Here is a 65,754-nt window from a genome sequence, read left to right as displayed (position 1 = left end):
TCAATTAAAATGTCACTAGTGTGACAGGAACAGAACACTGTATAACTATTCAAAGCTTATACAACGTTTATCAGTAAGGGGGTATAAGTTTTATACCTATTAAAGGTAATTAATGTGTATATTATAAGCCCTCAGGAAGTCCGTCCATTACTGAGTAGGTAGAATATTTTATATTGTTAATTAGTTTACCTCTTTTGTGGTTTTAATAAAATATTTAACTCCATACTCTTTTTTTATTAAATGTAGTAACTGACAAAAGTATAAAAAAATATAATTTATTTTTCTTGCAAGCAATAGATCATATTATGTCATAGTTGGTTTTGCCATGTACCTTATATATTATAAAATATAACAAATTTTCTTAATCTTTTCTTTTCAGTTTCCTATCTCTGTACTCTTCTCAAGATTTTCATCACTATCCGAAGAAGACAATGATGAAAGCTCCTCTGATTCTTCTAGTGATACTATTTCCAATAAATATTTCCGTATTATCTTATTTCTTGCTAGTTTTTTCAGTTCTCTTCGTGCTACTTTGCCTTTGAACTTCTCGAAGAGATCGGTGTAGACATCGGAGAATGGCATTATGTTTATTCCACCATCTTTACTTACGAGTCCTGGTAATTTAGGAAGCATTTGTGGAATTGGAGGAACAAGAAAATAAATTGGGAATGACTGCAGGGGTGTTTGAGGGATAGCGTTAGAAATTAATGGAAGTATAGGTAAGGCTGCTGGTGCAACAGTGGATGTGTACACGGTGGTTGGAGTACTAAGCGGTTGGGTGGTTAAAGCATTATTGGATTTTGGAGTTGAAGAATTAGTAGAAGTTGAAGGGCATAGGGGCAGTAGACAAAGTGTTGCTGGGATAATTAGACAGGGATTTGGAGGAGGGAAAGGTTGACATAGCAGAGGTGGAGGCTGCGTTGATGATGAATAGGGAAGTGGAGGTACAAGCCGTGGAGGTACAGACCGTGGATGATGGTATTGTATATTTTGCAAATTGGAGGTTGGTCGTGGATACCAGTATAGTGCGTTACTTGAACCACAATGAGGCGTATACGGTCCAGTACAAGGCATCTGCTTGATGGGGTCCATATAAGTCAAGCCAGCTATACTACAATCTGTCGTTTTCGATGTAAGCAGCAATAAAGCACACTGAAACAAAAAGTGAGATTATTGTTTGGTGCAGAAATACTTAAAAAAACAGGAAAGGACAAATATATTTTTGTTTTGAAAAAAAATACGGTTTCCTCGATAAGTGTATTATAAGTGATATATTTCACGACAGTAAACAAAAAGTTTATTTTTTCCGTCAATCGTTTGACCCTGGCGTGTGCAACATGTCGGATTTTGGACGGATTATTTGCTCTGCTTTGACCTTTGCGCCTCCGTGGTCTAGTGGTATAGAGCGCGGCCCTTGACTCGGAGGTCGTGGGTTCGATTCTGCGTTGGAAACATGTTATTTGCAAGTTTGGTTAGGACAATGTAGGCTGATCACCTGATTGTCTGACAAGTAAGATGATCAATGCGTCGGACGGGCATGTAAAAAGTCGGTCCTGCGCCTGATCTCTCGCCAGTCGTGTCGGTCTTCCGTCCCACTGGGTTACGAGAGTAAAGGAATAGAGAGTGCTCTTGTGTACTGCGCACACACTTGCGCACTATAAAATTACTCCTGCGTAGCTGGCCTGGTTTCAACTAAACTGGCCACCGTCACCAAAACCGGTGTGGGAGTTATTATTATTATTTGACCTTTGTGTAGTAATTACCTACTAGCTATTTGACCGAGCTTAGCTCGGTATTCGATAAAACACGAATAAAATGACATTTTCTAAATATTATTCCTAGCTAGATCGATTTATCACCCCCTAAACCCCCTATATACTAAATTTCATGAAAATCGTTGGAGCCGATTCCGAGATTCCAATTATATATATACAAGAATTGCTCGTTTAAAGATATAAGATATATATAATAGTCTATTGTCTTTCTTATACCGGATTTAGTATTAAAAAATAAAATGTCTGACAATGATGATTGTATCCAATCTAGTGAGGTCTTGAGACATTTTATTACAAGTCATTTTAGAGCCAAGAGAGACATACGCCGTGAATGCTTTTACGACGTAAGTTAGTGTATAGAATTATAAAGAACATTTCAACATTCCGCCTGTGCTCGTCCAATAGAAAATAAACCTAAACTGAAAAAAATACTCGGAGTTTTATACTCAAACTCTTAGCACTTTAACACGTAAATAATATTTTTAATTTTTATAGTTCGGAAGTAATCACGTTTTTAAACGAATTAATTTTCCAGTATACTAATTAAATTGGTTGGATTGGTTTCAAATGTGGAAATTACTATTTGCAAAGTACCCAGATTTTCATACTATACTGTTTAATATTCAAATAGTATTAAGTGCTATTTTATGTCAGGTTTGATAGTGTAACATAAGCAGTATAAAGTTAGAACCACTTTGGAACAAAGCTTCGGATATTGTGTTTAGAGCTAGCTTCTTACGTAGTTATTGATTATATTTAATGCAAAATGGACGATAGAGAAGCACGGCCGGTATTTTTATCGGCTGCATAGAAAAATCCTTTAAAAACGTGCTATCTCTCCTTATTCGCTACGGTACAGATATTTAGGTTTAAAATTTTGTCGTTTTTGTGGTGGCAAAAAATTGTATCGTTTTTGTGGTAAACTTAGGTCAAATTAATATATGAAAACAGAGCAATGGAAAATGGTTTTAACAAAATGGTTTGTAATGCGTGTAGTTACACATCTACTACATACATGAGAAATATTATACAGAGTGTGCATGTGTGTGCGTTATATAGTATGACAGCAAGGCGTAGTTGATCACATTTTTGATGTAAGATTTGGAATTCTTCAGTAAACATAAAAATTTGGCCAAAAAAGCAGTGAGCGAAAAAAAAACTGCTCAGAAACCCAGCAAGAATAAGACTACAATGCAGTGTAATACAAAACAAGATTATCATATTTATAATATTATATTTACCTTCAGCATTATAAGCAAGTGCATCGTCTTGATTGTTAAATAGAAAATCAATTACGTGAAAAGCAGGTTCTGGTTATATGAGTGCATTTTTCATTGGGCAATCAAACTAATGTGGCAATAGAACAATGCACTTAAAAAGTGTAGTTTTTGCAATTATGAAACTAGCATTTTAAGATCATTAAGATTATTTTCTCTAAAAACAGCTATGGAATGAGCAATATTTTTACTACGAAAATTTAGATCAAAATAAATTTACAGTACAAGGTGTTTAAGAACATTTAAATATACCGTATATCTTATTTTTATAGTACACTTTCTGACCCGGCAAACGTTGTTTTGCTATATTTATTATTTCTAGTATCAATATAAAAGGTAGATAAAAACCTATTCTCAGGCCTAACGAATGAACATACAAAATTTCACTAAAATCAGTTGAGCTGTTTTGGAGGAGTTCACGCACAAACACTGTGACACGATAATTTTATATATTAGTAATTCAACCTTTCTAGTCTTGTCTTTAAAATATACAGGGTGTAACAAAAACAAGTGATAATACTTTAGGGTGTGTACGTGTTCCTTGTAGGGAGTTCACTGTGAAAGTAGCAGCGCTGAAAGACCAAATTTTTTTTTTCATTTTTGTATGGGGAAACTCGTGGGGCCCGACCCATACAAAAGTGAAAAAAAAATGTTCGTCTTTCAGAGCTGCTACTTTCAGAGTGAACTCTCTACAAGGAACATGTACACACCCTAAAGTATTATCACTAGTTTTTGTTACAACATGTCTACATGTATTATAAATTATAAAAATAACCGCATTATATTTTAATGATTTACACATTGAGACGTACTTAAAAAAGCCTGCACTGCACAATATTAGACAAACATTAGACCAACGAATTGAGCGAGCATATTGGCCCAATGAAAACAACGAGCTAGGGACTGCATAAGCACTCTGTCTACTCTGGCATAAGCTTATCAAGTTACTTAAAAAAATACGTAACATTACTCCCTATCTGTTTGATTCGACATTTGAATCTCTCTTATTGTTTTCGGCAAACAATACGTTCAAGCCTTTTACTTATTTCAACTACCCAGCACAATAGAGCCTTGTTTGATTAAATTAGTCACTCCTTTAGATCTATAGTAGGAACTTCATAAAGCTGAGCAAAAAATTGTCCTTGCCGTGATTAAAATAATTAAATATATTATGGGTTTACGCAAATAATTTTATATATTTTATTGCAATGATAAAATATTTTATTGCAATATTGGATGACCCGTTGTATCACTTCTCTCCTAATATAAATCTTCCCTCAACTTCCACGAATTCCAATTTCCAACGTCGGGACTAGCAAAATTAAAATTCATCTTTATTCGAATGGATTTATAATATATTATATATAAGTTTTCGTTCAATTTTTATTACTTAGCTCTAAATTTTGCTAAATATCACACAAATTGAATGCCTTACTTCATCGGTATAGTAGTTAATTACAAACCACTTTTCCTTCGTTTGTGTGCCAATATTGTAGCTCCTACACCAAAGTCCAAACTTCAGCTTTCTATGAAATCAGGACTTCTCCTACTTTTCATTTATCTTACATAATATAAAATTCTAGTGTCACAGTGTTTGTGCGCGAACTCCTTCAAAACGGCTAAACCGATTTTAACGAAATTGTGCACGTACATTCGTTAGGCCTGAGAATATGTTTTTATTTACCTTTTATGTTGATACTAGAAACAATTTAAATGGCAAAACAACGTTTGCCGGGTCAGCTAGTTAAACACAATACAGCAATAGCATTTGTCAGGGATGAAGGAATAAAAAATCTAGTAAGCTGGATTTATTTTAAATCGCAAAAGATGCACTGTAAAATAAGGATATTTTCAATCTACCTGACACACTAAGCTTATGAGTTTATAACCAAGCTTGGAAATAAAATTACAAAGGTATTTTTTCAATTTATATTTATTGAAACCATTTATTTATCTCACTAGCTCTTTACTACAAAAGTATTTGTTAGTTACAGATGTAAAATTTAATAATGAAAAATCTACTGAAAAATACATATTTTTCACTACAAGGCAAAAAATACTATGCCATAGCAGGTAAATATGCGTTGGATAACTTTTGAATCATTTTCATCACCTCGTAGGACACAGGTTGATGGTATACATGAACATTTCCTAATTCCTTGGTCATTCTTAGTGCAGGAGCCACAGGTTTCTGTGATATATCTCTCTTAAATGATTCATACAGTGCTTCGAATGGCGACTGCATGTTTTGAGTGGTAGGGATCTTATGCATTCCTAGAGCTATTTGTGGCATCGTCTGTGGCATAATGTGTGGCATCACGTGTGGCATCATGTGTGGCATCATATGTGTCATCATGTGTGGTATTGTTTGTGGCATTACATGTGGCATAATCTGCGGCTGTGACATTATCTGTGGCATCAATTGCGGCATCATTACCTCTGATTGTGGCATCATCTGTGGCATCATTTGAGGCATCATTTGCGGCATTATTTGTTGCATCATTTTTGCCACTTCTGGCATTATCTGTGGCTGTAGCATAATCGGAGGCTCTGGCATTATCTGTGGCTGTGGCATTATAGGCACATTACCTAGATACCAAAATACTGGTGGGCCCTCTTGGGGCTTAAACTTTCTATATCTTTCTTCAAAATCAAAATCGTCTCTGTAAGAAACACCTGCTATAGACGTGTTAGCGTTCCTAATCAGTTCACTTGAGAACAATACAATGAAACACAGCTGTTGAAATCTGCAACAATAAAAAAGAATTTTCTATAGTTATAAGAATAAAACTAGCGGATTCGACAAACATTGCTTTGCATAATATTTTTTAATCTGGTTTGTGGTCTGTCTGTCGGTATGTTGTTTTTATGGTCTAAGCAGCCAAAGGCTCATCAAAATCGATCCAAAGAACTCATTCTAATCGGTCCGGTCGATTGGAAGGAGTTCATTGACTAAAAAAATCATAAAGATACCATTTTCATCTCAATTGCACAAAGTTTTGTAGAAAAAGACAAAGTAGTAGATGAGGATTCAAAAAATCCTCGTTTACTACTTTGTCTTTTTTTTTCTAATTATTAATGGATTACGAATAAAATTTAGACAATATGAAAGATATATTACATAGATTACACTGACCAACCAATTGATAGTCTACTGGTTCAGCGATTAACCAAAAGATGGAGGCTTTGCAGTGATTGTGGGTTTCGCACCAGTCAATTATTAGTGATCCGTCCAATAGGACCACACCACTACAATGCGACGCGATCATGTGCGAAGATTACCGCGGTTTAACTTTGGCTATTTATTTATCACAATACAAATGACGCCCACAACTCCAGGAATATTTTTCCGGGATTAACAATACTTTATCCTCACAATAATTATGACTAGCTAAAAGCCGAGCTCTGTGAGGGCTCGCGTCGTTTTTCTGCGTGGTAATAATCTTTTAATAGTAACCAAACCTTGACTGACCGATAATAAGTTTGATAACACATCTACACATACTTAAATAAAAATTACTGTGTAAAAGCACAAATAAAATATAGACATGATAGTTTATCCATAAAATGTACCACAAACAAAAGTGCTCAGGTTGTAGGATCGCTTTGCTCGCCCTGATTATGTCGATAGTCCACCCAAGTAATTTTTGATGAATGACAGTCTGTCAGTCTGCCTGTTACCTCCTCACGCCCAAGCTGCTGGACCGATTTTTTCTGATATAATATATTTGGTAACTGGTATGGTGATACTTTGACCCCGGTAAAGGACATAGGGATACTTTTTATCATAGAGAAATGTACGGTTCCTGCAAGATAAACATATTTGTCGTAACGGAGCTGCTGACCTCATCTAGAATGCCTTATTTATTTATTATTATGCAAAAGCGAAAAATCTATATTTAGATTTAATTCTTTTGTAGAATTTCTCGCTAAGTGGACGAAAGTAGCTCAGTTATTTCTTTTAAGCATAAATAAATCACAAGATGCAAATAATCAACTTAAATTAACTATCCAATAATGCAATCCCGCATCTGGGGCATCTATACAAGCATAATATTTACGTTTACAAAATTAGGTATTCCTGTGATGCCTTGCCAATGCGAGCAATGAGCATATAATACAGCTGACACAATTTGCAATTCGCTAGAATATGGCGGCATCATGTGGCGCTAATTTTCATTCAGCAACAAATCCGACGCTAATGATGGTATTTGTTCTCTCTATAAACTAATGTAAAAAATCTAGGAGACTATAGTTAAGTCGATAAACTATGGTATCCTAGATGTTGACCGCGAATCTATCGCGCAAGGAGAGTTTATATTTTATTTCAAAATATCCTTTGTCTTTTTAGGGTTCCGTAGTCAACAAGGAACCCTTATAGTTTCGGTCTGTCCGTCCGTCCGTCTGTCTGTCTGTCTGTCCGTCTGTCCGTCTGTCCGTCTGTCCGTCCGTCCGTCTGCCTGTCCGTGGTTTGGCTCAGAGGTATAGGACCTACAAAGCTGTTTGGCATGAATGCACATATTAATGATGACGACAAAATTGTACATGAAATCTTAAAAAATATATTTTTTATGGTACCTCCCCTACACATCCAGCGAGGATGAATTTTTTTTTTGCGTCCACCCCATCGAGTGGGGTGTCGTTGTATAGGTTTAAAAAAAATGAGTATTCATAGATCATATTCCGATTTAGGGATCCGTTTGTGAAATATTAAGTTTTAAATTGGAAAAAATCGTAAGAGTCCAGTGTCCGGGGCTTCTACCAGCTAAACGGTTGCTTTGAAAAAAATCACGGGAGTAGGAAATATGCTGAATTTAAAAGAAAAACTATCACGGCTAAGAAGAATTCATAAGTTTTTGAGTTATAGTCGATTAACTAAAAAACATGTATTCGGCGAAGTATATAAGAACTTTTCGGTCAAGTTTCTTTGAACGTAACTGAGATAATGTTATAGTAGTGTTCATTGACCATAAAAAATATCAAAAACTATTGGTACTACAGAACCCTATATTGTGGCCCGTCACGCACTTGGCCGGTTTCATTATGGACTCGTTTCATTTAATCATCATAAAAGATAGATAATATACAGATTACAGAGACCCTTTCGCATATTATTAGTATCTATGAATAAAATAATTGTGATACGAGTAGGTACTAATAAATATAAAGTGAAAGCCTATAAATCCTATAAATTCTAAATCCTATAATCCTATAAAGCCATCTTTATAATATTACTAGCTGTTGCCCGCGACTTCGTCCGCGTTAGCAAAATGTGATCACAAAGAAAATAAAAAGAGAAAAAAACTCCTTTTTTAGGTTCCTTTAAAAAAAAAGTGAAATAATATAACCTCCTCCTTTTCGGAAGTTAGTTACAAAGTAGCCTCAGTTATTCCTTACTACATCAGCTATGTGCCTAAAAAAGTCCCGTCAAAATCGCTGCAGCCATTTCGGAGATTAGCCGGAACAAACAGACAGACAGACATACAGACAAAAATTGAAAAAAATGTTGTTTTGGTGTCTGTACCGTATGTACATTCATATGCATGTAGTAAAAAACGGTTCTTTCAATATTACAAACAGACACTCCAATTTTATTTATATGTATAGATGTATAGGTGTATAGATATTGTATAGATATAATATCTTTATCCATAAAAATGTAATCTAACCTAAATTACGTCAAAATTGAGATAGAGTCGCAGCAGAAGCTAGAATATCGGAATGCACAGTGGTGTCTATTTCGGATTAGTCATTATGAGAACAATACCCAATTTACACACCTCATGTCAAACTGTCTCGAACACGGGCGAGGTGTCATCGTCTTTCGGCGGGCATTGTTAGCACCTGTTGCTACGAATAATAAAAACTACTGTTGGCTTCTCGGGTGTGGATTACAATTTACAATGCGTCTGTCCACCTGCTTTTACGTAAGTATAAGGCCTTGTTCAGAAAGCGTATTCACGCGTAAGGGTCAATTTATACCTACCACAAAGCGACGCGTAGATGCAGATTTGAAGACGTCATTGGGGGCTACCGCTTTTTTTTCACTAGACGGCGCAACTGTCGACTAAGGTCCGAAGTATAACTATTAAAGTACACTTTATAATCTATATATATAAAAGAAAGTCGTGTTTGTTACAACACTTATAACTCGAGAACGGCTGGACCGATTGCCATGGTTTTTGATTTGTTGGATTTGTTTCCGTCCCGAATAGCAGAATACATCTTAAAAACAATGAAAACTCGATATGTGTAATGATTAATAAATACTTTATCATTTCAATAGATGCTGATTTGTTTATTACATGTCAAACATTTGTTGTCCAATCCTGTCAAATAGTGTAACAACTATTTTTTTTTGGAGCTTATGTCCGAAATTTCTGATACGAAGCATTTGAACGTCGGCCGGACCGCCACACCGCACACTACGTCGGAAGCTGGCTGAACCGGCAAGACTAGACGATAAAGTACGAGACGTCATCTTGCAGGAGTCAAGGGCGAAGAAGGTCATGACAAATTTACCGGCGAAAATTACCAGCAGAGTCACCGGGAATTTTTATAATTTTATAATTTAGAAGACAAGACTTATTTTAATACTTATTGATTATGTTTATTTTTATGAAGCATTTTTAAAATAGGTTTTGATGATTATTGCGCACATGTTGCCTCCCCCGGGAGTGTATTTATTTTTTCTAAAATGTCTACAAAGCTCAGGTACTGTTAAATTTGTTTGTTTTAGACATTAATTTTCGAAATTTTTTTATTTATCTACCGAAAATAATACCTAAGATTGCCATTATTGGTTCCGCCACCAGAGCCATTGTGCTCCCTGCTTTATGGCGAAACACTAGAATCACGACATTTTTCTTCGGTTTTCCTTCCTGGCGCTATAACTCCAGAACGCACGAACCGATTTCCACGGTTTTGCATTCGTTGGAAAGGTCTCAGGCTCCGTGAGGTCTATAGAAAAAAAATCGAAAAACCTTCAAGAGAAAAGCAGGAAAATAGGGAAAATAATTTTATGGCAAAACAACGTTTGCCGGGACAGCTAGTAATCTATATAGATTAGTCATAATTTATACCTAAAGGGATTACAAAATAGAAGCTAATAAAATAAATCTCTTTTCAAAAACATATTTTAATTATTAAAATATCGTCTGTGATTGAGTTTTGCTGCTCGTAAATTCCTTGGTCTTTTTGCATATCTGAATAGTTTTATGTATACAGGCTGTAGAACTATAGGTCCTTCTTCAATGCATTCTGTAATTAGTAGAAAAGTTAGTATACAGATTTAAAATATTCAAATCATTTCATCACGACTCTCATAATATCTGTATATTGTTTCTAGTGTTGCGCATGATGGAAGAAAAAATTTCAAGTGAAAATAAAGATTTGTTTAAGTATGTTTGTTTATGTTTATTTCAATCACACCGGAACCGCCGAAATGTGATGCGAAATCAATATCAATATTATAATACCATAAATGCGAAAGTGTGTCTGTCTATCCGTCTGTCTGTACCTCTTCATGCTCAAACCGCTGAACGAATGAAATTTGGTATGGAGATACTTTGAGTCCCGGGAAATGACATAAAATAGTTTTTATACCGGAAAGATGTACAGTTTACGCGCGATAAACGAATTTTGGGCAGCAGAATTGTGGGCGTTATCTAGAAGCGATTTAAAATTATTGAAATGTCAACAGACAAATTCTGTACTTATTGCTTTTATGCATGGTCATTGGTCAAAGTTGTTTTTCGTTTCGGTGCGTCCTGACCCTTAAGGGGGCGACTAACCCAAAATGTTCGATTTTATAATTCATTTTTATAGGTAATTGAAAATAAGTACCGAATTGTTTGAATTTCTAAAATTAGATATTACATTATATTTCCAAGAATCCGATCTGAGCAAAAACCCGATATCTTAAAATTTTCTCGATAGAAAAAAATCACAAAGATGCATCTAATTTTCACGAATTTTTCATTTATTGCCTTATGGCAATGAGTTCATGGCCGTGCATTGAACTAAGTTAACATTTTAAAACATTGTATAAAATTCTAACATTGAGGTACCGACCTAGCGGATTTTTAAAATGTTTTATATTTATCGAGTTATTGAGAAAAAACTAATTTGGCGATGAATCCGCGTCGTCCTTTTTAACCGACTTCCAAAAACGAGGAGGTTATATGTTCGGCTGTGGATATTTTTTTTAATTTTTAATTTTATTTTTGTATGTTTTACCTGGTATATAAAAGACGGGTGTGAGTGTGAAGAGAGAAGTACGATTATTGATTTTTTGGGTTAGTCGCCCTCTTAAGTAAAAAGGCGCCAAATATTCTAATATTGAAGCAGCGAAATATATCACTTTAAATTATGTCACTTAAAAATTAATTTAAAAACAAAAACTCCGCATCGACTAAGCTTCATCCATCACTGACATGCCATACATCGGATTTCCATTCCTCTGTATATTTCTCCGGCTTTTTAGTAATGGACTGTTTGAAATACACGATATTTGTTGCGTAAAAATATTTACGATTAGATATTGAAATCTGTATTTTTTATGATTTCAACTAACTAACCTTTACTTCGCCTCTCTTACCTCTAAACTATTCAGAGTGATTTTTAAAAATGAGCATAGTGGCGAAGTCCTTAAGTAAATAATTAATCAGTCAAGTGCGAGTCGGACTCGCGCCCAAAGGGTTCCGTACTGTCATAGACCAAAAATTGGCCAATGTGACCATTATTGATATCGAGCAAAATAGGTCAAAAATCGCGTTTGTTGTATGGGCGCCCGACCCCCCTTAGATACTTATTAATTTTTATTCTTAGTGAGTTTTATAGTTAGTTTCAGACAGACAGACAGACATACAGACAGGCGGACGGACGGACGGACGGACAGACAGACAAACAGACAAACAGACAGACAGACAGACATACAGACAGACAGACATACAGAAATACAGACAGACAGACGGACAGAAGGACGGACGGACGGACAGACATCGAAGTCTCAGTAATAGGGACGGACGGACAGACAGACAAACAGACAGACAGACAGACATACAGACATACAGACAGACAGACATACAGACATACAGACATACAGACATACAGACATACAGACATACAGACATACAGACATACAGACATACAGACATACAGACATACATACATACAGACATACATACATACAGACATACAGACATACAGACATACAGACATACAGACATACAGACATACAGACATACAGACATACAGACATACAGACATACAGACATACAGACATACAGACAGACAGACGGAGAGACGGACGAACGGACGGACAGACATCGAAGTCTCAGTAATAGGGTTCCGTTTTTACTTTTTGGGTACCCCTTAAGAGCGTTAGTTATCAAACATTTTGGAAACTAAAAATTCATCGTTTGGTTTAAAAAAAAATTATTTACCTAGCCAGAAATCAACTCAATTGTGTACAGTGAATCTTGGAAAGTATTAATGTAGACAAGGCGAGTTTCAAAATTAATTATTTCCAAAATTAAAAATTAATTATTATTAACTAACTTATAAAATTTACTGTTACTAGCTAGTAGCTTCGTAATTTGGTCTATAACAGTACCATAAACTGTAGTATTAAGTATTAACTTTACCTGTAGTTGTTTCCACTGGTTTACTGGATAACTCAAAGTGATATGAACTATTATCATCATTGCGTAGAAAACTCAATTTTCTATTCAATTTACAAGCCATAACATTATTGCTTATCATATACACCAACACTAAAACGACAAAAACGTTATTTGTTATTTTTGAATCTAAATAAAAGTGTGGAACAACCATTATATTTTAACCATAAAAAAAACAATAGAACATACACTTACGATAACATTAAATAAATATATATAAAACGTTGTTAAATCGAAAAGAAATATTATGAAAATACTATAAATATCAAATGTAATATTGCTTTCTTCAGTTATTAAAATCTCATATCAACGGAATTCCTAGGTTCCACGAGACCTCATTTTAGGAAACTTAGTTCAGTTTATCAGGGTGAGCGAAGCGAGCCCTAGTATATCCCACACTGAACATTTTGTGGTACAATTTACGGAAAAACTATCACGCCTATTGATTTGTGCTTTAAATAGTAATTTTTATATACAGTGTGTAACAAAAATAAGTGATAATACTTTAGAGTGTGTACGTTCCTTGTACAGAGTTCACTATGAAAGTAGCAGCGCTGAAAGACGAATTTTTTTTTTCACTTTTGTATGGGCCATGTTTCCCCATACAAAAGTGAAAAAAAATTTTGGTCTTTCAGCGCTGCTACTTTCACAGTGAGCTCTCTACAAGGAACACGTACACACCCTAAAGTATTATCACTTATTTTTGTTACACCCTGTATAATATTATGTAGATGTGTTAGCATCAGTCAGTGAAGGTTTTTTATATCATGGAGATGTGTTATAATAATATCATCATGATCAGTGACGACGCGAGCCCTCACAAAGCTCGGCTTTTAGCTAGTAAATATTTTTTTTATTAAAATATGAGGTACCAGATTATATTATGCCTGCTCTTAGATCAGAAAAATCTAGAAAATCGATCGAACTAGCACTTGGCACCTATACTTACTTTTTAAATAATATATAATATTATATTTAGCTTAAATAATATTTAATAGGTAAACTAATATAATGGTAAAACATGAAAATATCATAATTTAATTAAATATATTACTTTCCTGTATCAAGGTGAAGGAAAAGCTGTGTTCTTTGGTTCTGGACCAGCGATTCTGTGGAGAGCATTCAGAAATCTTTCTTCTGTCATAAAAGTGTGTACTTTCAAATAGTTCAATGGACAGTGGCATCCACTTCTCTTCTTTCGTAAATTTCCGGCTTTCGGTTTTGAAGGTGCATATTCTTCTTTCTGCTCTAAAGTTGCAATTTCGTCTTTCGGCCCTAAAGCTGCATTTTCGTGTATAGGATCAAAGTTTGCATTTTCGTCTTTAGGTTCAAAATTTGCATTTTCGTCTTTAGGTTCAAAATTTGCATTTTCGTCTTTAGGTCCAAAATTTGCATTTTCGTCTTTAGGATCAAAATTTGCATTTTCATCTTTTGGATCAAAGTTTGCATTTTCGACTTTCGGCTCTAAAGTTATAATCTTATCTGTACTATTCTCCTTATGGATAACTGGATCTAAACCTTTGTCTAGTTGCGATGAATCTAGAACAAGTGTTTTACAGTTAATTACGGTTCATGATCATAAAAGTGGCCAGCGTCACGTAATAATTCCGAAAGTGCTTCGACACGAATGGGCCGGCTCGACCGGAGAAATACCACGTTCTCACAGAAAACCGGCGTGAAACAGCGCTTGCGCTGTGTTTCGCGAGTGAGTGAGTTTACCGGAGGCCCAATCCCCTACCCTATTCCCTTCCCTTCCCATCCCTACCCTCCCCTATTACCCTATTCCCTCTTAAAAGGCCGGCAACGCACCTGCAGCTCTTCTGATGCTGCGAGTGTCCATGGGTGACGGAAGTTGCTTTCGATCAAGTGACCTGTTTGCTCGTTGCCCCCTTATTTCATAAAAAAAAAGCTAGCTATTCAAAATATAATCAATTAAACAAAATGATTTATTCTTATACACTAGCTGTTTGACCGAGCTTTCCTCGGTACTTATTTGATAAAACACGAATAAAATGACATTTTTATCGCCCCCGAAACACCGTATATACTAAATTTCATGAAAATCATTGGAGCCGATTCCGAGATTCCAATTATATATATTAAATTGCTCGTTTAAATATATAAGATTAGCCACTTCAAAATTATTAAGTACCTACTATAACGATGAAAATAAGGGGGATTTTATAAAGCATGATGGTATAATTTTGATGTTTTTTAATATTAACCCATCAAGCCCCATAAGCTCACCGGTGAGCGAAACACAATAGTATAACAATAGATTTCCAAGAATCCACGATCGAAGGATTAATACCAAAAAATAATAATTAAATATTTTGTTTTTATGTTTGTATCTAGATCAAAAAGTCTTCGTTCTCGTTTACAACCCAAAACCTGTATTAGAGAGAATTCAAAAGCGGAAGAATAAATGAAGGTGAAACTGGGATGAAAGTTTTAACAAGTGAAGCGACTGAAAGTTTCGGCTACATCTGGAATACTTAATTACAGGAACTTACGTCGCTCATATTTCATTGGACAACTCTTTAACTTGATTTGATTTTGAATTGTTTATAGTGGAGAATCAGTGTCATTTACTGGAGAGAGATTTAAGCCCGTCACAGACTTAGCTATAATATATAATTATTAATATTTTTATAGCTAGGCATATTACTATATATTTTCTATACTAATTATCGCACTATATATTTTCTATACTTACTAATGACCGCACACTCAGCTATAATGTTATATATTAATTCTGGTAGCTACTATAATATATAATAATATTATAGTATGGTATATTACTATATATTATAGCTAAGTCAGTGACGGGCTTTATAAGAAGACTTTTAGCTTCACTTTAAATAATATAAATAAATAATGTCTATGGACGCTTCACACCACGTCAGTCTGGCCCCCTGCTAAGTACCTACCTGAAGGACTTGTGTTACGGGTACCAGACAACGGAAACATATTTCACACTTTTATACATATATTTGATCAAACAAAAAGTTTTCAAAGTTCCTGGGTCATGGATGTGTACCCAGGAACTATGAAAACTTTTTGTTCCGTCAGCGGGATTTGAACCCGCGACCCCCGACTTGAGCTACTAACAGCCACCAACAGAGCCACAGAGGTCGTACCTTAGTCTTAGGACGAAGAAAATCATGATATTTTAATTTGATTCTGAATTGCGCTACAAGAAGTATTTATAGTTTCATTTGCCTATTCCAACCATTTCTCTACATATTTATGCGTTTTTTATAATTTTATTTTAATAGTCTGTAGACTCTCAAGTCTCAATGTACCCTTATAATATTCGATTTTTTCATAAACTATTGTAACTATCCTAGAATTTAAGTAAGAAAGTAGACATAGAATTGGTTGGAAAAAATTAATGAAATTAGAAGGTATAGATTGTCAATCCTAATTCCTAAGTTAAAATATCATACTCTTTTTGTAGATCTACAGGAAAGACAGATATTTAGTACAGGCTTAGAAATATCTCTTCTTCTAAGTTTGTACTAAAATATACGCAATTAGAATTCAATAAATATTATGTAAATTTTGTATTTAATATACAAAACTCAATCGTATTTTTGAAATAAATGAAGCTATAATATTATTTATACATTCTTCATAACCGTCCCCTGGATTTAGGACAAGCTCCTTTTGAGCCTACTGGTCTGTTTCTTGTAGTTCTCTTTCTGAATGGAGGATGTCTGAGAGTTCTGTTCAATATGGCATGCTCTTTTGAGAATTTCCTTTTATGGGCATCGTTCGTGACTCCCACATAGAGCGGAAATATCATGTTAGCCTTGATTTCACACCCCTCTTCGCATAACCTATAAGGCGCAGTGAATACTAGCTTTCGGGGTAATGTAAGGCCACCTTTATAAAATGAAGTTGTAAAGATTAAAATTGAATTAGGTATATTAAATGATTTTAAGTTACAATATAGATTTTTTAAAGAAAAAAAGGACACATTAATACGTAATTTGTTTGGCTGGTTCGTTTCGGAGAAAAAGAGCTGAGCCTATAAATAGATTTTAATTTTTGCGAATTTTTATATTCTTTAAATAAAATATTTTTCTTTCTTTCTTTTTTTATATTACAAAAGGAAGATAATTTACGAGACCGATACTTATCTTCCATATTTTTATGAATTTAACATTTTTGAAATAAAACTCTTCCTTGCTTTGTTTTTTTCCGAAAAGTAGACGGAAAATGTAAGCGATACTTACTATCTCTTTTTATAATCTTTTCTATGTACTGATTCCCATCGGTATTTTCAGGCCTACTCGTTATATTTACTACACCGTATGCTAAGTTACATTTTGTTACAAGTAATACACATAAATAAAAAAACAGCATGCTTCCTTGTTGCAAAATAATGTAAGTACATACGGAGTCAAATCGATTTGAATCTTTAGTGCTTTTATATTGAAACTAAAACCGGTATGTAACAGGCAGAATGTAATAGACTAACATCTATACATCTATACATTTGAATAAAATTGGAGTGTCTGTTTGTAATATTGAAATAACCGTTTTTTACTACATGCATATGAATATTTAGACGGTACATACACCAAAATAACAATGTTTAGAATTTTTGTCTATCTGTACTATGTCTGTCTGTTTGTTCCGGCTAATCTCCGAAATGGCTGGACTGATTTTGACGGGACTTTTATTGGCAGATGGCTGATAATAAGGAGTAACCTAAAGATACTTTTTAACCGACTTCCAAAAAGGAGGAGGATATTTTTTTACTTTTTATGTTTTTATTCCGCCGTTTGTGGACCAATTTTCAAAATTCTTTTGTTGTTGCATAAGATATGGTCCAAATCAGATAACATGTTCCCTAATGTTCATTCACATTTTTTGACGCGGACGAAGTCGCGGGTAACAGCTGGTATATTATAAAACAAAGTCGCTTTTTTCCCTCATGTCCATTGTTCCCTTTAATCTTTAAAACTGCGTAACGGATTTTCATAATTATTTCAGTGTTAGATAGCCCATTTATCGAGGAAGGTTATAGGCTATATTTTATCACGCTACAACTAAATATAGAAGCGAAGAAATAGAGGAAAATGTGGAAGAAACGGGGAAAATTATTTGAAAGGGCTTATCTCGAGAACTACTGGAGCAATTTTATGTTATTTGGCACAGATAAGAAGTAGACCACGTGAAGGATCATGATAAGCTATCGATTTTAATCATTTTTTCAGTGGTCATATATTTTATACCCGTGCGACACCGGGGCGGGTCGCTAGTTATAAATTTATACCTAATATAATATAGGTAGTAGATTGTTTTATAGAAGACGACCTACCGTCCGTGGCTTCGTTATAATGATATTCGATTATTTCGCCGGGGCTGTATTTTCGTAAGGGTATATAACTTATGGGGTCTCGGTTCCCAAAGTATAATATCCATACCAAATATCACCAAAATTGGTATAGTGGTTTAAACGTAAGTAGATAACAGACAGACAGACCTATTTGCGCATTTATAACATTTGTATATAGATATAAAATTTATGTTACAAGTGAGACAGTCTTGAATCGAAATAGTTTAGCAACAGGTAATAATTGTTTTAAATACAATCAGGTGTTTGGTTTAATGATTTGGCACCTACTACAAGCGATATCATAAATTCAAAAAACAATACACTCATTGTCGCCAAATATTATAATTTATAGCTCTCTATGGGCGACTAAAAACTATCAAACTACAGTTACACACCTGGGTACCAATCTATTTTCGAAAAAACAAAATGTTTTTATCTGTTTCCATTCAATGATAGAGAGGCAACGAATATTCCGAAGTAAGGTATTATTTTTATCGGAATATAATACAGAGAGCGCGTGTAGAGGACACAAAAAGCGTAAAAGCGTACATTCGTAAAATGTAGAGTCTATGCAATCTTTTTTTTGCATTTTTCGCAGAATCGAGAACTTCTGGAAGAGAACTGGTTCATGAAGACGCCGATGAATTTATTGGGGGAATTTACCAATCACCCTGAAGCGAAGAAACGTCAAGAGGTGCGCAAACATGGTCATTGACCGATTCGCAAAGGTCCCAACTCGGGGTATGCCAAAGAGCAATGGAGCGCAGTATGTTAGGAGTAAAACTTCTCGATAAAATAAGAAACACCATACTGCGCTCCCAAAGTCCCAAACGGGCATCAAGGAGGTAGGTGTCAAGGCGGCCAAGTTGAAGTGGGAGTGGGCGGGTCACGTTAGCCGCATGCATCCCGACCGCTGGGCAAGGCACTCTCAACAGAGTGGGCACCCGAAGATGGACGCCGCCGCCGAGGCCGGCCTATAAAAAGGTGGCGTGACGAGCTGGATACCAGCCGGGCTGGCTGAAAACAGTAGAAGATCCTTTGCCCAACAGTAGGACACTATAGGCTAATAAAAAAAGAGAAATTAAAATTTTAATTTATGTGAATACAATTAATCATTAAAGGTCATAGAAATGTAATATTTAAATAGATTACATAGTACTCGCAAAATCTAGACTAATGATACATCCTAACCTTGGCACGTCAATTCAAAGACAAAAGTTTCTAAGAATTGTAACTATTTAGTCCGCTTTTTGTTATGTCACACGTAATTATTTCTAGGGCAGTGTCTTGGCCAACTATTTTTAAAGTACAGCTGAACAATACTGTTGATTTCCTGCGCCAATTGGAAACTGTTTTCTGACATTAATAAATGATACTTTTGTTTACTAATTAAACGTACGGATTTGTACCGCCTGCAGTGTACTTCAAAAGTTAAGATACACGTGTTCTGGATGATTAAAAGTTGTTTATAAAAGGGAACAATTTTTTTTTGCTGTTACCTACTTAATTATTCGAGATGTTATTATGATCAGTTGAATAAAATATTGAGCAGTTATTTAATTTAATAGCGGTTGATTAATTATTGCGACAGTAAAACATTAAAAAATCAATAAGTATGTTATTTTATTATATTATAATGTAAATTCTAAAAATTATTTAAACAATCCAATAACTAAATGAGCGGTAAAAATGATGGAATGAACCATGGGCGTACCCAGGTTCTGGGCCAGGGGGGGGGGGGCAAATTACCCAGGTTCTGGGCCAGGGGGGGCAAATTACCCAGGTTCTGAGCCAGGGGGGCAAATCAGATTTTTTATAAGCTAGGTGTTTATAAAGAATAAACATATAATAATTTTTTGTTGTAAAAATATTGTACTTATTGCAAACAAATGGCAAAAATTCGTTTTCTAAATTTTTAATTTTTATAGATAAAGTACTAGATAATATACTTAGGTACAACGTCAACATGATCCAGGGGGGGGGCAGACACCCCCCCCCCCCCTCGGTACGCCCATGGAATGAACGGTTGCAGTTGGTACAGTTCGTCAGAATATCATAGCGAGCGGTGACACCCAAACTCAAATAATTCAGGGTTGGACCTTATGCCACGATACATGAATTTGTTTCTTTTTTTCGCTTTACATTGATCCTTTCTTTCTATAACCATTTCGTTATTGAGTCACTAAAGTGTAAACCTATATTGTATGGGATAGATTAGGTTTGCAAAATTATTAATAGTCACCCCCGAATCTCGATAGATCAGCCAACCCCGACTAGTTAGGTTAGGTTTGTTTTTTTTTTAGTTAATAGGTAAATATTTCAATTTTACTCAAGAATGACTTCAGTTTTGTTTTTTATTTTGTTTTACCACCTCATTGCTTAGAATGAGATTTCTTACTGACAAATTCCGATTTATTACTGCCCACACGTAACGGCTCGTTCAATAATTTTTACCGCCCATGTAATTATTATTTTTCTGATCAACTATGTATTCAATGACCCATTTCATAATTTCTTATTACTCATTTTTGTTTACTTTACTGCTTAGTTTTAACCGCTGAACGTGCCATTTATAATTTTTAACTTACCGAAACTGGTACTTATAACTGCCTCTTTATATCAGTGCTTTCATAAAATATGGTTCAGTATACCTAGATATTAAAGAGCCGATCGCAAGGAAAAATTACACATTTACTGAAAATTTTTAACACATTTTTTGGAGTGCCTATCATAAATTAAACTACTAAAACCTACTTGATACTTCAAAAAACTGCATTAGTTTAAGTAAAAAAAAAACTCAGCGAAAAAAAAGAGCCAGAGAGAGAAACTGTGTGTGTGAAAAATTGATATATTTACAAAACGTTACGTTTATATGTGGGAGAGCCATGCTTCGGCACGAATGGGCCGGCTCGACCGGAGAAATACCACGTTCTCACAGAAAACCGGCGTGAAACAGCGCTTGCGTTGTGTTTCGCCGAGTGAGTGAGTTTACCGGAGGCCCAATCCCCTACCCTATTCCCTTTCCTACCCACCCCTATTCCCTTCCCTTCCCATCCCTACCCTTCAGTATTACCCTATTCCCTCTTAAAAGGCCGGCAACGCACCTACAGCTCTTCTGATGCTGCGAGTGTCCATGGGCGACGGAAGTTGCTTTCCATCAGGTGACCAGTTTGCTCGTTTGCCCCCTTATTTCATAAAAAAAAAACGAGCCTTTGCCCGCGGCTTCGCTCGCGTTAAAATGTATTATTATATACAAACTTTCATCCCCTATTTTAACCCCTTGGAGGTGGAATTCATCAAAATCCTTTCTTAGCGGATGCCTACGTCATAACATCACCTGCATGCCAAATTTCAGCCCGATCCGTCCGGTGGTTTGGGCTGTGCGTTGATAGATCACCATGTCAGTCAGTCACCTTTGAGTTTTATATATAAAGATAATATTTAAATACATTGTAGGTATAAGTCTTGGAAGATAATTTTTTTGATAATTTTTTAACGGGAAGAGTTTGTGACGGTGAGTGACACAAGAGTGGCAGTGCTGATGTACAGTGTACACTGTACAGCTGGTCATGCTTTTAAATAACGTTTACGTGAGAATAATTAATTTAAAAAGATAAATCTCTTTCCTACTAAGGGTGCGGTTCCACTAGAAATGTGTTGCTAGGAATGTGTTTTTGAGAACCAATGGAATCGCTTCATTGATTTGACGTTGCAGTGACCTCGCTCAGCACAGCGAATAAAGCGATCCTATTGGATTTTAAAAACACATCCCTCGCAACACATCTGTGGTGGAAACGCAGCCTAATAGTGAGGGAGCACTAGAACATTTTTTTATTACTAACAAGCTAATTTTTTGTGAGTAACTTCATTTTGATAAGACAAACAACTTTTTTATTTGCGAAAAATCTTGAATCTAGCTAACAGAGATAGAAAGGATTTTATACTTTGATTTGATGGTCCTAAAATATGGATTGTTCTATTTGTAGGACAATGTTACTCTTAAGTTATATAACTATTAACCTACAAATATACAAAAAATCAGCTGGTTAGGGTTCTGTAATCAACGTAAATAAAACGGAAACCTAACCAGCTGATTTTTTGTATATTTGTAGGTTAATAGTTATTTTTAAGAGTAACATTGTCCTTCAAATAGAACAATCCATATTTTAATACCATCAAATCAAAGTATGAAATCCTTTATATCTCTGTTAGCTACCACTTTCAAGATTTTTCTCAGATAAAAAAGTTGTTTGTCTTATCAAAATGAAGCTACTCACAAAAAATTTGCTTGTTAGTAATCAAAAAAAAAATGTTCTAGGGCTATCTAATCCGTACTAATATTATAAATCATTATCAGTTATCACCATCATCATGATCATCATCATAATCAGCTTAGATGACGCCCGCAACTTCATTGTGCAAAATTCGTTTATAGCGCGGAACCATTTTTTTTTTTCGGGATAAACAGTAACCTCTGGCTTTTTTCGGGACTCAAAGTATTTAAATGCAAAATTTCAGAAAAATCGGTTCAGCAGTTCGGGCGTGTAGAAGTAACAGATAGACAGACACATTTTTATATTTATAATATTAGTATGGATTTTACCATAGGCGCAGGCCGCGCGCGTGTTTTCCTATACGCTATAGTAGAACACGCGCAGAACACGCGCAGAGCACACGCACGTCTGAACGCGGCCTTATGGTACCATCGTCATTTGGTCGGATCATGTCAATTCACTGTTAATTATTGTGATCTGTCGGCTGGGTTTGACGTAACGCGACCAAACTACGTAGGTCCCCCATCTGCCTAGGAATCAACTTCTCTGATAGTAGCAGATATTATACCGAACAAAGGAATTTTATAAATTCCAAAGTTGTCGGTTACCTCTTCAGTCTTTCACTTAACCAGCTGAACCAATTTAGAAAAAAATCGATAGATGCCGTGAAAGGATGTAAGATTTTTGTTTCGGCAATATGTACGGATCACAGATTTTACGGATACTGTGTGATAAGCTTACTTTAGTTGGATCCTCTTCTTAGTTACTATTTCAGAAAATTAAATAGTACCTAAAAGTAGAGTCGTCATTAATTACTTTAAAAATATTAGCGTTTCACTGTAAATTAAAGCGACGCCTTGATAATTTGGCTGTAGCGATATCGATTTTTCTCAGCAATGACTAAAACTTAAAGTTCATTGTCAGTATTCATCATGTCTTTGTCTTTGTTACCCATAGCATAACACGATTGGTCAACTTTTATAACACAGAATAATCAATCAAAAATACCTCTGTAAAAAAAGGGATTGTTAGTTCGTTGAAACTTTTGACATGTTGATCAAAATACATTTAACGTTTGAAAGAAGATTATTATTTAAACGATATTTTGATCAACACGTCAAAAGTCAGGTAGGGCGCTTGAGAAATACTCTAAGGGCCGATTCACACCGGAATGGCAGCGGCGAGGCGAGCACTTTCAGCGTCATATGATTTTAAAGTTTATCTTCATTATTGTAATACATAGTACTAGTACTATCGCTTGAGAAATCGCGGCCGCCAGCGGCCACGAGCGGCCACGGGCGGCCGTAGACTTCTCAAGCGATACTATGTATTACAATAATGAAGATAAAGTTTAAAATCATATGACGCTGAAAGTGCTCGCCTCGCCGCTAACATTTGGGTGTGAATCGGCCCTAAGTGTCTAAACACACTAGGCCGAAAATACGCGGCTGAAGTTCGGCATGATTACGCCAGCAATGCGCGACGCATACACATAACGCGACGTCATTTCGGCATGGTGTATCATCAGTAATTGAAAATACATTACTGATGACTCACCATGAATGATGATGATAAAAATACATTGCGTAATCATGCCGAACTTCGGCCGCGTATTTTCGGCCTAGTGTGTTTAGACACTATGGGAAGCCACACGAGCGTTGCCTCTGCGTAGCTTCGCTGCTCCGAACTCCGAAGTTTTATACATAAAAATTAAAATCTACACTACTATTATAAAGAGGAAAGATTTGATTGTTTGTTTGTCTTGAATAGGCTCCGAAACTACTGGACCGATTTGAAAGATTCTTTTACCATTGGAATCCTACATTAATTCTGCTGAACATAGGCTAAATTTTATTTTGGAAAAAAATAGGGTTCCGTAAGACATTTGGGATTTTCGGACGCAAGATGTAAAAAATCAACCAGAAATGTTACTTTTTTCGCGTACGCTGCTTAAACTATAAAAGATAGAATCATAAAATGTTCGAGGTAATTGTAGATCTTTTAAATATCTACAAAAAAGTCCGCGACACACTATACCTATCTATGTTGAGTGAGACACAATAACCATTTTTTTATTAAAAAATCTTGAAATGTTTTTGGACTACATTTAAATGCATTTATTTTACTCATGGCATTAATTCTTATCAAAATAAATTATTTCATTATTAAGTACAGTTAATGTAGATAATATTTGGTCTTTGAATGATTAAAATTGGACGCTTGGTTTTAATGTTATGGCGAAATTAAAATATTACGATTTCTGCTGCACGTTGCGAATTGGGCGTCGCGCGGGTGTGCTCGCCCGGAGAGTCCACGTAAATATTAATTACTAGCTGCTGCCCGCGACTTCGTCCGCGTCAGCAAAATGTGATAACAAAGATAATAAAAAAGAGAAAAAAAAGTCCCCTATTTTTATAAAAAAATTTAAATAATATATCCTTCTCCTTTTCGGAAGTCGGTTAAAAATTAGCCTAAATTATTCCTTACTACATCAGCTATGTGCCTAAAAAAGTCCCGTCAAAATTGCTCCAGCCATTTCAGAGATTATCCGGAACAAACAGACAGACATACAGACAAAAATTGTAAAAAAAATTATTTTGGTGTCTGTACCGTATATACATTCATATGCATTTAGTAAAAAATGGTTCTTTCAATATTACAAACAGACACTCCAATTTTATTTATATGTATAGCAGATGATATGGGAATCGCAGACACAATAGATTTATAATGTCCACCCGTGCGAAGCCGGGGCGGGCCGCTAGTATGTAATATTATTATTTAATGTCATGCCACGGGTCATGTAAAATAATACTATTATTCTATGACATATGTCATACTGATGTGTTGTGTCGTTGAACGGGTTCATGGACGAAGACTAGATGAAGTATGAGGACCGTGTTGTGGTCGTTTTGTAAAATTTTCGAGTCGCAGCAACACAACTATGTGACACACAATGCGTCTTTCCAACGACGCGGAAGGCCCTTATTCCCTAAATATGAAACTCGACTGACGCAACAACTTCATAGCTTTTGATTTATTATGGATGTGAGCTGCGGCCAAAATAGAACAATCAGTAAATGTCCCATTACTTCTTTCCCGCCATCAATTAATTGACTGCAGTTGACACGAACATTTATCAATATCTTTTCATTCTGCTTCCATAATAGGCAAATATTATATTATGTCGAGATGTTGTCTTCTTCCGAATTTCTCCATGATCGAAGAATATTAAGTTGACTTCCGATCATTGCGGCAAGCGCCCGCGGCTGACAAAAAATTCAGTTTCATATTCTACCGACATTAGTCTAACGACCAATGCTGCCGCTGCTTTGTAGTGGCGTAGAGCAAAATGAAACCTATAGCCTAATTCACAAAGTAGCATTTTATTTGAATTTTTTACGGTCGCGGTCGCTTGCTGCGAGGATCGGAAGTTACCTTAACTTATGTAGCAAACATACAACCATAGATCAAGTGCATTACGTAAACTATGCTCATAGGTTCTGTTCTTTCATGAACTTGAACTTCATGGTTTATACTTTATGGTCACAATTTTGACGTTTAAACTTTTTTAGAACAATTTAAAAAGTTTTTGACGTACTTAATAACTTTTTAAAATGCTGTTTTAAAAAGTTTTGAGCATTTTGTATGAAGTAGGTACTTCATGTTCCTGAATCGGGCTGCTTATAATCCTACATTAAATATAGTTTCTAAGGTTTCTAAGGGCTTAGGTTCAACCCAAAAAATATATTTTTTGTTCTAGTGTATTTTAAAATCTAGAGTGAGGTCCAACACAATAAAAATACATTATAATATGTATTTCATATGTATTAGTAGCTGGTTATTAGTGTTAACTGAAAATAAGTGTTTTATTATTGGCCGTTTAATTTGTAAGTGCTTTGTTTTAATTAATAAAGAATACAATATTTTATGAAGTATCCCTAATTGCTGTTCTTATGCAAAGGAGATATTTTATTAAGTTCGTCTATTGTCTTTAAATTTGGGAGAAGACAATGCGATTAATTCGAATAACTTTATGTCGGAATGGTTTAAAAAATGAAGGGTGTATTCAGAAAGTTTTTTAATTATTACTTTTCGAAGTTTATTACTTTTCGAAGATTAGAATCTCTATTGTATAGTTATTGAATTAAAAATTATTTTGTAATGCCAACTAAAATTTCAATATTTTAATAGTATTCTAGTTAATTGGCATTATGTCTATAATTTTGTTTTTATTATTGTTAATTCAGGTCTAATTCTGAAATGTAGAATAATATTATAATATTAGAAACAAAGTATATATTATGTATAAAAACTCAGTATTCTTACTTATAACTTGAGTGGAAGAAGACAATAAGTAACAGGGATAAAATTTGCCTATCGGCTTTAGGACCAGAAAAGTAATTTGAAAAAAAATGTGCATTTTATGTGCATGTCCATTGATAAGTTGATAAAATAGATAAGTTACAAGGTTTGTTCAAATTATAAGGGAAAAAATAAGTGAATGTTACGGACATTCACTTATTTTTTCCCTTCCCTGTTACAAAATGTTAGTATATCAATAGACAATTTATGTATATCGTGTTCTTCAACTCACGTCTTCAATTACGAATTACAATTACAGTTTTCAATAGTAAATCAGCGGAGAATCTTTTATTTATTGATACCCGTTGATTAAAAATTTAAATGACGTTGCACCAAGATGGGCCAATACCTTAAGGCGATTACGAATATGTGCAGCGGCATATTCGCCTACGTGGTCCCAATCAAGATAATTATTCATCATAGCCCAACCTGAAGAGGGTCTTTATAATTATTATACTTATCTATAATTCTGACTTTTCTAACACATGTTGTCATCCTGTCGATAGCTTGCCCCGAGGCTGGGGATGCATACAACCGATGATAGTTTGAGACTAATTAGTTTTACAAACTTCCGCTCACAAATGCTAGATAATATTTTGAATGATTGATGTTACCTGTCTGACATGTACTCCTAAACATTTGACTGGCAAAATTAGCATTTCAGTTTTTAAATTACTATAATGAATGTCGTGTCATCGACTAACATTCACCGAAAATTCACAAACCATTCGATCGATGTCACAATACGTATAAATTTAGACGCGAATCGATCGATGTCTAGGCTCCCTTGATCATTGTAACATTTAATTATTTTCAATTTGGCCGCCTGCCGCATCTACCTGCTAGGTAGTCTAATGTTTTGGCCATCCTCCAAGCGATTACATTGCTGAACTGTCAAAGATAAGTTATTTTAGATAACGACATTGAGCTTTGCGTGCATTAAAGTGTAAAGTTTTTTAATTAAAGATTATTTCATAACGGAAAATGTCAAATGAAAGTTAATCCTACAGTGGAAATGTCAAATTGGTTTTACGAATTTAAACTCTCGGTGCCGTGCGCTGACACAATTTCACCTTTAATAAAGGTAGTATCTTCAAAACATTAACTGTTAAATGTACCTGCAGTTTTAAAAAGTTAATCGTATGTTACGAGTACATACATTTTCATGTACAAACAGATCAAATTTGAAAGTTAATGCGCTTTATAATCATCAATCGGCACATCATCATTACATCACAAAATTATGCGATTTATCTTAGCTTCTATTTTAAATAAGTCATTAAAACTTAGTTAAACTATGTCAATAAATTAAAAACTTAATTTTCTCATATAATAATTATTATCAATCAATAGAATAATTTTGATTTTACCAAAGCCTTATCAGAGTTAAATTTGGAATAACAATAAAATAAAGAAGAGAACTTATCGCATTGCCAGTTAAGAATGTTTATAACATCGCTTAGCTCTTAGTACAAAATATTATTTTAAAACAATTAGTACTTCCATTAAAATGTTCAAACAAATATCACAATTTTAACGCAAGCGAGGCAATTAAAAGAACAAAAATAGAAATTAAGTTTTATTGTGTTAAACATTTAAATAGGAATGCGGCTCCGGTGTCCGCGATATCGGCTCGGTTTGATCATGACAGCGAAATCCTGTAAATTGACAGTAAAGTTCACGACGATGTTGGAGGTAAGGGTCCGCCAAGCAATATCAAGCGTGTGTTAGAGCGAAGCTAGATGGACACTATTGTAAACCCAAGCTTAGAATACTTCCTCGAGATAAGGGACTTTGTATGGATCCTATGGAACCTGGCGCCGACGTCGATGTGGTGCAGAAGGTGGAGGTCTTTGTTGGTCTTCTTCGAGATGTAGCTGTGGCCCTTGGACATGTACGTTCTGAGCGCTCGCTCGCCCCAGGTCTGTGGAACTGGCCTGTCCACGGGCAATCCACGGTTTCTCCTATCTAAGTATGTGATTATGTCGTCGTAGTAATTCTTTCGGTACTCATAAATGTAGTTGTATTGCGAACTTGTAGGCCTGGAATGTTCAAGAAATTAATCAGCCAACGTATATTAACTTATTCGAATAGAAAAGTTTGTATTCAAGCTGTAAATGAATTATATTATCCTTAGTACCTATAAATTTAGGTTCAAAAACTATATAAGGTAATAGTTTAGTTTAACTTAGTCTAAATTTTTTCTGGCTGTTAGCAATTCAAACAAGACAAAAAAAAAAATCAACATTTACTTAAAAATATTTTACATAATACCTACTCATTGATTCTTCGAAAATAAGCTTTGTATTTAGTGAATGTCGGAATGCTTAATGGAATTTCACGTACCTGACCCAATGTTTGCAGACGAGCCTTTTGGGGCCTTCCGGTTTCGCTGGCGGTGGGGGCTCTGCTTCCTCGGGCTTAGCTTCACCGGCAGCGCCTTCCGCCGGAGGGGCACCTTCGGCGCCCTCAGCTGGGGGGGCACCTTCCGCGGGAGGGGCCTCGCCCTGGGCCGGGGCCTCCTCTACGGCATCATCCCACATGTTGAAGGGAGCTGAACAAAAATCACCGCTTAGTGAGCCACAACACTTTAGAATATCACTCAAGTCGAGTATGAATCGCGGCCACGAACCTAAAAGGGTTTGAAGAGGCGTGCGAAGTGGTTGGTCGTTCGTCTAAGACTGGTACTGTTCCCTGACACAACCACCTCCGGATATATCTCTACCCCTCCTGTGGCTAAATAGCCTGGTGCCAATAATTTTCTGTCAATACGCTGACCATGCATAGCGTCTTTGCGGTTAATTGGCGTGCCAATTTGGGGTTTACTTTGATCTATACTACGGTATACCTGCCAAATACGACTTCATCGTGATTATTTAATAATCTCTTAGATGTATTACTGAGCGGAGGATATTCATTTTGATCATAAATTTTATGGATTTGAGCCAGAAACGTGACGAAGCTGATGGTTTGTAATATTTCTTTTTATTTTAAAATTACTAGTAGACTATTAGACGACTTATGTTATTTGTTAAACGTTGTAATACTTCTCTGGAATTTATGGCATCTGTTGGTAATTATGTGGGTTTTACTAATTGTTTATTTTTGTGCTTTCTTTTATTATTTTGTTGTCAGATCTAAATCATACCACAACATGGTTTGATTAAGATCTGACTACAATATTATTATAAAATGTTTAGTTAAGTAACTAGAAAACTAAAGTTATAGAGTTATTCTATTGGAGTACTTTCATATAATGAGTTAACGTGAAGCTAATAAACAAATTATAAGTTCCAATACTGCAAAACTTATTATTAAAGTAAAACAAGTTATTTACTTACTTTAAGTAAATATTATTATTTATTCTGAGTTCTAGTTTTCTGGTGATCTATGTTTTATTTACCTAATACTATCTACTAAACTTTATGTAGAAAAATTAAAAATTAATGTCTGTGTTTCTTCTGTTAATTTTTCTAAATTAGCTAGCGCTAGGGTTGACTTAATTCCTTCTTATTGACAAAACTTTAGAAAATGCTGGGCATAGCTATAGCGTGAAGACTTCTGAGTTGTAATGATTATATTAAATAGCCAATATTATCAAGATTCATCTTAATAATAACATTAAAAAGATTATCTGGTTAAGCATAAAACGAGTGAGTTTTTCCACATTCTCAAAAATTAATTGATTTTTGTAGTAGGTACTCTCACGTTTAAAAATTAGACCATTTACCTTAGTTTTAGTACTAAAAAAATCACTAGCTGCTGCCCGCGACGTCGTCTGCGTGATGGCTCTACAGCACCAAAATTAGGATAGCGTGATAATATTATAGTAGCCTACATTAATAATAATCTTATATATAAAAATGAATTTTCAAATGTGCTAGTCGCGCTAAAACTCGGAAACGGCTGAACGGATTGGGCTGATTTTAGTCTTAAAATATTCTTAGAAGTCCAGGGAAGGTTTTAAAGTGACACGAAGTTCACCGGGACAGCTAGTAATAATATCTATGGGCGCTTCACACCACATCAGTCTGGCCCCGGATAATTAGTAGAAGGACTTGTGTTACAACGGAAATATATTTAATACATTTATTATTATAAATATGATACACATATTTAACACACATCCATGACCCAGGAACTTAAAACTTTTTGTTCCGCCGGCGGGATTTAAGCCCGCGACCCCCGGCTTGAGCTACCAACGCGCTTATCACTGAGCCACATGGGTCGTTGTGACCCGACCTCTTAGTAATATTCATGCAAAATTTAATTTTAATCCATTCAATACTTTTTAACTTAGCCTGGACACACAATATACAGACAAACAGACGAAAATTCTAAAAACTATATTTTGGCGGCTTGAATATCGATTGTAGATCACACCCCAAGTATTCTTTTAAAAACAGTACAGTTTTGACTTTCCTACGATTTTATTATTTTATTTATATTTTATTATATCATATTGTATTGTATGAAATACAAGCTAAAGAATGTGCAAAAAGATGTGCAAAAATCCCGAGCTTGGTGCATTAATAGATGCCTACACGTGTTCAAATAAACAGTCATTTATTAGCCCGTGACGCGCGACGCTCTGACGTGTCACAGGGCTTCGTCATCCAATGAATACAAAATTCTACTTTTATATACTCTATTTTACTCGAGAATCTTCTTTAATTTTTTTAATTTTACACGAGTAACGTTTTTTATTTTTTGAAACAAATTACTAAAGGTATTTTTAGGGTTCAATAACCAAATGGCAAAAAACGGAACCCTTATAGATTCGTCATGTCTGTCTGTCGGTCTGTCCGTCCGTATGTCACAGCCAGTTTTCTCCGAAACTATAAGAGCTATACTATTGAAACTTAGTAAGTAGAATATGTAGTCTGTGAATCGCATTAAGATTTTGATATAAAAATGGAAAAAATATTAAAAATTCACCTAAGGTACAACTGAAACAAAAAAATGTTTTTTCATCTAACCAATGCGTGTAGGATATCTACGGATAAGTCTTTAAAAATCATAATATTGAGGTTTCTAATATAATTTTTTTCTAACCTGAATAATTTGCGAGAGAGACTCTTCCAAAGCGGTAAAATGCGTGTCCCCCCCTTTAACTTCTAAAGTAGGGGCACATTAATTCTAAAAAAATATATGGTTTACATTACTATAAAAATACCAACGAAAATTAGTTTGAACAAGATCTAGCAAGTAGTTTTTTTATACGTCATAAATAGTAAATCTTAATTTAACTTTCATTGAATCAACTGAAATATAAAAATATATCGAAAACCTTTAAATTTTATAGAAATAAACCTTATTGCTGCTGCGGAACCCTTCATGGGCAATTCCAACTCGCACTTGGCCGGTTACTTAAGGCCTTTCGACGTTGGCATTAGCAGAATTGTGGTAAATGCTTGCAGTTATGTAAGCGATGTTGCAATTTCCAAACTTTTATCTTTAAAGGTTCAGGAGTTCTGTTCAGTGCCTTCGGATCAAGAGATACCTTTTTTTAAATTTGCATTTATTTATAACATATTTTGTTTAAGTTACTAGAAACAAATTCTTAACCGCTATTTGATTTTTAATATATTTCAAGGATTTACCTCGACTGCTCATAGATCCCAACATCAGATCACCACTTTCGTAATTGTTATACAAAATTTAGATTATAATATCCTATACAACAACACAAGAATTTTGAAAATCGGTACACAAACAGCGAAATAATCGTCGAGATTTAAAAAAAACCACAAGGTTAATTTGGTCGACAATTTCAACATAAGCTTTTCTAGCCATCCCCCACGTAATATCCAAAATTTGGCTTTCTCGGTTCATTTGCATTTCTAACCTGAGGCCGTAGCCAAAGTCCATTTTGTTAAAAACGTTGACGAAATTCGTTATCAAAATTTATGGGATTTGACATACCTATTTAGTCTTCGGAAACGAAATGTCATTTAGCGATGACTTGTGTCAAACCGCATACATTTTGATAACGAATTTCGTAATCGTTTTTAACGATATATATTTTGTCTAAGGGGGCTGATTTTTCCGACATAATGACTGGAGTACTGTACTAGCCATTTTTTGAAAGTTTTTCCGGAGTAGAACACTTGTTGTTTTGACGTGGGAATGGAGCTGGTGGGGATCGCCTCCAGGCACAGACATACTCACCGAAACCACATACAAAATGTACAGGTTTTACGTTTTTAGGGTTCCGTACCCAAAGGTTAAAAACGGGACCCTATTACTTACTATTACGGGACTTCAATGTCTGTCCGTCTGTCTCCAGGCTGTATCTCAAAAATATATAGCTAGACTTCTGAAATTTTCAAAGATTGTGTATTTAGTAGGCACTTGACATTTTCAGTAAATCCATAATTTAATTTGTACTTTAATTATTAATAATAAATTAATAATAAAAATTAAAGGGAGGGGGAACTCTCATACAAAAAAACACAATTTTTGCCTACTTTCGCTCTATAATAGCGGTACGGAGTACGTGAGTCCGACTCACACTTGGCCGATTATTTCACACTCACTACTATGCTACAAAAATAATGTTTGAAATATTTCTATATTAATATTGAGTTCAGAGATTTGGTCATTGGGTACTTACTATAAAATCCATTACATTTTGTAAATGGTTTGTATAAAATATATTTTTTTTAATTTGATGTACTGAATCAGAAAAAGCGATCTAGAATAATATTTTTCCGAATTTATTTTTTGTGAGTTTAGAGTGCAACCCAATGTTACTTTTTGCGTGTAGATATTTCGATAAACTTTTAAAAAACTATAATATTTTTATTCAAACAGATTTCGTTCGAAATATTCGTTTTCGGACCCAGCCATAATAAGGTAAATAGTAAATACAGTTAAAGCTTACTAGATATTCATTACTATTTATAAATGCATCCATTATGACCGCTGAATACATCTTGTCGTGAGACGATTACGCTGTAGTAATTCTCAATATTTCCCTCGGCTCTGGAAAGTATTTAATATTTTATTCTTATTATGTTGTCAGAGATGAGCTTTTAAAAGCTTTTTGTGAGTAACGAACAGTTTTCAATTTCGCAGTCAATTTTAGATCACCTTATTCTGCTACTCAGTAATATTAGTACAACAAAAATTGGCCAAGTGCGAGTCGGACTCGCGCACTTAAGAGGATACACCAGGGGCTAGAGAAATGAAAAAAAGTACGTGTAATAAATATAGCTGTCTCCCTTACCTCAAGCCTATACCGCAGAACGCGATAGAGACAACTGCAGAAAATCAACGATTCGTTGTCCCCTGATTCCTTCTCCAAAACTTAACCGATTTAAGTACTTTTTTCATTAAAGAATAAAGAAAGGCTTAAGCTATCTTCCTATGTTTTATTTTTTTTGTATAATCTAGCCAAATCTGTTTTCTGGACGTTTGAACACAGCGGAAAATCTGGCCATGTTTTTGGGTTTTTGAACGTTTATATCTTATTTAATAATTAAATTATGAAAAAAAAGAAAACATAGGGGCATCGTATTAGTGGCCGTAGATATGCAGGAAAAAAATTATAACTCTACTAGCATTATCCAGGAAGGAAACAGGGGACAACGTTTGTATGGAAAAAAGGACGGTGTGGAATGTGGATTCCTCAGTCCTCTTAGAGGGTTCGTACCGTAATAGAGCGAAAGTAGGCGAACAATAATTGTGTTTTTTGTATAGGAGCCCTTAACTTAAATATTTATTTTTATTTTTATTATTAATTATTAGTAAAGTACAAATATTATAATTCAGGATTTTGTGAAAATTTCAAGTGCCTACGTCGACACTAATTGTCAACGGCAGTCGCCGGCTGCAGTCAACGCGTCTTCGAAAAGTGCCCTTCGTGCAGCCTAAACCGCATTTTATTAAATTTTTTTTGGTCGCGGTCGCTTGTGGACCGCGAAAGGGATCAGAAGGATTGCTATATATAATATCATGGGAACTATAAGTGTTGGAAAAAATAGCATTAGCAATAATAATTAATTAATTGTTGCCCATTAGCAATAATTAAATTAATCGTACTTGCTAAAAATACGATTGCTAATATTATCGTGCGCAGCAATAGTCTGCGATCATTATAAAAAATTCACGTCCGCGTTGTTACGGACTGCTATAAGCTATTTTTGATTATGCGGACTGTTGCGGATGGATTGCTATTTTTCACTCGATACGAAATAATACTCAACGCGAGTCGAGCAGTGCGATGCAAACCGATAATAATTCACGATGCCGCGTTTTTAGCAAATAGCAAAGCAATAACAAGTAGCATGCTGTGAGTGTGACATCAAAATTAGCATGTTAATGAAATAGAAAATAGCATTAATTCCCATTACTAATGGAACCGTTGTTTCTGCTATGATTGTTTACATGCAAACACATAATTAACATAAGGTATGGTAATCAGCATGTCACAAATATTATGTCGCACATCAAACAATAATAATAATTAATGCTGTAGTAACTGTTTAAATATGTATTAGCTAAGGTATAATTATATACACGGCTTGCTCCTTTGATGTGGATCCAGGTACGCCTATTTAATTGATTTGGTATGTTTAGTCAAAGCATTAGACATTTCTAATCCGGAGTGGTATGGTAATAGAAACTTTGGCGGAAGAAGTGGCCGTGTTGTCTAATTAATTCCATTATCAGGGTATATTAATGAATCCACTGATTCATTGTATTCATATTGTTTTCATTTCTATCAATAAATGCATTCATCCTTTTTTTTTGACAATGACTAAATCAAAGTCGACAGCGATTTTGTAATTTTACTTTGATTTTGCTTTTGAATCGCTATTTTACAAAATAATTGTGAGGTTTCATAAAACGGCATAATATCATCGGCTTTTGATATTTATATTGCCATTTGCTACAATGAACAAGATCTATAGCTGATGATAGCAATTATAAAACAAATAAATCGGCCAAGTGCGAGTCGGACTTGCGCACGACCGTATCGTTATAGAACGAAAGAAGGCAAAAATTGTGTGTTTTTGTATTGGAGCCCCCTTTAAATATTTATGTTATTTTAATTTTATTGTCAAATAATTATTAAAGTACAAAATATATAATTAAGGATTTTATAAAAATTTCAAGTTTCTAGGTTCTAGGTTACGAGAAAAAAAGGCCGCTACGAGTAAAAAATTACGTTCCTTGTAAGTATAAGGTGCCCCTTAAATATTAATTTTATTTGGTTTTTAGGGTTCCGTACCCAAATGGTAAAAACGAAACCCTGTTACTAAGACTTCGTTGTCTGTCCATCTGTCCGTCTGTCTGTCTGTCTGTCTGTCTCCAGGCTGTAACTCAAGAAAGGTAAAAGCTAGAGAGTTGAAATTTTCACAGATTATTTATATCCGTTGCCGCTATAACAACAAATACTAAAATCAAAATAAAATTAATTATTAATTATTATGATAATATGTCGGCTGTCGATTGTCTAACGATTTTTTCCACTTTAAAACTTCGTATTTCACAAATGGATCCGTAAATCGGAAATTGATCATTGAATATTCGTAATATTTAAAAAAAACCGATCTGACACTCCACACGGTGGGGTAGACGCGAAAAGAAATAATTCATCCCCACTTGATGTGTAGGTAAGTGAGGTAACTTAAAAAAAAAATTAAGGTAAGTACCTTATTTTTTTTTACTGATCTTATACTTTTTGTCGGCATGAGGCATCAATAATATGTGCATTCACGCTGAATATACAGCTTTGTAGGTCCTATGTCTCTGAGCAAATCCGCGGACATACACGGACAGACATCGAAGTCTCAGTTTTAGGGTACCGTTTTTCCCCTTTGGGTACGCAATACTAAAAAGGTCGTAATAAAAGTATTCTTGCCCTAAAATACACAGCGAAAACTTTGAAACACTGCTGATATAAATTATAGTTGATGCATTAAATTAATGAATTTAAAATAAATTTTCTTTGAAATCTGACGCAAATTAATTAACAATTTTAAATTGGCGTAACTTTAACCCAGATCCGTAAAGAACAGAGAGCTTTTCAGCACTAACTGTGTATAATAGATTGTGACTTGTGCGCCAACCATATTAATGAACTCTAGAAGAGCTCTTTATTCATATTACATAAGAAAACTTTAAAATCTGATAATGAATCTTAGAATCTATGTTACGAGTATTTGCATTAACAGGAGAGCCATATAAATATTACTAGATGTTCCGCGCGGCTTAGCCGGCGTAATTTAGGAATGTCACGAAAACCGTACATTTTTCCGCATAAAAAGAAACCCTGTCCCTTCACGTGGTCTATTCTTCATGTGTGCCAAATAACATAAAAATTGCTACAGTAGTTCGCGAGATAAGCCCTTTCAAATAATTTCCCCCCCTTTTCCACATTCTCCTATTAGTCTTAAGCGTGATAAAATATAGCCTATAGCCTTCCTCGATAAATTTAGGCTATCTAACCTGTTTGGCTGGAGCGCTTTCGATAATATTTGACATGGATTTACCTAACATCCGTGATCAGCACATCTGCAGCTCTAAAATGTCTTATTCCAATGAAAATGAATTTGTGATAAATCATCTACGTGTGTTAATACGTTACGTATAATGTTAATACGCAATTTACACTAAAAAACCGTGTGTAACACCGAGGGGTACAGCTAGTTATAAATAAAACAGCAATCACAAGCTAAAATAAATACGATAATTATCAGGAACTAGACGATGAAACTCTCGGGCAATCAGATATTTTTAGCGTAGCCTTGATTGATAGTACATTGTGTAGTATATTGAATAATTTGGCTATCAATCGGCTGTCTTTACTAGATGTGTGCCAATTTACAGGCTGATCATTTATTTACGTGTCTTTTATGTGCCAATCATTCGACACTTAGGTACTTTCGTATTTCAGCAATAGTTTATTATTAATATTATAATAATATGCAGTATAGTTGCAACTCCGTTGCGAAAAAATTAATATTCGTAACCGAACCGTATCTATTTTTCGCGATTAAAACTGTCATAATTTATGTCCTTAGCGGGCTGCGGGACTCAAAGTATCTCCATACTAATTTTCAGCAAAATCAGTTCAGTGGCTTGGGCGTGAAGAGAGATAGACAGAAAGATTTCATAGAGAGACACACACACAGACACACTTTCAAAATAATATGAGTATGGATGTATGGATCATAATAATTATGAGATTGTGCTTAATAATTGTGGGCGTATTTATTGTCTTCATATTGTCATAATAATATGTCCTTAGCGGATATATCCATACTAAATTTCAGCAAAATCGGTTCAGCGGCTTGGGCGTGAAGAGGTAGGTAACAGACAAACATATAGTCAGACAGATAAAAAGTTAGGAAGACACACACAGACACACATTCATATTTATTATATGAGTATGGATTATAATAATTATGAGATTGTGCTTAAAAATTGTGGGAGTATTTATTATAAATGCAGTTTTTTCTGACTTTGTCCCTAATATTTAAAATTAAAGTAACATTATGACCAGAGAGTATCCTAAAGATTTAAGCCTTGAGGCATGGGTGAACCCAAGACTTTGGCTAGGGGGTAGGTTGAAAGACAGACAGACAGACAGAGATACTTTCGCATTTATAATATTAGTATAGATAGTATAGACTAGTATAGATAAGTCGACCCTTAGATACTGTATTTCTATACTATATCTACTCTTTACTCTTTAGTTTAAGTTGGATGACTTTCTGCAGAGCGAAGTGTGATTGGTGCATAATGACCTTCTAATTACGTATTGTCTGCGAGCTGTTGGCAATATACACAACTGTTTCAGCTATTTACTGAGTATTTAATGAAAGCGAGGAATTTCAGTACTGACACATCTATGACGCACGAAAGTTTTTCGCATAGCATTCTTAACTATTTTAAACTCCTACCCCCTTACCAATAAACGTTGTATAAGCTTTAAATAGTTATACAGTGTTTTGTTCCTGTCACACAATTAGTGACATTTTTAATTGGATTGAAGAAGACAAAATTAGTTTAGGAAGTTATGCGCTCCCATACAGAACCTTTAAAAATTGTATTAAGCTATGAGCTTCATCACATTTGTTCCTTAAGTATTTCTAAGCATTTTCAGTCCGGGGGGCAAAACGAAACAAACCTATCAACAGGATCATATCCCAATGAATATCCTTTTCGATGAGGCCGTTGATATGAGCCCAAACATATAACCTCTACTTTGGGTTCTTTTTTTTTTTTATTATAAAATTGGGGCCGTCTATGGACTGTTCGTCCATATCCTTTTTTTGTTATTTTATTATTTAGATTTTTCGCACCAAGGATAATTGAAATAATACTATGAATTTTAATTAATTGTGGTCCATCACGCCATGGACACTTTTTATATATATATATATATATATATATATATATATATATATATATATATATATATATATATATATTTAATAGAATCAAGTATAATATGTTATACATATAATAAATAAATATATATATATATATATATATTTATTGTTTTATAAATTGCATAATAATAATATTAATGTTTTGAACGGTGAGGTCCCAGTCGGTGTGGCGGCCAGTAGATCCGACATTTTCCGATTTCCTTAGATTTTATGCTGCTCCACCCCTTTGCCTTTAGATGTTGTGACATTGGCTTGGTGGAGAGGGGTCACTCAAGCTGGGTGGAGTTTCTAGGTTGTTAAAAAGATATCGTTCTGTGTCGAATCTACCCGCCATGTGGCTTAGGACTTTATCGTTCCTGTCTTTTATAGCCATTTTTATATTATAATCTTTTATGTGTTCGGTTGACACCTCCGTGGCTCTTTTTATGAAGCTTGCCACAGCGTCTCCATCAGTGTCAGTGTAATAGACACAGGTGTTAGTGTGCCGGGATATAGCTACAACTGCATGAGGAACGCTGTCATGGATTGCCAGCTTTCGGGACTTGGTCTGTATGATGATCACCGAAGGACTCGTTAATCCCTGAGCTTCATGGATTGTGAGGACGCGAGAGTCCGTTCCCGATCCATAGCCTGTATTAGTGAGGGCTGCTTTCTCCTCTTGTGTGTGGACAATATACAGGGTATTTAGATCGGTTTTAGGTATTCTCGCTCCTGTATACTTCATTAGCTTTAGGGACCGCACAATTTCCTTCGATGAATAGATGTTATTATAGACCATGTTTAAGGCGTATGCCACATCCATAGGGCTCCTGTGTGTGCAAGACAACTCCTGGGTGATGCTGGTAACCAGGTTTGGACGAGTGTAATTAAGTTTAAAAAGGTTTTCACGCTCTATAAACGGAAGTTGGTTAATATCTCCAATGAGGATGACATCGTTGGCGCCTGTTAACTGATTCGCCATGACGATTGAGCCGAAATGGTTCATGAGGGCCTCGTCAACTATCAACCTTTTGTAGGTTCCTTTTGTCCCATTTACCAGCAAAGAGGCCACGGTACGAACTTTATCTTTAACTTTGTTGCCAGTTCGTAGCGATAGCCTTTGCTTTAGATCCTCGGCTGCTTCGATTGTAGTTGTTATTATAACGTCTGTTTCCTCATTGAAGTTATTAATGATCCAAGTTGTCTTCCCACATCCAGGAACCCCATTGACCCACGAGTAGTTGATAGGTTTCGCGAATATGTCCCAGTCCATGCTAGATTCGGGGTCCCCAGATAGGACTTCTGCCATTTCTAGTATCCTGTCTTCCAGCATTATTCTGGTACATTCCGCTATTACCACTATTGGATCCTCAGATTTTGTGATAAATTAGAGTGTTCCCGTGCGTTTTGTCTCATCCTCGTCCACTTTGGGTTCATACGAAGCTTGGTTCCTATAGAATCTAGGTCATGTTGCAGCAGCAGCATGCAAATATAACAGCTTTTCTACTTCTTACTGGTAGTCGCAATTAAAATGAGCCCAAGCACGAAACCTCTGCTCTAAGTTGGATATCCTATTGATAATCAGGTGATGCTGCAGCACCAGGTCAACTTTCCATTAATAATTGTATCTGTATATTGTAAAAATGTCACGAAATAGAATGAAATATGAAACCCATCAAACGACTACAAGTTGCTAACGGCCTTTTATGAACCAGATAAGCCCTGATTGTCCAGCACTGAACAGGTTGATGATGATGAATTATAGCTAAGAACACTCTCGATCATGTCAGCTTTCAAACAAAAAAAAAACTAGATCAAAATCGGTCCACCCGTTTGGATTCTACGATGCCACGGACAGATACACACACAGACAGACAGACAGACACGTCAAACTTATAACACCCCTCTTTTTTGTCGGGGGTTAAAAATAAGGCTTTCTTATATGTATTATCACTATCTGTCCCGCCAAAACGCTTTCGATAATATTATTTCGGGTAAAAAAAATCATGTAGGTCGATTCCTAAACCTACCCAAAATTTATCGAAATGGTCCAGCCATTTCGGAGGTGTTTGGCAAAAATCTTAGACTCGATACTAAATACTTTATGTATAATAACATTGGGATAATCTCACAAGGACTGACAATCAGACAGTTTGTCAAAATTACATTAGATAAAAATTTAAGATCACCCTGTATACGGTGGACTTCCATTCTCCTTACAAAAGGTGCGTCTGTCCCAATTACTAGAATATCGACCTTGCCCAGTCAAGACTTGCTCTTTCTTATAATAAACTGTTTGGGGTATTGTACTATCAAAGTATTGATTCATAGATACAAGTGGAGCTACGTAATTTGGTCGAATTATGCCAAGCCCAGCCGACCGAATAAAATTTATAATATAATTACATATTAATTATTCTTATCAGTTTATGGCGCATTCACCTTATGTCTTATATATTATGTAAATATTATGTTTCCTCTACCCGTGGTTGCCTGGAAGAAATTATTAATTAGTAATAAGGCCGCCATTGTGTTATGATTACTTTCTGTTTTTATAAAATAATGTTTTTGATTTTTTAATAATCAAGACGTGAGTGGAAGAATAAGGTAAGTAACATGAAAAAACTTCCCGTTTTTTTTGCTTATGGAGGTTTTAGGGCCGAAAAAATTATTTGAAATAGAAAAACTGTGAATTATATGTGTAGCCAGATCTACTGCCAGATATATAAGCTAGGTTACGAAGTAGATAAGTTACAAGTTTTATTAAAATAATAAGGGAGAAAATCAGATCATTGTCCGTATGTTACTAAATAAGTATTACTTGTTCGATTCTTCCACTCACGTCATCTTGTAAATACATATGTGTGCACAATAAATAATATTTTTCTTATTTATCTTAATTTATAGACGGCGTTATCTGAGTAAAAAGTGTGGTTTTGTTATAAACGTGTGGGGGAAACTAACTTTTACTTACTGCATGACTACTCGATAAACTATGATTTATTAAAACAAAAAGTACCTATAGCAGAATCTACGAATAATAAAAACTATGGAAACCTAACTCCCATAATTAGTACTTCAACCGTTTTGAATTTGGGTCCTTTTCGCTCACTAAAATATTATAGCAATAGCAACGAAACACCATTCAAAACGAAATAAAGCCGTTGTATTAATAATTGAAGACGTGAGTGGAAAAATCGAACAAGTAACATTTCGTAACATACTGACAATATCTCATTTTCCCCCTAATTATTTTAATAAAACTTGTGACTTATCTACTTCATAACCAAGCTAATATATCTGGCTACACATATAATCCATACTTTTTCTATTTCAAATATTTTCCCTAAAGCCTCCATTAAAACAAAAAAAAACGGGAAGTTTTTTCATGTTACTTACCTTATTCATCCACTCACGTCTTGAATTGTCACTTCTATAGTTACACAAAACTGTGTACCGAATACATGCATAAAGTTGCCTAATTCGGGTCACATAATGAAGACTCGTGGATACATTTTTGACACCACCCTGGGTTGCACCAACTTACTTTAACTTTTACCGTAACAAAATGTCAAATGAACAGTCAAATCCCTAGTAAAAGTCCATAATGGACGCCATATTTGACGATAACTTTAACTATAACTACGCCTCTGGTGCAACCCACCCCTCTTCATTAGTTTTTAATTACCATTCGTAGAGAAGTATCGAATATCGATGAATTTTAACAGATACGCGCGTCAAAAAGTTGCCTTAATTATATTAAAGGCTCGCCATGCAAAACTTTTATTTGATTCGAGTGTGTGTAAATATTATGTAAAATAAATATAATATTTTGATACCGTATCGATAATAATTACTGTTAAACTGTTGCTGACTACGACTACACTATTGCTAAGTGTTTATTATGTCGTAGGTCTGAAAATCTATTCCAGTTCTTTGGTAAAGCAACGTTATTAATAATAATATGGTAAGCAATGACCATTACATTAAAATTTTCATTAAAATCAGTGAAGCAGAATTATGAGATGGAATTTTATATACAGACATATAATTTTATTAGACTTTAGTATTAAACTATAAAAGCGTACCTAAAACGGAACTGTAAAAAGTTGGTCTTCACTCTTATGGCTCTAGCATCGTTTTATTACACGACTAGTTGAGAGAGACTTTACTGCTAGAATAATAAGTGAATACCAAATTATTAGTTCTAGTTTAAAATGGAACGCTTATAATGTTACATGGAAGAAATAAATTTTGTGTAAGTTGGTAAAAATTTTAAACTACACAAATTTATTTTGTACCAAAAAACATCTGGTTATAAAAGGTAAAGGGTTTTTTTGTGACTAACTTTTAGTATTTGATTCACTATTAGATCTACCTAATTTAATAAGGTTGGGTTACACCAATTAACTTTAACTATAACTGTAACTTTAACTATAACTTTAACTACAAAGCAAAATGTCAAATCTTTGGTTAAAGTAAAAAATGGACGCCTTCAAGACGCCATATTTAACCATAACCATAGAGCTCGACAAAGTTTAAAATGCACGTGGCGAAAAAAGGAACTTACGCGGCTGTCATCATACAAAAACGCCATTTTTGACAGTTCTGCTTTACCAGCAGCGCCCCCGCCCACGTTCATTTATAACCTTGTTGGACTAGCTGTCATCTGTCAATTTCACCGGTCAAAGTTAAGGTTAAAGTTAAAGTTAAAGCTAGCCTTAACTATACTTAACCATAACTTTAACTTTACTTAAGATTGTTAAATCAATTTGTTTTTCTCAGTTATAACTAGATGGCGTTAGGTGTGGTAAGTAAAAAGCAAAGGGCAACTTTTGACTCTAATATTATTACTTATATTAGCTTGTAATAATTTACTAATATTTATTCAACAAATGCACTTATCAATATAAAAAGTACCCAGTAGCCGATTCTCAGACCTACTGAATATTATGCATATAAAATTTGGTAAAAACCAGTAAAGCCGTTTCGGAGGAGTGGGTACGGTAACTAACATTGTGACACGAAAATTTTATAGATTGACACCCCACACGGTGGGGTGAACACGAAAAAAATATTATCCCCGCTTGATGTGTAATGGAGGTACCATAAAAAAATATATTTTTAAGATTTTTTATACTTACTGTTTTGTCGGCATCTTAATGATGAATGATGATTATTATGTGCATTCATGCCGAATTACAGCTTTGTAGGATCACAAGAGAACATACCAGTAAATTTATAATAAAAACCTTAAGTATTCATGACCACATCCGTAAAAATGCGCTGTCTACAAAATAATGATTTACTCACATCAATCTTTTGTCTATAACACCGTAAATCCATTACGATTTGTGATCACACTAAGCCTGCTACTAAAATATTATATAAACGTTGGGTCAGCCACTTATCCCTTCTTGTTTTTAAAATAATTTATATAAATACCCCAGCAAAATTTGAACCCTCAAAATTAATTAATATTGAATTGACGGTGAGTGACGAAATTATTTTCGAAATCTGAAAGCGACGTAAACATTTACTTGAGAGCACAATCGAAACTGAAGTTTAAACATTTTACAGCGAGAGGTGCGCAAAATTGACTGAATCTATTTAAATTATTTAACTTAAAAGCGTTACCGAGATAACTCAGACCGTTTCAATAAAGTTAATAACATCTTCAGTTGTAGTTGAAATGGTTTTTATATTACTATGGTTTATTCATTTCGGATTGTGATAGTAGTTTCAACTTGAGAGACAATTTTTGATGTATAATATACATCACATTTTAGAGAGACGTAAAATAATTAAGAGTGGTTTATATATATATATATATATATATATATATATATATATATATATATATATATATATATATATATATATATATATATATATATATATATATATATATGTGGTTTATATATATATATATATATATATATATATATATATATATATATATATATATATATATATATATATATATATATATATATATATATATATATATATATATATATATATATAAACCACAGCTCAAAATAAGAGGATTTAATTTTAAAATCATGGTATTCTAAAATCTTATTATAAGCCAGAGCTTCATTTTTCCCCCGTTATTCAGGTAGAGTCAAGTGTATAATACTCCCCGATACTTACTTCAAAGCCTCTTTGATGCCTCGTCGTGAACACGGATACAAACCTTTGTGCTGACCAGAAAATGTTTGATTGACGCCATCTCCCTAACAAAATACAATAATGAAGTTTAATCTTTGGCTAAACTTTTATTTCAAAAGAATTTACGTAAAGTTTGAAGGCTTGTAACATAAATAATGGGATGTCTCGAAAATGTATCTTACCAAAGTTTTAATTATGATTGGATATTTATTTTTCTATCATAATTTTATCATGTTGATATTATTTTGCAATCAACAAAAGCTAAAACGTCTCATAATTATTAAAAAAGGTATGTAGGTATTATGTATAACAATAATTATGTACGTCTAAAACCTAAATTGATTTTTAACCGACTTCCAAAAAGGGGAAGGTTATACGTTCGTCTGTTTTTTTTTTTTTTGTATGTTTAACCATAACTTCGCCGTTCGTGGACCGATCTTCATGATTATTTTGTTGTTGTACAGGGTTAAATCCGAGGTTGGTACCATGTTCACAAAAATGGTGATCTGATGATGGGATCCATGAGGAATCGAGGGGACTCCTTGAAATTTGTATGCAAACATATAGTGATTTTAATTTTTTCTGAAGTGTTTCAGGCATATACTACCAAAAAGTAATATTTTGCACCAGGATGTACCCTGGTTCCGAAGGTACCCAACAGAACTTTTGAATCCTTATAGATACAAGTTCGAGGATTTTGGCTTTATTTATACTACTCCAAGCAAAAGCCAATGAATTCTACATTATTTCTGCTGAATATAAGCTAAATTTTATTTTGGAAAAAATTGGGTTTCGTAAGATATTTGGGTTTTTCGGACGCCAGGTGTAAAATCAACCAGAAAAGTTACTTATTTTGCGTACGCTGCCGAAACTATATAAGGTAGAACCATAAAATGTTCTAAGTAATTGTAGATCTTATAAATCTAATAATAAATCTAATAAGAATACAAAAAAGTCCACGACACACTATACTTATCTATGTCGAGTAAGGCACAATAACAATTTTGTTATTTAAAAATCTTGATTTTTTTTGGACAACATTTAAACGCGTTTATTTTACTTATGAAATTAATGCTTATGAAAATAATTTATTTCATCATTAAGTACGGTTTATGAAGATAACATGTGGTCTTTGAATGATTAAAATTGGACGTTTAGTTTTGAAATTATGGTGAAATGAAAATATAACGATAGTGGGCGTCACCCAGCGGGGGTGCGCGTGTGGGAGGAAGACAATATTATGTGCAGTGTGCACTATATGCATCCTTTCGGATAATGACTGCGTCCGCGTCATCGATGTCAGTCTGTGAATTGACCTGAGAATCAGTTTGCTGACCGACTCTTTCCTGGGTACGCTTTTTGCAGCCGTAACCGACATCCACGCGGGCGGAGCCGCGGGCGACCGCTAGTATGTGTACAACTCTAAGACAACAAGCTATAAGTAATATAGCCTTGTGGTCTCATAGGTAACTAAAAAGGGTAAAATTATTATTTTTTAACAAAAAATTAAAACCGACTTCCAAGGTAAAAACAAAAGTAATATTCTAAAAAATAATTTAAAAAGAATCAAATAATTCTTATTCGTTATTATAGTGCCGTCTTCAGACTTCGCCTAAACCTCAACTATTTCTGTACTCAATCTTCTTGCTTTTGAAGTCGGTACCAGCTTACCTTAGCGTAAGTTCTATGTCGAGGATCTCAGAACTTTTCCGGGCTGGTAGCGACTTCAAAAGTACGAAGATGATGAAGATTGAGTACAGAAATAGTTGAGGTTTAGGCGAAGTCTGAAGACGGCACTATAATAACGAATAAGAATTATTTGATTCTTTTTAAATTATTTTTAAGAATATTACTTTTGTTTTTACCTTGGAAGTCGGTTTTAATTTTTTGTTAAAAAATAATAATTTTAAATATACAGGTAAGTACTGTTTTTTATTGGCTAATACAATAAAATACGAATGCAACAACAATTTCACATTTTACTTATATAAAAAGTATTTAAAACAAGGGATATACAAAGCTTGAATCTATGCAACATAAATATAAAAAGATAACTAAGTAGAGCGTGTTACGTCTACAAATGCAGGAGTACACAGTCTAGTAAAATCTATCCGTAAACGATTCCACTATACCCATGGATCATTTCTAGAGATAGTTTAGAAAGTGACTTGTTTCTTCTCCCTCTCGGCTTTCATTGTGACCTTCGAGGCGGCGACAGTCGTGTCTTCAAAATCAGAGTCGGCGACTAGGGCTCTGAGACGAGCGGCTCGTTTCTCCCTGGCCGCACTCCTTTCATTCAGCTCTGTCATTTCGTCCTCTAGGTCAGTTAGACGAGCACGTGTGGCCTTCGCTCGTCGCGAAGCATCAGTTTCTTCGTCGTACTCCTTTATGGCACTCCATTTTGTTAGGCTCTCGTCGTTTATTCTGCGCGCGATGCGTTTCTCTGTACGTTCCTCGTTCTCTTTGAGTGCCCTTCTTGCGCTGCTCATATCGCTTTGTCCGATGCCGACGCTGTCGAGGATTTTGTCGGATATTTTCATGCGGTTTTCAATACTGGATACTGTGTTCTCGAAATCGATGTCCTCGGCAAACCTCGACGCTTTTTTGCCAGCACGTAGACGTTTGAGCGATTCTGTAATCTGAGAAAAATCACGTTAGCCAATCACAATATAATATTATGTGTTAATTTAACAATGGTATGAATTTTCGGTATAAAATTCGGGACCAGAGAGAATAGAGCCTCAAGGTTATACTAAAATTACAGAGCACTTTAAACAAACGATCATTATTTTTATATATGTTCGTATGCTGTAGAAAGACAAAAAGTAGTAGTAATATATCTCTTTTAAAGGTAAAACATGGGTAAAACTATATTTTAGAATGTCAAGCTAGAATTTCAAACACACATTTCGCTTTATCATCTACTAGATAAATATTTGTCTAACCGCCTTAGGGTCAATTCAGACCGCAACGTGCCGCGTAGATGCATTTTTAAATTAGTATGGATTTGACAGATTCGCAAGACGTCTCACGCTGACGACATGTGTCAAATCCATACAAATTTAGGTCGCGTCTAGGGAATGCAATCTCGTTCTCGCGAGATCTCGGCCTTTTTTAGCGAGATTGATCTCGGAAGAGAGAGAGAAAAGAACTATTTTATTACTAAAATATTTGTGTTTGATAGTGCGCTTTTATAATTCTGGACGTCACGTTATCGTGGACGCCAGCTTGTTTGATGCATAAAATTATATTGAAAAATATCGTGAAAATGAATGTATATCTTATAAAACGTAAAATATTTATTACTGCTTTTTCGTAATTTATTCAAATATTGTAATTATTTGCAAAAAATCCCACCAAATTGCTAATCTCGCGAGATCTCGAAATTGGCGAGATCTCGCGGTATTGTATTCATAAGCTCGCGGGATCTCGCTTGAGCCCCAATCTCGCGAGATTTGCATTCCCTAGTCGCGTCGCATCGCGCCTCGCCTCGTCACGTTGCGGTCTGAATTGACCCTTAGGGGTTAAATAGTACATCAAAGTTTGTATGACATAAATGATGTTTCAGGCGTAGTTGCTAGAAAAAAAAAGTTATTTATACACTTCATTAGACTACATTTTATAGCGTAACATACGTCACTTTGCAGTATTTGAATCCGTTCTTATTTTAAATGACATGAATCACCTTTGCTAATAATTATAATGTCGAATTTGAACATGGGCCAAAGTATTATTGACGTTATTAACACCTGAAATTTTACAAGTATAAAATCAGTACGACTCATGTAGATAATTAATCGCTGTTAGTTATACGAAATTTTTTATCTTCGTAGATTTTGTAGGTACGAATAATGAATACTTTATAGTTTGATTAGATACTTCGTACCTACTTATTTATTATTATTATAACTTATTGTTTTTATACTATAATAATGTTATATTCATAATATTTCATATTTAAAAGCTATTCCGTTAATTTTACAACAACACCTCAAAACTGAAATCATGTTTTGGAGAAAATTCTAAAGGACCGACCGTGCTATTTTGGTCGGTTGTTTGACATTAAAATATGACGAAAATGAAATTAGTAATGGCTTCCAATTCGTCGGTTTATTTTGCCGTCCGACTGTCAAGGATTAACGAAGGTAACAAGGGTAATCTTTATAATTAAAATATCCTTCCTTTAACATTATTGCTGGACTATTGTGGAGAAGGTTAATATAAAACTTTAAGTTATTTATAAATTTAATATTTGTTTTATTAGTTTTTTTTTATGATTATTTTTTTTTTGGTTTAAGTATATTTTATTATAAATAATGAAATATATTTTTAGAATGAGAATTGATTTCTTTTATTATTATAATAATTTATAAGTAAGTACTTATTATTATGCTTTATGTAAAAAAAAATTGTAGAGTTCCTCAATTCTTCTATTTTGATGTAATTAACTTCAATCCTTATTCGATCCAAGCCGTTCCCTATTCTGCAAAAAGGTATCATCACGAATTAGCAATTTCGTTTGATATTTCAATATTGGGAGTGCGTTGCGACTTTTGCAACGTTGCATATTTTTTTTCTCGTCAGATCCTAACTAGTAAGGGTTGATTCAGACCGCAACGCAACGTAGATCATGCATTTTTAAAATATGGATTTGACAGATTCGCAAGACGTCTCACGCAACTTAAATCTGTCAAATCCATACAAATTTATGCAGAATTGACCCTAACCAAATTTAAAATCATTTTTGTCGGAAAGAACTCGACTCAAGATTAGTTCTTTAGTCATGGGTAAGTTTACATCGCTCGACCTAGGACGATATAATAACAGTGAACAAAATGATGGACAAATAAACAACTAACTGCATTAGTCTTGCTGAATGCCCCGGGGGACTAATCGCAACAGTAATTATGCGACTCGTCCCCCTTTGATAGCTGAAAGCTTCAAGGTTGGAGTGCACTGAAACTGAAACGTCAAATAACATTTAGCATTTAACGGAAAGCAATTAAAAATTATAAGGTTACCTAATATTTTTCATACCATTAGAATTGCGTTCGTTGACGCATTCAATTATTGAATGCGCCAAAACGAAAGTTGAATGAAAGAAGATGACGAAAATTTAAGACGAAAGCGCATAGTATGGACATAGCTATTGCGCTATAACGCATGCCCTTGACGAACAGAAAAAGGCACAGTGTGGACAAAGCTCTAGTCGATATTCAATAGCAAGCATGGTGAAATGGAGTTTTTAATTCCCATGCTTTAGCCGCAGGCATCTGTTGCCTGATGAATGTTTTTAGTACCTATGTGTACGAGTACTGTGTATTAATTAATACCATCAAAGCAAAATTCAGTAACGGTGATGGATGATGGAGATGGGTAGCCGATAGGGGAATATTACAGTTAGCGATACCAAATTGAAATGTTTCATGAAGCTGCCACAGTATTTGGTCATGACAAAGAAAATGTAAAATTAGTTAAGGAACTATGCTAATATTGTATAAAAATTGTATGTTCTGTATTTAGGGGAAAACAGACTGCTAGCCTTAGCTACTAACAGGTTTCCTAACCTACGAGTATATAGGGTATCAGGCGCTTCACCTCACTTGATTTATATGCAGTGTCTAATAAATATTATTTTATTATACTTTTTATTTTATGATATACCTACTATCGAATATTCTTAGATAGATGCACCTACATATTTTGGTCGGTTATTGTTAAGCCCAGCTGCTGGACTACTGCTTACTACTTTCTAATTTTAGAATAAGTTTTTGCCCTAAAATTGTAATGTCTTATGAAATATTATATTAATTCAAATTTAGTTTTTACGTTATCTAATTATCAATTTGATCATCCTGTTTTTAATAATAATAATTAAAAAAAACAATATGTTCAAATTGATTTGTTTACATATAATATTATATAGGTCTACCAGAATCTCATGGCAAATTTGTTGGAGATTTAAAAAAATATCCTTAATCGTTGGATATTCTTTTACATTTGCATAGTATCACCCACAGAATCAGCCGCTGTAAGGAAAAAAAGTAAATTTCTTTTTTACATTTTTTCCTATCAGATTCCGGCAAACCTATACTTATTTCAATTCACTGAACTAATCAATATACTCTACACAATATGTAGTAATATGTAGTAATAAATAATATACAGAATATAACAAAACAAAGGGACAATACTTTAGAGAGAGTATGTGTCTTTTATAGAGTTCACTGTAAAAATAGCAGCGCTGAAAGAGCTAATTTTGTGTCATTACTCCCTGTATTTCGTTATAATATCGCATTACTTATGGCACACATACAAAACTATTAATATGTAACCTATGGCTTTTTAAGCTACAAATGCCTTACGAACAGAAAAATTATACCATAACTCCTAGTAGCACAGGCTCCCTAGAACAAAGACAATGTTACTCTTAAATTATATAACTATTAACCTATCAAGTATCAATATACAAAAATATATCAGCTCGTTAGGGGTCAACAAAACTTGGTTGTCTACGGAACCCAAAAACGGAACCCATAAACCACAACAAACATAGAACAATCCATATTTTAGGACAATCAAATCGAAATATCCTTCTATCTCTGACTTTCGAGATTTTTCTAGAGGAAATTGTTCTTTGTCTTCGTCGATTTCGTCTTGTCAAAATGAGCTACTCACAAAAAATTAGCTTGATAGTATTAAAAAAAATGTTCTAGGGAACCCGGACTATTAATAGTACCTACCAGTCCTACCACAGAAGGTACCGACCTTCTGTTGTAGGTACCTACCTACCTATACTGGTGGCACACGAGCCGTATCACGTATGAAAACATAAAATCGATTGTCATCATACAGTGATGGCGCTCTAAGGTCTAATTAAGTAATTACGTGATTGATATCTTTAAAAGTAAAAAATTCTACGATCCCTAATATACACGACATTTTTCCTACTCAAAGGGTAAAAACGGGACCCTATGTCGATCGATGTCTGTCCGCCTGCCCGATAGTGTTTCTGTTGCCGCTATAAGAATACTAAACACAAGAAATAAATTTAATATTAAAGGGTAATACAATTATTATGAAATTAAAATTGTTATTTCCATACATATTACTTATGTGGATGTGGGAGAGCCATGCTTCGGCATGAATGGGCCGGCTCAACCGGAGAAATACCAGGGGCTCACAGAAAACCGGCGTGAAACAGCGCTCGCGCTGTGTTTCGTTGAGTGAGTGAGTATACCGGAGGCCTAATCCCCTGCCCTATTCCCTTCTCTCCCCTATTTCCTTCCCTACCCTCCCCTATTACCCTATTTCCTCTTGAAAGGCCGGCAACGCACCTGCAGCTCTTCTGATGCTGCGAATGTCCATGGGCGACGGAAGTTGCTTTCCATCAGGTGACCCGTTTGCTCGTTTGCCCCCTTATTTCATTAAAAAAACTAATTTTTTGGCCTTTTTTGCTCGTAATTATTACTGGCAACAAAGCTCACAAAATAAATATTTAAAGTATTAAATATATTTCCTTTGTCTGGTACCCGTAACACAAGTCCTGAGGTAGGTACTTTATTTATTTACTTACCACGGGGCCTGACTGACGTGGTGTGGAGCGTCCATAGATATTAGATTAGATATTAATAAACTAACGGTACGGAAGTCGGAAGTCGGAACCCATCATGCGTGAGTCCGACTTGCACTTGACCGATTATTTACGTAATAGCCCCAATAATGCTCGTTAGCGCTCTGTAACACGAAACCTATTTTCAAAAGCTGTTTTTGTCTACGTTTATTATTCGTAGCACTCAAATCAATAATCACATTCAATAGAGAAACGATATTATGGATTTATAGCCACAACTTCAATGCGTTGCAATTAACCGCATATTTTTCCGCAATGACCACAATTTTTCCCGCACAGATTTCATCTAAATATTGCAATTTACGTAGTTGCCAAGTAGATAAGTAATTATTATTATTATTATTATTATCAGCCTACAGTGTCCCACTGCTGGGCAAAGGCCTCCCCTCTCTCTTTCCAAAGTTCACGATCCTGTGAAGTTGTTGGCCACTCTTTATCAAACGCATTTAGTTCGTCGCGCCACCTTTTCTAGGGTCGGCCTCTGTTACGCCGACCATTCGGTAGCCACTCCGAAACTAGACGGAGGACCGGGCACCGTAGGTCAGAATAGGCAAGATACACATGTCCACGAGTTTACGTTTTAGGCATATTGGTAGGTCCCCTTTCATCAGATGTTTCATTGACCAAAAGCTAAGTAATAATAATTAATATTTATAACAAATAAAGACATATATATAATAAATAAAGACATTTTTTATTTAAACCGTGTTTAAGTAAAAAAATCATTAATTTTTATATGGACTTTAAATAAAAAAAAATATAATAAATAAAGACATTTTTTATTTAAACCGTGTTTAAATAAAAAAATCATTTCCCTCCTAATGTAAACCTTTCCTAGACTTCCGCGAATATTATATCAAGACCCAAATTAGCCAATCCGCCTTGGCCGTTCTCGAGTTTTAGCAAGACTAATATTTTAATTTATATAGGTGTGACATGAAAAAGTACTAGGTATCTAAAACATAAGTCATATTAGCTATGTCCACACTATGCGCTTTCGACTTCAATTTTCGTCATCTTCTTTTATTCAACTTTAGTTTTGGCGCATTCAATAATTGAATATGTCAACGATAGTAACGCCAACATTGTCATTTTTGTTTTTTGGATACGGTCAGAGGGCATGCGTCGCGGGCATGCCTCACGTTCGCTACTGACTGCGCTATAACGCATGCCCTTGACGAACAGAAAAAGGCACAGTGTGGACAAAGTGGTATGGATCATTAGATCCATACCACAGAATACATATTAGTACAAGACGTATCCATACTTATATTATAAATGTGAAAGTGTGTCTATCTGTCCGTCTGTCTGTCTGTCTTTTACCTCTTCACACTCAAACCGCTGAACCGATGTTGCTGAAATTTGGCATGAGGATACTTTGATTCCTGGTAAAGGACATAGGGCAGTTTTTATCCAGGAAAAATGAACGGGATTGCGGCTGCCATCTATATAGTAATAATAGTAATAATATTATAAATGCGAAAGTGTATTTGTCTGTCTGTCTGCTACCTCTGTACGCCCAACCGATTTTGCTGAAATTTGATATGGAGATACTTTAAGTTCCGGGAAAACACATACAATACTTTTTATCCCGGAATAATGTACGGTTCCCCAACGTCATCTAGTAAAACGAGTCATCCAGTAAAACGATATTTAGGCAAATCTTTTCAATACTGGCGCGAACTGTGCGGAGTTATAAATCTAATTCAGATTTGAGCCACGTTCGGGCTTCTAAAACAACACAGTGATTTATTATCTTTGAGACTTGTTTCAAGTTCCGCCTTTCAGAGAAATGAAGTAGGTAATTATTCAGCCAGCTCCTACAAAAATTTTACCGTAAGTAATTTCACACCTCTACCAAAGCTGTACATTTGAAACGTTTAACATAATACATTTAATTATATCTTCTAATAAAAATATAAACACTGAATTAACAGATAAAATTATGTACTTATTGTAACTTATGTTATGAATCGTGTACAATAATGTGTCCTTGTTGAATACGTAGTAAAGTCGCTTGACAGCAACAAAGCTATTTCTTCTAAAAAACCATTTAGGTTTTTAATTAAATTAGATTAGAAGATAAGTACTTTAATTCCCCACAAAGGCCATAGCCCATAGCCAATCTCGGAAATAACCAGTAGGCCTACTACGAAACCGTTTTGAGACTTAAACAATCGGACGAGAATGCCGCGTCCTGCTCTAACAACGTTTGTTAGAATAGGACGCAACATTCTCGTACGATTGTTTGAGTCTCAAAACTGTTTCGTGGTACGGGCCCAGTTCTCGTGTTGAAAGAATTTTGACGCAGGGATTAGGTATAGTGCTCAACAAAATATTTGTACAAACAAACGGTCTACGTATTATTTCTATCAGACTTATAAAATGTAAAATCAATAACGAAAGTCACAATCTGATCAATACATTGTTGAGTTTTACTATCATATAAAATAAGTACTACACCCTACGAATAATAAAAACCGATAAAAACGAAGGAAAAGTAACTCTGTCAAAAACATGCTCCACATAATAATTATTATACTTGTCAAAAAAGTGTACCTTAGGCACTTAGGTACACATTTCAATACATTTGCAATATTTAGGTGACCTTGAGCGGTACTAAGCTGACGTTACATGACAGATCAAAAGGAACCAAAAAAAAAACCCATAGTCGATTAAAATAATTTATGTACAGCAAAGTAGAGCATAAATAGTAGATTGAAAATATGCAATTAATTTTTTTATAAACCATAACCGAGACCGATAATTTGAAAAAAATAATCTGAGATACACAGTATGGTATATACTTCGAATCAACTAGTTATTTCCTTTGTTTTTGTGATCTTTCTCGTGAAAGCGATGTTGATAGACAATAATGTACAATTAAATAGAAAAAAAAACGACCAAGTGCGAGTCGGACTCGCGCACGAAGGGTTCCGTACCGTTATAGAGCGAAAGTAGGGAAAAATTGTTATTTGTATGTACCCTTAATTATTTATTTTATTTTAATTTTGCGATTAAATATTAAAGTACGCACATAATTGAGGATTTCGTAAAAAATCATGTGTCTACATAATATAGCCATTATAGATTAGGAGCCAAAAGGGGCATAAAATCACGTTTGTTGTATGGGAGCCTCCCTTGAATCTTAATTTTATTTAGTTTTTAGTATCTGTTGTTACAGCGGCATCAGATATACACAATCTGTGAAGATTTCAGAAGTCTAGCTATAGCGGTTCTTAAGTAAGAGCCTGGAGACAGACAGACGGACAGACATCGCGTCGTCCTGAATATCATATAGATTCCTATAAGAAAAGTCAATTAGTTACGATCGTTTTTAAAGTACTCGGTGATTGTTTAATCCAAAAAGGACATTGTATTTGGGATACAGTATAAGTAGTCTACTATGCCACACATAAATGGTTTCAATCGATTACGGGTTTTTGGTCCATACATTTTTGGGCATTCACCTTTAAAACGGTAATAGTATGGGAATTACGATTCCTTAGTTTTTATTATTCGTAGACTACACCGTATATATTCTGACGGCTGAAATCTTTTTGATGAGCCATCTAGTTTGAGCCGAAAAAGAAATTGGTGTATTAATTTAACATTTTTACTATCTAAAATTAAAAAATATTATTTTGTTAATGTAATAACATTTGTTACAGACATCGTTTGCTAATAAATATTTAAAAAAATGAAGAAAATATTTTTTTATTTGATAATAGAAATGATGCTGTGCATCACAGAAGTGATGAACATCAAAATAAATCCTAACGTGCAAAATTTATTCAAAATAAAACGTGTCTCTACATTTTTTAATAAATAACAACTGATAATTATCATAAATTACGAAATGTTTTGTAACAGAAGAATCAAGAATAAAAACATACCTATATTTCTTAAGAAAAATATGCTCTTTAAATCATAAAGCCAACTATATTTGAATACTATTTTAATTATTAAACTAAGATATTGTTTATCAGAAGTATTTTTTTAAGTTGCCCCAATGTGGTAAGGTGTGAAAGTAGGTAACAGATAACAGGCGCGACGTTTGGGTACTTTGAGCTTTCAAGTTACTAAGAAAATGCTAATTTATATACTTCAAAGTGTTATGATGTTATATAGTTCACACCATAAAGTTAATATACCTAGAGGAATAGAGCAACAATCTCGAGCTGTCAAACGAAACCGAAATTGGTTTCATCTGTGTGTAAAAATATGTGTACGTATACACTTACACACGCATGATTGATTATGATTTCTATGAGAGAGTACTTTTTTGTCAAGCAGGTTTTTTCGCTGTAGAATAGAATGACCCAGATACGTAAGTGCAACGTGGTTTTGCAATGTCTTTTAAATTACCTTGCAATTTAAAGTAATAGACTACAATCCCATGAAGAAAATGAACAGGTGAAATGATGTGAATATCGCTCGAGTCGAATAGTGCCCAGAGTTATTTTCAGACATAGTAACCTAGCCTCCTTACCGAGTAGCTGAATTATTATTATTACTCGTACTGTCTTCATTTTCTGTGACAATAACTGTTTTGCATCAATACCAAAACATCATCCTTATAATTGTCTACTTTGTGTTAAAAATATCTGACAAAAAAACAATAGGAAATTCAAGTTCTCTAAAATATTGCACAAAGCTTTTCAGCTCTTTACAATTGAAAAGCTAGTGAAAAAAGTAGTTTTTCTTCCCATAAAGAGATTAATATTGCAATTATGTTGTCTGTTGAAGTGGAGTCTGATTGGAAATGGAAAAAACATTACGAACAAAGTGTCTCCAAGCGGCTTTCTAGCAAGAGTATGGACATAAATGCAACGCTTATTATTTTATGGATAGAATTTAGAAATAATTAATAGATAAAGTGCTTCCAGCATTATTGGTTTCTTTTAATTCTGGTAAATAATATTATGTAAATACTCGTAGGTAGGTAATAATAGTGTGATTGTTAGGTTCACTCTGGAATTACTAATGTCATTATTGCGAAAGTGTATCTCTGTTTGTTTGTTACTTTCACAAACAGTTTACCAGATTTAAGTTTATTTATTTTTATTGAATTCTATAATATCTACTGTCAACTGCTGTGAATATAACTTTGATACATTTCAAGTATTATACAGGTTGTAACAAAAATAAGTGATAATACTTTAGGGTGTGTACGTGTTCCTTGTAGAGAGTTCACTGTGAAAGTAGCAGTGCTGAAAGACGAAAAAAAATTTTCACTTTTGTATGGGCAACGGCCCGAGCGTCACGAGTTTCCCCATACAAAAGTGAAAAAAATTTTTGGTCTTTCAGCGCTGCTACTTTCACAGTGAACTCGTACACACCCTAAAGTATTATCACTTATTTTTGTTACACCCTGTATACACCTGGAAGTAATATTAAAAATTCCCGCGTAGCCGGATTCTAGACCTAGTCATCGAGATAGAATTAGCATTATTACTAGACAGTAGATGATACCCGCAAGTTGCACCAAGTAGTTTGTCGTGCGGGAACCCTACATTATTGTGGGATAAAAACTATTCTATGTCCTTTCCAGGGACTCTAAGTATATCCACACCCAGCAAAATCGCTTTAGCGGCTTGGGTGTGAAGAGAGGACAGACAGACACACTTTCGTATTTATAATATTAGTATGGTTTCGTAAGATCCAGCACATTAACTGCCTACCGGAAAGGTTTTTTTTTTGCAATTTTACTGTATATGTACGAGTTGTACTTATAGTCTATATGACTATAATTATACTCAATATTACCCTGAACTAAAATTACAAAAAAAAAAAACATTTCCATGAACATTTCCATGATATAATTTTCCTTAAAGCCGTTTCTGCTTACGTAAATTGAGAGTAATATTTCGGTCTTTATTTTCAATTAATATAATATTGTTTGGCTTCGCATTGGGAAATGATTAAAATATTGCGAAGTAAGTAAATATGTTGTTAAGGGTTTTTCGTGGCTAGTTACCGCAGAGCGCTGTGGATTTGTCTACTCAGATGAATATGTAGTGGTGAAAAAAATAACAGTTTTATTTAATTGAAACATGGATTAAAAACTTTACGGGTTCAAGTCAACAATTATTGTAAAAACATTCTACTAATGGTTCTTGCCCATCTTTGTTTCTACATAGAAATTACAAGCAGAAATGATACTTTCTTAAATGCAGACAATTTTTCGTTGGATGAGTTTCGATTTTTATCCCCGTAAAGTCAGTCAGTAAGCATAACTTATGAACAACTTTTATTATATACTAAAATAGTATGGAATTCGTTATTCGACTTATGAATTCTGCGCGAAATACGACTTTATACTGTGGAACGAATGTTGTAAGCGTCTTGTGGAGCACCGTGGCTCTAAAATATAATATATTCTTAAATGCCAGGTTATGAAATACTTCAGTAGAATACCTGCCGTCTGCGCGCTAGACTATTTATTGGTAAATACTGGACATTTCACATATCAACGCTCCTGACATCCGAATAAGCGTGTCTAGGGCCCAAATGCGCTGGGCTATATTGATATTAACAGTCTATATGTTTACTCTGTCGTTATTCATATGAACGAAAGAAAAGCCATGATGCTTTGATGGACGATTAGCAATAATCCAGACTGGCGTAACGAGCGTATTATACGTCTGGAAAATTAATGTTGAAGTTATTATTTTATCGTTCGTTATTAGACCCACGTCTTTTACGTCTTATCTCATTATTTCATAATTATTAGAATCCTGTTCTAGATTCCAGATTGTATGTTTCGTATAAATATTTTCGACTTGTACTAGAGAACAGCAGGGCTAAAATGATCGCTTTGGAGAATCATATTATGAATCATAATATTATGATTATTTTTTTTTAAATCGCAAAATGCAAGTCGTCTTGCAATTCATGTTTAGTAATTTGTACTTATTTGACATTTGTCAGTTTTGACAATTCATTTACTGAATTGATTGAGAAGAATTGCTAAATGTGACCATTTTAGCCCCGCTTTTATAGTTTTAGTTATTTCTTTAGATTTAAAAACGAGAATATGAATACATCTTTATGTCCGATTGCTATAACATGAGGTTGGCTCCTAAAGAATTCAAAGAAAGAATAATCTAAATTAATAAAACGCATTGTAGTTTAACTTACTTCTTCACTTAAGTCATCATCTTCAAAGGCCGAAGACAGCGGTTTGCCACGAGAAGCGCGGGCGCCTCTCGAGTCGAAGAATTCATCAGTGCTTTGCGCCTCGAAGTCCTCCAGGTGGCTTCTGATGCGGCCTTCCACGTCAGACCTGATGCGGTCCTTGTCAGGTTCCCTGCTGACCGGTACCTTGCCGTCCAGACGGTCCAAGACTGGGCGGTAGTAACTCTCTCCCTTGTTGTAGTTACAATCATAGACGCGCGTGCGTCTGCCTCTTCCAACGCGGCTCATCTTGGTGTGATATCTGTGAATTCGTGAAGAAGGTAGGTATTTATGTGTTTGAGAAAATTGTGATTAAGAAATTTTAATTTGCTATATCGTAAACTAATCTTCCTATTAACTACATCTCTCTATTAAATTATTCCTCCTAAGAACGAACCTCTATACGTCTTGAACTATAGATTAATGACGTCGTTCCTTACGTATCCTTAGTATCTGTTAATTTTGTTACTAAATAAAATAATAGTTAGAATATGCCTGTAACACTAACCCTATCTTAAAACTATCTTACATTGTTAATAATTGTAATGCTATCGACTTGCACTTATCTAAACATTTCAATTGAACTAACCTACTTTAAAGTCTGACTGACGTCTGCCTCTTGAACAATGTATGCAAATATCTCTAAACTATAAATATTCCGACCTCAATAATACAGACTGACAAGAATAAAAATATGCACACAAGGAAAAATAAGTCTATCCCTATGTCCATTTCTCGTTAAGATTTAGTTTATTTGTAAATGTCTTTGTTGTTGCATTTAAACTGTAAGTAAATTGTATTTTCTTATCTCTTTTAGGTTTATTTACTATATTTAAAACATCATGAAAGTTGATGAAGTTTAATAGAAAATTAGTCAGGTCCCCAAATATACTAAAATCGAATTTCAATTTTCATATCGAAATTGAAATGCCAAGCTATCAAAAATAGGAGTAGATTGAAACAGGAATAAAATGATAACAGGTGGGCTGGAGGCAAAGCGAGGCAGCAACAAAGAAACAACGACCGCTTAATTTGAAAGTCAACAGTGCCAATAAAGCCGATATCACATTCTACTTTCTGTGACTTGCGCACGTTTTCATCCCTGTGTTCAGACATTTTCTAATTATTGTGTTAGTTGAAATGACGCGACAAAAAGAAGTTATGTTTAATAGGTACTAATAATACTAATATATCATTTTGTAACGAATATTATAGTAGTGGTTGTTGTTGCATGCGCACAGCGCAGCTTAAATTATAGAATAGCTACGATGAATAGGGATGATGACAAGGTCAAAGATTAGCAAATTTTGTTAATAAAATAAAGAAATCAGGGTAAAAAAATAAGTGTTCCCAAAATTTCAGCTTGATAGCATTTGTATTTTTTTTTGTTATGCGCCTTCAAAGTTGGATATTCAAGTCGATTTTTTTTCCATTAAATTTCTTAATATTTGTTTACCATTCGATAACATAAGCAATTAAAACCAACTTTTGTTAAGAAACTACTTTCATAAACGCAATATTTAATATACCTGTCGAACAAAGTTCTCTCCCAATGCGTACAAACTACGAAAGAGTGACGTCATACCTTCGTAGCACTTTGTATTTAGCGTTTCGGGCAGGTCTATTTTATGAGATGTTTGAATTGTCATATCTTGGTGAATTTTGAAGCTATCAGAGTCATTTCGATTACCAATAAGAAAAAAAAACAGTCATCATGCCTATTGAGTTACTTACCTCAATATTCAAAACAGTAATTTGTAATTACTTTGGCTAAGTAATAACCATTAATGTTTTGTGGAATAAATCTAAGATAAAATAACAAAGAATGCTGGGTATATCAAAATTTGTCCGAAAAACACTAAATCAACTAAATTAATTGAAAACGTACTGCGGAAGCGTGTACAACTGGCTTAACTAATAAAAACTGACAATTAAATTTCAATAGATCGGCGGCCACTAGAGAGGGATGAAAAAAAAAACTTGAACCGAGTTTAAATATTGGAACCCTAGAGATAAGTGCCATGTTAACTGTCAAGAGGAGCAAAATATTACCAACGTTACAAGTGTTAGTAATATTTTATTAGTGTATTTGATATTATATTGAAAAGCGAATGTAATTTGATATCCAGTTTACGTACAATGGTAAATTAAATTAGTTTATGACTGTTTATGTTTCTTTTGGCAACTACGCAAAACATTCAGTTATTATGGGACGTTAGTAAACTAAAATGTCGAAAAGATCATGTGATACCGCCATCGCTGACAACAATATTAATGTAACTAAAAATACTGTGCGAAAAACTTTTTACAATAAAGTCACAAATATCTCGACATAACAAACGAAGCGGTACGCAATCTAGCTCACATTCTTGGCAAATAAACTTAAAAATTATTGATATTTCTTATGAATGAAATACGTTATAAACACTCATGTTTACTTCATAAACGACGAGAAATTCCAAAGGGAAAACTCATGCGCATCACCGACGCAAGTTACGGCACAACAATTTCAAAATAGATATTGCAAACATTCGATATGGGGATATTTTTAGTAGCGAAACCCGGTTTCCGTCCGAACAAAAGATCATTGTAATTTGTACTCTATGCCTCGGATGCGGTAGGGACATACGTAATTATCAAACTCACTATCATTATTGAAATTCCAAAATACGGAGCAGAAATGAACGGCACATTGTTTGGAATATCGCACGGCTAAATAACAATTCGCAGCAGCTTAATAATTATGGGGGTTATTAAAAAATCACTGACCTGGTACGTGTTTTAACGTCGAGAAAGCAGTTGGTACTGGGCAGTCGGTATCTCACTGTAGCGGGGTTTCGGCAGCGTGGGCGAACTATGTTTAAACGTGAGCCACAAATCTGAACTGACTTTTGTTCTCGCTGATTTCTTCAGCCGTAGCCGCTCCAACTACGCGGCCGAATACGAAAGAAATTCACGTAAGCTCATTTAAATACGTTATATGAATCATGGAAATTATTTTCACTTTTCTCCCACACTCGCTTTGTAATGAAAAAGCTATGAAAATTGTTTGCCAAATGCGCATTATATTAACAAGCCAACATAGTTATTGAACACGTAACATTAAAAGTAGTCTGGAATAATAATTATCCTTCATTGTGTGTACGTCTATTCCGATTATTATTGTTTCGTGATTAATATAAAATGTAAGTAACTAGATGTTACCCGTACACAGATTAATTTGTTATATTCGAGGTTTACCTCGAATATAACAAATTAATCTGTTAAAATTAATCGCAGATTTTTCAGTAAATAACTTATCAAAACCGGTCCAACGGTTTAATGTGTAAAGTTGTAAACGTAGGTCAACAGGTAGCAGAATTCAAAATATTAGTATGAACAATTACTCCAATTATGTTTTTCTCTTTTGAATTTTCTTTAAAATTAATTTTCTACTTTTAATATAAATTCAAAGTAGTAGAACAACAAAACACAGACGGAATAAAAGCCCGTAATAGTACGAGAACCATTCAAATTCATAGGGAATAATGACTTGAATCTAACACGGTGGTATTGGGTCACACTCGCCCGTCTGAAATATAGACGATAAATTATTAAGTTTGCCCAAGTTGGAGCACGTTCTATTCGGTGTCGACATCCATAATGTAATTTAACTATTAGGTTTAGCGACAGTGGCTAGAACAAACAGATTCATTATTCATTATTAGCATTAGCTTCTGATATTTATTAACTAGGCGTTTAATAATGTATCGATCTTAATACTATTAAAGTTGAATTGGTTTTTCATATTCTTCAGTTTATAAATTTTAAAATTAAGAAAGCTTAAAACTGACAAGAAATACGAAATATTGCATAAATATAGAGCACACATGCACGTTGCACACATTAACAAGATTTCACATAAATCGAAGTAGTAAAACAATGGAAATCACGACGTGACGTACTCTTATAGCCAATCCAAGTACCACAACCACACCACGTGGTCGGGCGTATATTTCGTGTTGTAAATGAACTGGACTGTTCACACGTACCACATTTTGCAGTCGTTGTCGACCGCTTGTGTGGTACCGACCACTGTGTGCGTACTGTGTGAACTAGTGGCCGACCACAACGCAACCACAACGTTGCGTCGATGCAATGACAGTGCGCGCACACCACCCGCGCTCTTCCCCCCCTCCTTTTTATTGACTTTCGTACATAACCACGTCGATATTTTGTCGGTACCACAACGCAACTACAAAAAACTGCAGCGACACCACTCACACGTAACCATTGCTTGACGGCATTTTGTCGTTGTGACATACGTACTTTTTTATTCTACTAATAGTCCCTGTACGAGTACGATTTAAATGCCATGGCTGCGTTGCTCTACTGTGTGATTTTATACTGTGCCATAACGTAACACAGCTGGTTGATATACAGAAGTGTAGAGCAAAGCCGATTTCACTGAGATCGGCTTAGATTATGTGCAGAATACAAACACTGAGATAATGCTACAAGTAACTAAGCAATCTTTATTTTTCAATGAAAAAAACCTGGTTATGTATTAAATTAAACTACCTAACAGAGTATGGAGAGATAGTACTTAAATTATTAATTTTAAGATTGCCATTAGTCTATAGTTAACACCTCCCACATCGGTTTCGATGACGGTAGCCGGAAAAACAGACCAGCTACTCAGAAGAAATTTCATAGCCCAAGTGTGTGCGCGATCTTCAAGTCACAGAGTGGAAACTGCGCAAGACCGCGACAAGTGGCGCAAACTCGTGTCGGAGGCCAAGATCCACTTTGGGTCGCTGAGCCATCGTAGTAAGTAAGTAAGTAAGTGTGTGCGCAGACACAGCGAGTGAAGGGCTTGGTTATAAACTACTAGATGACACCCGTAACCGTACATTTTCAGGATAAAAAGTATCCTATGTCCTTTCCTGCGACTCAAAATATCTCCATGCCAAATTTCATCGGTTCAGCGGTTTGAGCATGAAAAGGTAGACAGACAGACAAACTTTAGTGTGGATTGGACCACGAAAGTGTTATGGACTTTACATTTTAAACACTCACAAGTACTCCATTTTCTTTTCACTACTCCAACAAAACAGAAGAAGACGTAAACAAAATAAAAATATCATCGTTGTAATTTTTCGTTCTAAATTCGAGTGTTTCGTGATTTCAGTTTATACTCATTGATGAACATGCTGTGATGCATTGAGTGACGCATTTTTCCCTTTATAAACACACCCACTCGATAAAAATAAATATGTTTAAACTTCATGTTTTAGAATTCCATGATGCATGATGGTGTCAGCGATCTTTTAGGGTCATTTTTCTCTTAAAACAAACACGTTTTGCAGAAACTTATGACTTACAAAAGTTTTTTAGCCCCCAAAAACAAAGGTGACATATAAAAATGTATGAAATCATAAAGCATTCCTTTGGGATTTGGGAGGCGGTTGGTGAAAACAGTTATAAGAGTTTAGTTCTGGACTGTTAGTCGCGGGTGCGATTCCCGCGTTAGAAGAAAATAATATTGTTTTTTAATAGGATGGAAACTAAGTAGTAACTGCGAATTTTACTCATAGATGGCTTTAGTTGAATTTTTCAAAAACAAGGACCAAGCCATAGTTATTGATTCCATTGATGGATTAATGTTGCGAGACTATC

General features: G+C 34.7%; 5 protein-coding genes and 1 long non-coding RNA gene across 11 annotated transcripts; all 6 read right to left on the bottom strand.

Annotated features, from left to right (window-relative positions):
• Positions 1–310: 310 nt before the first annotated feature.
• Positions 311–3,108, bottom strand: LOC121739132 (proline-rich receptor-like protein kinase PERK2). Of its 2 annotated transcripts, none has more exons than XM_042131468.1 (2): positions 3,017–3,108; positions 311–1,152 (listed from the first exon to the last, which is right to left on the bottom strand). In XM_042131468.1, exons 1-2 carry the CDS (start codon positions 3,038–3,040, stop codon positions 376–378), a joined length of 801 nt encoding a protein of 266 aa, XP_041987402.1. In that variant the 5' UTR covers positions 3,041–3,108; the 3' UTR covers positions 311–375. The 2 variants fall into 2 exon arrangements, with proteins under 2 accessions (XP_041987402.1, XP_041987403.1); XM_042131469.1 differs by lacking the exon at positions 3,017–3,108 and adding an exon at positions 1,986–2,066 and having other exon boundaries at positions 311–1,157.
• Positions 3,109–5,008: 1,900 nt separating this feature from the next.
• Positions 5,009–8,943, bottom strand: LOC121739134 (altered inheritance of mitochondria protein 3-like). 2 transcript variants are annotated; one of them, XM_042131473.1, is made up of 3 exons: positions 8,833–8,943; positions 5,508–5,799; positions 5,009–5,396 (listed from the first exon to the last, which is right to left on the bottom strand). In XM_042131473.1, exons 1-3 carry the CDS (start codon positions 8,868–8,870, stop codon positions 5,112–5,114), a joined length of 615 nt encoding a protein of 204 aa, XP_041987407.1. In that variant the 5' UTR covers positions 8,871–8,943; the 3' UTR covers positions 5,009–5,111. The 2 variants fall into 2 exon arrangements, with proteins under 2 accessions (XP_041987407.1, XP_041987406.1); XM_042131472.1 differs by having other exon boundaries at positions 5,009–5,799.
• A 1,242-nt stretch (positions 8,944–10,185) lies between these two features.
• On the bottom strand, positions 10,186–12,962 carry LOC121739137. Of its 2 annotated transcripts, XR_006037399.1 has the most exons (3): positions 12,931–12,962; positions 12,700–12,828; positions 10,186–10,312 (listed from the first exon to the last, which is right to left on the bottom strand). It is a non-coding gene; the product is annotated as an uncharacterized LOC121739137 (long non-coding RNA). The 2 variants fall into 2 exon arrangements; XR_006037398.1 differs by lacking the exon at positions 12,931–12,962 and having other exon boundaries at positions 12,700–12,913.
• An 801-nt stretch (positions 12,963–13,763) lies between these two features.
• Positions 13,764–17,181, bottom strand: LOC121738838. Of its 2 annotated transcripts, none has more exons than XM_042131085.1 (2): positions 16,977–17,181; positions 13,764–14,274 (listed from the first exon to the last, which is right to left on the bottom strand). In XM_042131085.1, the coding sequence occupies exons 1-2, from the start codon at positions 17,104–17,106 to the stop codon at positions 13,799–13,801; spliced, it is 606 nt and encodes a 201-aa protein (XP_041987019.1). In that variant the 5' UTR covers positions 17,107–17,181; the 3' UTR covers positions 13,764–13,798. The 2 variants fall into 2 exon arrangements, 1 of the variants encoding a protein (XP_041987019.1); XR_006037345.1 differs by lacking the exon at positions 13,764–14,274 and adding an exon at positions 16,332–16,623.
• Positions 17,182–28,290: 11,109 nt separating this feature from the next.
• Positions 28,291–29,492, bottom strand: LOC121739080 (flightin). 2 transcript variants are annotated; one of them, XM_042131399.1, is made up of 4 exons: positions 29,357–29,492; positions 29,071–29,278; positions 28,503–28,766; positions 28,291–28,382 (listed from the first exon to the last, which is right to left on the bottom strand). In XM_042131399.1, exons 2-4 carry the CDS (start codon positions 29,265–29,267, stop codon positions 28,367–28,369), a joined length of 477 nt encoding a protein of 158 aa, XP_041987333.1. In that variant the 5' UTR covers positions 29,268–29,278; positions 29,357–29,492; the 3' UTR covers positions 28,291–28,366. The 2 variants fall into 2 exon arrangements, with proteins under 2 accessions (XP_041987333.1, XP_041987332.1); XM_042131398.1 differs by having other exon boundaries at positions 28,291–28,766.
• A 17,753-nt stretch (positions 29,493–47,245) lies between these two features.
• LOC121738875 lies at positions 47,246–63,057 on the bottom strand. The gene is made up of 3 exons (XM_042131139.1): positions 62,866–63,057; positions 60,061–60,358; positions 47,246–47,923 (listed from the first exon to the last, which is right to left on the bottom strand). Exons 2-3 carry the CDS (start codon positions 60,343–60,345, stop codon positions 47,441–47,443), a joined length of 768 nt encoding a protein of 255 aa, XP_041987073.1. The 5' UTR covers positions 60,346–60,358; positions 62,866–63,057; the 3' UTR covers positions 47,246–47,440.
• Between the last annotated feature and the right edge of the window lie 2,697 nt (positions 63,058–65,754).

Source organism: Aricia agestis, chromosome Z (genome assembly GCF_905147365.1).
Source record: "Aricia agestis chromosome Z, ilAriAges1.1, whole genome shotgun sequence".
Classification (NCBI taxonomy): Eukaryota; Metazoa; Arthropoda; class Insecta; order Lepidoptera; family Lycaenidae; genus Aricia; species Aricia agestis.
Note: the sequence above shows the minus strand (reverse complement) of the source record. Positions and strands in the feature narration are given on the sequence as shown.

Bases quoted from the DNA above. Each gene is read 5' to 3' on its own strand.
- LOC121738875 (XM_042131139.1), bottom strand. From the start codon at position 60,345: ATGAGCCGCGTTGGAAGAGGCAGACGCACGCGCGTCTATGATTGTAAC. The intron at 47,924-60,060 runs GTAAGTTAAACT...GATTTTTCTCAG, and splicing joins ATGATGACTTAAGTGAAGAA to ATTACAGAATCGCTCAAACG.
- LOC121739132 (XM_042131468.1), bottom strand. From the start codon at position 3,040: ATGCACTTGCTTATAATGCTGAAG. The intron at 1,153-3,016 runs GTAAATATAATA...TTTTTGTTTCAG, and splicing joins ACTTGCTTATAATGCTGAAG to TGTGCTTTATTGCTGCTTAC.
- LOC121739134 (XM_042131472.1), bottom strand. From the start codon at position 8,870: ATGACACCTCGCCCGTGTTCGAGACAGTTTGACATGAG. The intron at 5,800-8,832 runs GTGTGTAAATTG...TTATTGTTGCAG, and splicing joins TCGAGACAGTTTGACATGAG to ATTTCAACAGCTGTGTTTCA.
- LOC121739080 (XM_042131398.1), bottom strand. From the start codon at position 29,267: ATGTGGGATGATGCCGTAGAGGAGGCCCCGGCCCAGGGCGAGGCCCCT. The intron at 28,767-29,070 runs GTACGTGAAATT...TGAACATTCCAG, and splicing joins GTCTGCAAACATTGGGTCAG to GCCTACAAGTTCGCAATACA.
- LOC121738838 (XM_042131085.1), bottom strand. From the start codon at position 17,106: ATGCTGTTTTTTTATTTATGTGTATTACTTGTAACAAAATGTAACTTA. The intron at 14,275-16,976 runs GTAAGTATCGCT...CACTTGTTCTAG, and splicing joins AAAGATTATAAAAAGAGATA to ATTCATCGCAACTAGACAAA.